Consider the following 71,406-nt stretch of genomic DNA (forward strand, 5'->3'; position numbering starts at 1 on the left):
TATTAGCCTTATTTATAGCTATATGTGAGATTTGACTTCCTAGACTCACATATGGTGTGTATCTGGTTTTGTTCTTAAAACCGGGTGCTACATCAATGGAAGCACCTACGTGTCAGCCTTTAGTAGGATGGGGGAGAACACAATAATAATCTGTTGTACAGTATACTAAGAGAACTCAAAGTTTGTCAAGAAAGTCAGGTTGAGACAAGTACATGAAAACAGGGGTACTTGGTACATTATTTTGATCGTACTGGCTGTTACCAAAGTTTTGCATGCATACTTTTTTTTTACGATTACGCAGTACAAACTCAACACTCACAGCACACACATACTCATCTCTATGAACGCAAGTATGTAAACCCTACCTCTATGAGCATCTTCCAAGACTGAGCCGATAATTCCTCGAGATTGACGATCACCACAGGTGTCTCACTATAGACGGAAACCACACCTACCACTCAAAGCATAAAGCCGTTAAATCCCACCCCAGGACTTGAGGTGCTACTACGAGTACAATGATACAACATATACTATATCACAATCACCTGCCATGCATGTAAAAACTAGCTAGCTTTGGGTAAAAGGTAGGTAAAGCCCAGAGCAATGAAGTATGCATGCAAGCAGCGCTGGGGCTGTACGTGTACATGCGTAGGCCATGTTCTGTATGAGTACATATGAATGGAGCCGGTCCTGGGCCTGGGCCTTGGCCGTGCATGCAGCATATGATTAATCACAGCCTGTTCGGTTAGGCTGGTTCGTATCGTTGCTGGTTCGTGAAGAAGTACTGCTGGCTGGTTTGTGTGAGAGAAAAATACTGTTCCGGCTAAAAATTTATGATTGTTTACGACAAGCCACAGCCAAACGAACATGCTGTAATCACTGCAGACAGCCGTACATTTTTGGGTAGCAGTTGTGCATATATGCTGCATGCATGGGATCAGACTCATCAGACTGATTCAATTATTATTCAGTCAATTTATGAGATTCAGCTATAGCATGAATGCAGTTATGCTGGGTCCTCCATCAGCTAGCTAGCTCCTTCTCATTCAGAAATCAGAATACACGCCCTATTATTTTCAAATAAACATGATTAAATGTTTTGGAATTATTTTTCGTGCGTGCGGGCGTGCATGCGCGCGTGTGTGTTGTGTGTATGTTCCATTATGGGTCTACATATACATAGCACTCCGATCCCTCGGCCTGAGCCCACCAAATTATACAGAGGCAGTGGTTTTAACTTCAAGTTAAGCAGGAGATCGAACTCTCAACTCTATTTTCAAGTCTTCATTAGTCGAACAATGAAAATCCAAAATCAAATTTATGGAGCTGCAAAATTCTTTCAACTTCGAAGTTTGTAACCGAACTTTGAGAACGGAAGTTAAAAGCCTCGCGATGTGATAGAGAATATATGGTGTATAGAGTTTGGTGTAGTGGTGCCGATCGGTTTAGCGGGGGAAAGGGGGATACAACAATACGCTCGCCTCGTGTGTTTGAGAAAAAGATATATGGATCTAGTTATATGTAGTTCTTTATATATCGATCCATTCTTTGCTTCATTTCCATCTAAATCAAATGAATTGGGTTGGGTGCCTTTACACAAGAATATTGAGCCTTGCTCAATTGGTGCACCCCACCCCACCGCAACCTCTCCTGCCATTATTTTAATTTGGTGGCTTTGCTCCATGGGTAGTTCTGAAAATGTGACACAATACCATGTGGAAACTTCATCCACAAGCCTCTTCAACAAAATCAAATACTAGATCGACTTATGGATCTTAGTAGGTGCAGAGCAGCTAGCGGCTCTTCTTGGAAGGTCTTGAGCGCCCCTTTGTTTTTTTAGTCCTTTGTTTTCGGCTCGGTTCTCCTAGCAGTTTTTTCTTTAAGAGGCCTTGTACAAATCTTTGCTTATCTGGACTCCCCTTCTTTTTAATATGACTAGCAGCTCTCCTGCCACGTTCGTTTCATTTTTGGCTGCAACAAAGAGACCATGAGCCCACCAAATTATACAGAGGCAGTGGTTGTAACTTCAACTGAAGTGGGAGAACTCCCCAACTCTATTTTTGAAGTCTTTATTAATTAGTCGAAAGAAATGAAAATCCAAATCAAACTTATCTGGGCTGCAAAATTATATCAACTTTCAAATTTGTAACCAAACTTTGAGATCCAAAGTTAAAAGCCTCGCGATGTGATAGAGAATATATGATGTATAGAGCCTTGTTAAGAGCCTTTGCTTATCTGGTGTGCTGCCAATCGGTTTAGTGGGGCAAGGGGGATAAAACGGAGGATGACTCTAGTGGGCCTTGTTAGGACTCATATGTTTCAAGTTCTTGTAAATAACATTGAATAAGAAATTAACATGAAATTATTTCTACACAATATGAATATCATTGGCCAAAGAAACATGTGTGTACAAATTTTAATTTCTATTTTAGAAAAACAATTATGTATTATGTTCCTTTATTTATTGACTATTTATATTATATAGATACGTTTCATGTGTGAAATAGGCACAAAGATTATGTAATATATATAATTAAGTTGGTCCTTGCCACGGTTATTTAATGGAAGTATGTGTCATAGAGAAGAAAATTCCTAACTGCAATCAAGTAATCACCTGATTACATGTACTAGACGCATGAAATTGTGGTACCCTCTCCTGGAGTCAAGATCACTTAATTGCATTGAGAATATACAGCACCTTATGAGTGAGCATTATTCATACAAGTTAGTTATTAGTTGTCCCATCAATGTGAAATTAACCATGATGCACTTTCATCTGTTTGTACGATGAGAGCAATCTTGCACGACTGCATTTAGAGAGACAGCTCAGAAGTAATTGAAAGTCATGAAGTTCACTTACCAACCTTTTATATCATATCTAACTAACAAAGAATACCTGCGTGTCCACATCGCTAACTATACGCACACACACACACACACACACACACACACACACACACACACACACACACACACACACACACACACGGTAAACAAAAAATGCATTTGAGAAATATGTGTTACAAAGGTTATTATTGCACGCAATTGTCGGCAGGATATATAGTTGGCTAGCTAGTTCACGGTGAATATTGATGCCGTCCGAAATGAAGTACATCAAAGTACATGATAATTCCAAACGTCGATGGAATATAAATATATAATCATACATAATTGTAGAAAAATTTCCATGAAAATAGCAGCTGTAGGATCCGGATAGGCTAGCTAGGAATCTATCTATCGATCTTAATGCTGTTTTGTCAAATCCAAGGGCTGGACTGGCCGGGACAAGAGGCCTAGGCCGTGGTCCATAGGTCTCACATAACAAGAGAGCTAGATAGGGTTGCACGACTGTCTTGTGAAGATCACTTGCCATATCTGGGGACAGGAGGCATCAAAGTCTCCCTTGGGTGTTCCTTCCGGCCAACAAACTTTCCAATTCCGGCAACGAGGACAAGAGATCAGTTATGAGTGTGTTACATTGCATCCGTGTAACTCTCAAGAGAGTCTTGATCAACATTGTCAGCCACAACATCACGATTAAACCGCAACCACACAAGTTTGATCTTGACAAAAGCAAGACATAAGCGTGACCAATCTCGTTCTTTGTCTCACGCGAAGCATTTATTATTTTCGCCTGCTCAATCTCTCCATGTAGATTCAGCAGAAAGTTACTTAATAGCTGTAGTGTGTGAACCAGGCCATTTACAAGATTTATGCAATTTCCCTATTGACAGTTATATGGAACCATACCAGTACATTTATATTATATATATACATATATATATATATGTATATATATATGGGTAGTTTTGGTGTGATGACAAAAATTTTTTTTTAGAACTTAATAAAATAATAACAAAGCTATAGCATCTATAGAATAAATCATCGGCAAATTAAAACACATAGACCATAAAAGATGCTTTGAGAGGATAGAACTGTTGCTATAGTAGTATGAAAATAGCCAGAAGGAAATATTAATAATATAATTTTTAGTAGTTATAAACGTGCTGAACTTATATAGGAGTAGTGTATTCCTGCTGTGCATATTATATTCATCAACTTGTAGTATCTTATAAAAAAAAACTTGTAGTACCAGAGTGAGGGCCCACCTGGGAGAGGTAGAAAGGGACATGAATCTACACCATGTGGTGGTGCCTGCAGTCATCGTCAACGTACCACCGGCATGGGCAGTGATCCAATAGGCAATAGCTAGCTAGGGTGGATATGGCTCATATATATAATAATATATATACATGTGCATATCTTAATCTAGCTGACTATGAGTTGGGCACAAAAAGCCATGTAGAGGACCAAGAAACGAGGAGCACAAAAAGATAACACCATGTTCGCTTATAGTATGCTTGTGCTGAAATGTTGTGAGAGAAAAGCATTATTCTATGACTGAAAAGTAGCTCAAGTGAACAGGAAATGTGCTAGTAAACATGTCATAATTAGACAAGCAATTAAATTAGATAAAAAAATGTTGATTCCTTGGGTTCCTGTAGTGCAAGCCTGATAAAACAAGAGAAATCAAAGCTGCTTTCTGTCACAATTATATTAGGACCAGCAGCAGTTTGTTGTATAGCAAACAAGCTAATGTCACATTAATTACAATACATGGGTCATACCCACTTGTCCTCCCTTTTTACCCTAACTATCTTATCTCTGTCCTTACATTTGACGTCTGTGTATCCAACCCAAAGCATCTTGTACCATAGGGTCCAGTTTGGATTTAAAGAATTTGTGGAGTTTTAGAAAAATATTATGATTTTGTGAAAACTTTGGTTTTAAAGTGGCATGAAGTGTTTGGATGTAACAAATTTTATGGTTTTGAATGTCATGGTATTGCTAAAATTATAGTCTTTGTGGAGTTTTAAAAATCCCACTCTAAATACTTCTTTTTTCTAAAGCATGGTGTTGCACATCAATAGATTCTAAAATTGTAATTTCTTGATGTTAAAGTTTCTTAATACTACAAAATCCAAACAAGCCGTAACCCATTTTCAGCTTTTTCTTTTTATTTTTTTATAAAGGACTACCTAGAAAAGCTAGCGGTGGCAACATGAGTTGGGCACAAAATGGGTGGATATGGACCATGTGCATATCTTCCTTAGCCTAGCTGACCACCATGAGTTGGGCACAAATACTAGGCACAAAAGGCCATGTAGATGACCAAGAAAAGAGGAGCACAAAAATAAAGATAATGTGCTAGCTAGCAAACATGTCATATTTAATTAGACAAGCAATTGATCGAACAGGATTATAAAAAAAATCTTTGATTCCTTGGTTCCTGTAGTCCAAGCCTAACAAAAACAAAGCTGCTTTCTGTCACAATTATTTTAAGACCAGAAGCAGTTAGTTATATAGCCAAACAAGCTAATGCCACATTACATTAGATGGGTCATCATACCCACTTGTCCTCCCTTTTTACCCTAACTGTCTTATCTCTGTCCCTACATTATTATTTGACATCTGCGTATCCAACCCTTCAGTTATCCTGCAGTACCATATATCATTAACCCCATTTTAGCTTTTATATTATTTTTTTCTAAAAGACTATCTCGAAAAGCTAGACAGCCTGTTCGGAGGCCGTATCGTATCGTGGATTATTTACTGCTGGCTGGTTTGGTGTGAGAGAAAAATACTGTTCCCGGCTGGAAATTTACGATCGTTTACGAGCAAGCGAACAGGCTGAGAGTTGGCAACATAGAGAAAGAGGTGGGCAAAAGCAATAAGCTAGTATATATATATATATACACATGATTATCATAGCCGTATATGTAAATAAATATATTAACTTATTAACGGCATATATAAATATATTAACTTTACTACATAATTAACCAAAAAGAACCAATTATGATTAAAAGAAACTGCTCCAAGAGAGTGCTGAGAATTGACTGGTGGTCATGTCCAATTGACTTGTCATGCATGCTTATTTATTGTAAACTAGGAGGACCTCTATTTCTTTTTATCATACTTTGCTGTCAATGCAGCCTGCAAGAACCAAGAAACCGGTGCTGCAGACTGTAGCAGTGGAAATTTAGTGACTGCTATACTTGAACAATTCTGTGACTGAATGCGTGCAGATTTTTTCGCAGGTGGACAATTTATGAGAGGAGGAAAGCATAGCACAGATGATTTATATTCCCTCCGTATCAAAATAAATGCATATCTTGTTCATGAGGAGTTATTTTTTAAAAAGCTTGACTAGCTACGTAGAAAATAGTACTAATATTTATATCTCTAAATGCTTAGCCATATTATTTCTTTTATAAATCTGATCAAACTAAAAAATTGAACTAAGTAAGACATGCATTTATTTTAGTAAGAAATGAGTACATGTTTGCAAGATTGATAGACATGCATGGTAGGAGGGTATCTCCCACCCACTCATATATTGTAGCAATCATGGCATTTCCCCTCTCTCCAGCATATTGCTGCTTCCACACACATGAGGCCACCACAACAAATAAAAGCACTGCTGCTGTGCTTGCCTATATTGCTTTGCTTTGCCTTGCCTTGCTTGCCCCCACACGCCCTCTCTCCTCTCCCCATCTCTCATCACTCTCTCTCTCTCTCAACGCGAAAAGAAAAGAGGAAAGTGGCCGGGATAGCTCAATCTCTCCTTCCATCCTCTCCCGGAGCCGCCCTCTCTCTCTCTCTCAAACACATATATACTCGAGATACATATATATCAGTAGGATGGATGTGCAAACCTAGCCTGCTGCCTTTCTAGCTGCAAACTGAGCTGTACCTGTTGGTCTTCCTCCTCGCTCTTCTTTTTGCTGGTTGCCGGGAGCTGAGATCGAGAGTACTGCTGTTGTTGTTCGCACGGCGAGGCGGCGGCAGTGGGCGGAGACCGATCAGAAGGAATGTCGTCGGCCCAAATCGCGCCGGCAGATCATGTGTGCTATGTGCACTGCAACTTCTGCAACACAGTTCTCGCGGTAAGCTAAGATCTATCTGTCTATGTTGCCTGCTGTGCGGATGATCTCTCTATCTGCTACTTTTTCGTTATTCTCTCTTTCCCTTTCTCTGCCTCTGTAAATCTGCTTTCATGATTTATGTGCACTTGTGAAGTGACTAGGGACCTAGAAGTGACTGCCTGGGTGAGCACCCCACCCTCATCACCACACAATTGTCCTGTTCGTTCTATCTTCATAATTTGTTTGTACTCTCTTCCAATTGCTTTTCTATTGCTAGCTGCTTTTGCTGAGAGTTGAGAGTCGTCCTTTCTCCCAATTAACCAAAAAGAGCAGTCAATTGGCTTTGTTCATGGTCTGCATCTTATGTCTGCTTCTTCAGTTTCTTCAAATTTAGTTCCTAATTTGCTCTTTTCAAGCTCCCACTTTATATGTTCTTCCATTTCTTGTTTCCTTTGAAAGAATTGTTTTTAATTGTTCGAGGCCAGGTGCGTTAATCGATCAATTCGTTGGATATATAATTCAATTTAAATATGTTCTTCTGAAAGTTCTCAAGATTTGTTATTTGGCTGCTTTGTACTGTATCCCCAAGAAATGGCCCCGTTCGGCTTACTCAGAAACCGGCTTGTTTGGCTTGTTTTTTCAGCTAGAACAGTATTTTTCTCTCACAACAATTCAGTCAGAACAGTGTTTTTCAGCCAATTTCAGCCAAGATTCAGCAAGCCAAACGGGGCCATTTCTTGGGGATACAACAAAATTCCTGCATTATCCTCGTGTTGCACCCTCTTGAATCCTTTGATTTTAATAACCTGAAACTAGTGGAGAACAGTGTCCACATACAGAAATCAAAGGCAACTGTAGCAGTGTATATACATACATGTGCATGAATATTGAATTTTACTACTTGAATATGCACTATCTTCCAGAAAGGAGTTATATACTCTGCTACTTGGGCATAATTACAGGCATACATGCATGTAGAAAGAGGTTTAAAAAACAAGTAAAATATTTAGTTTCTTTTAGGTTAAAGTTCTTAATTTGAGTTTACTCAGAGGTCTTCAAGTTTTTCATATACGATTCGTATGTTTACACATATACGATTTGAATTTCCCTTAAATTACCAACATGGAATGATAATAATCATTTTAGTGTTATGAAGCTTCTTTTGAAATTAATTAAGGGCATGTACCTGCAGCTTCTGCTGCCTTTGCTTTATTTCTTATTGCATAAAACCCTTGTCCAGCTCCAAAGAAGAACTTAACAGGGGAAAATCATTTGATTCTAATTAACCTAGCTGCCAAATCATCTTATTTCTGCTGAATCATCTAGCCAACTTTCAAAAGCTATGATTTATGTACAGAACTGCCTTCTCTCTAGTCTGCCCCCGCCCCCCCCCCCCCCCCCCCCCCCCCCCCCCCCCTCCTTTTTGCACTGAAGCTAATATCCATCTTCTATGTTTAATTAATTTTTTCTTCTCTTATTATTATCTTGACCCCCCCCCCCCCCTTCCCCAATTGATCTCTGATGTACAAAAGTTCGATCAAAGAGAGAAAAAAAGGATTGAGTTATTACTGCATATATATGCTTGAAATATTCATGATGAATTCTTGCAGGCAGTATTCCACTTATACCACATCATGACATCAAGCCTACACCCCCATGCATGCATGGTATTTGAGTAAAATAAGCAGATAACCTCAGAGTGGTTATTAAGCATACAATAAACGATTGTGCATACAGTACTTCAGTGTACAAGTACAACCGACAACGGAACCCAAATTAATAGAGTTGGGAATCTTGTTTCTGATCATACACATGCTTTTCCATGTATGTACATATATCAGCTTGATGATATGTGATTATACTCATATGTGTGGATCAATATGCATGGCCTCTTGTATTCTTGCTTGGTTGCTAATAATGCATCACCATTTGCCACGGCTTAGCTATCTTTAACTTCCACAAATGGCAAGGTTTAATTAATTTTGTCAAAGCGTCGTTTATAGCTTCTAGTAACCTTTTTTTGCTTAAGATTATTGTGCATGCATGAACTTACGTATGTAGATAACATGGCATACATGTACCATATATAGCTCAGTTTTAACTTCTTATTCATTCCATCGATTGTCATGAAGACATTAAATTGCTGGCTAAAACACTTCAGTGGTATGTGTAGTGTGATTCCTTGAACAATCAGAGCAAACTATATATATTAATCAGCTAGCTGGCTAGTACGTATATATGTCGACTGTTGGTAAGTTAAATGATCATGAGAGATGACAATTAGTTCGTACATGAGGTAATATATATAAAGCTATCAGAAGACAGAAACCATCCTTTGCATGATTCACTAGCTTCATAATGATGTGCATGTGAAGTACTCCAGGGGCCGAAGACCAGTTTCGGCAATCTTTGGAGCATTTGTGAAATGGGCAGGTGATCTTCATTTTAATCTCTTGAGGACGATGCTAATGTGTCTAACTAATTGGGTTTAAACTACAAATTGTTAAACTTGACTTGAATTCAACCAAACCTAATGGTTATATTAGCTTATAAATTCAACTCAACTAAGTCTAAGTGTGCTAGCTAGGGCTTGCTGAAATAAAGCCTCAACAGAAAATTCTGCAAAGATTGCCGTACCAAATTATCCAATAATAAGCAAGCTAAGTATTCCTCAGAAAATAAAGTATTGGTTAGCTTACTGAAGTTATAGGCTTACTGGACTTCCTGTTAACAAGAAAAGGTGAAAAACTTAGCCCTTGTTTAGTTCGCGAAAAGTTGGAAATTTGGCTACTGTAGCACTTTCGTTTTTATTTGGCAATTAGTGTTCAATCATGGACTAATTAGACTCAAAACGTTCGTCTCGCAATTTCCAATCAAAATGTGCAATTAGTTTTTTTTTCGTCTACATTTAATGCTCCATACACGTATCGCAAGATTCGATGTGATAGGTACTGTAGCACTTTTCGCGAAAACTTTTCGCGAACTAAACAAGGGCTTATAAATCAGATCAAGTAGTAGCACCTTGCACTGTACCTGACATACCAACTAGCAGCATACATCTCTCTGCATGTGAGTTTGTGTGTGAAGTGGGTTTGCATGAAGTGTCACTATCTTTGCTTCTTTTCCTCTACTGCCTTCACTATTTTATCATTTCTGTGGCCAATGAGCACGCTTGATCTACGAATTATTCAGTTCTACCACTATCTAGGACATCATATCACACACCCTCTCCCTCTTCGATCTCTCTCTTGTTAGCATGTGTCTGATCAGGCACATGCACACACACACAGCATGGCAGCTAGCAATCCATCCACCTTGGCCTTTTGTGTGTGTACATCTGCATGGGCTAAACACACCTACATACACAATCATTGTTGCTAGGGGTCATCCATGGACTTTGTTTATTCATTGTTTTGGGAGTGAGATACTCCCAAGAGAGAGAAAGCATGGGAAACAAGAGAACAAAAGTGATCGTCATGCAGGTGTTAGGAAAGTGAGAACCATCAGCAGGCAGCAATAGTAACAAGCGTCTGATAAAAGTCATGTATTGGACCAGCAGCAGCTGCTGCTTGTTGATGTAGCTGCTTAAAGTGACAAACTGACAACAACAAAAGTAGGGCTAGAAAAGCTACCTGGTGTAAAATCTCACTCGAGTCTTTTTCGATCTACCTTGATCTTTGATTTCATTTATTTCTCATTTTTTGTTAATGTGTTCATCACAACTCTCTCTCTCTCTCTCTCTCTCTCTCTCTCTCTCTCTATATATATATATATATATATATATATATATATATATATATATAGATCTCGATCTGTCATATGTTGGTATTCGATCTATGGCTAATCGTACCGTGATTGCAGGTGAGTGTCCCGGGGAATAGCATGCTCAACATCGTGACAGTTCGGTGTGGACACTGCACAAATCTACTGTCAGTGAACCTGAGAGCACTGATGCACTCACTCCCAGAACAAGATCAGCTCCAGGTAACAATTGGATACCCACACAAAAAAACATACATATACTGAAAACATCACTGCTTCACTGGGCGTGGTTTTTGTTGTTTTGTTTTTGTTGCTTCCGCGCTGTTGTTGTTTTTCTGTTGTTTCCCTTGTGTCGTTGTACTGGGTGGGCGGACGAGTCCCCACGTGATATATTAACCACAGAACCGGCCAGAAAGCTGGAGAGGTGGAGGGCAGTAGTCCTGGCAGCTCTCCTACTTCGTTCGATTAAAAAAACTACTTCTTTTATTTTTCTGTGTTTTCACTAATAAGTAGCATATGTAGAATTACAGATATCTACTGAAACTGAAAACAATTCATGGTTGAGTTCATATATAATTAGAACTCATGTTAGGTGAAGTACAGAAACAGTTGCAATGTCTCTGTACAATACAGTGTCTGAAAAGGATCAGTCTGTAAAAGTGGGATCCTATGCATGCGTTGAACGGCTTTCCTGACTATTGATACATAAACAGTGATTAGCCCTGCATTGATCCATGTCGTCTGCGCTAGCTAGTGACGTATCTACAGCATGCCAATACTGCAATCAAACTCTCTAGTAGCTAATTAGCCTGCAATAGCTGCTAGCAGAAGCGACGCTACGCAGGCACAAGTCACTTCGATGTCTTTTTCCACAGTGCTACAACGTACAAATCAGGCCGTACGAGCACTGCTACGTTTGGTACATTCTGTCTGGAGAAGAGAAGTTTACAGCATCATATTGGTCTTGGAGTTTTACTGTTTTAGCTAACTGTAAGTTAGTCCCATTATTGCCACATGCATGACAGGAATTTCGTTAGATTTAGTAATTTGCACCAATGCAAGTACTACTGATAATCTTTTGTGATTAATTAACATGCGTTATACACTTAATTATACTCAGTTAATTTTTTGATTGTTAACAGGAGAACATCAAGGTCCATGGCATCAGTGGCACCTTGCATGATCAGTGCGGCCATTTGGAGCTCGGTTCTTCGTCCTCAAAGTTCCGACTTCCAGTGATGTACTCGCCGCAAAACGAGCACCTGCTGCAGGAACAAACACTGAATAATGCTCGTCGTAAGTTGCATATCTTTGTTATTATTTGCACTGACCATGCTTTGGAATCTATATATGGGCATACTTTTTAGCTTAGCATCTACATGCAATCATAAGTCAATACATTTTTACTTAATTAACTTTTTTTTTCTAATTCTTGCTTGAAATAATAGCTCCAGAGAAGAGGCAACGGGTTCCATCGGCGTATAACAGATTCATCAAGTGAGTTAAGCCTTTAATTTCCTTATTATGTCCATGGATCTTTTGCATGTTATATATAAAGAAATTGCAAGTTATATATTTTTCTATGGAGACCTCAACAGCTTATGTTTGATTCAACCAAATAAACATTGTGCGCATACATGTATATTCACGTGCAGGGAAGAGATACGCAGGATCAAGGCGAACAACCCCGACATTAGCCACAGGGAAGCCTTCAGCACAGCAGCCAAGAATGTAAGCATTGTGTGTGTAATCTTCCATCGTTCTCTATAATAACTACGTGTGTCATTCTAGCTTAATATAAATTCTAGCCAAGAATTCTATGGTTTTCACTTTTGAGTCAATGTCTTACTCTCTGACCTTCACACTGGTCCCCACTACACCTTTTAGTCGCACCCTAATCTCATCTTCTTTAACTAGAAAACATGGGTGACTATCCTGTCACTTGTTAGAAATTTCGAAGAGACACTACCGGATCCGTCAGCTTTGCTGAGTGCCGGGGGCACTCGGCGAAGACACAGAAACACTTGGCCTAGGGTTTGCCGAGTGTTACACTCGGCAAACCCTTTAACGGCAAACTCATGTTTGCCGAGTGTTTTTTGTCGGACACTCGGCAAAGACTTTGCCGAGTGCAAAAAAACACTCGGCAAACTTTTTTTCAAAAATAAAAAAAATAAAAAAGGCAGGCCACCATCCACGCCCACACCACCAGCTCCGCCGCCGCCATCCACGCGTAGGGTGCGCCGGCCACCACCACCACCACCGCGCCTGAGCCGGATCCGCCGCTCCACCACCAGATCCACGAGCGTCTCCACCGGATCCGTCGCCAGAGGAAGGAGAGAGGGCGCCCGAGCCAGAACCGCCGCTGCACCACTAGATCCGCGAATGGCTCCATCGGATCCGCCGCCAGAGGAAGGAGAGAGGGCGCCACGCCGTGCCCAAGCCGGATCCGCCGCTCCACCACCAGATCCGCGCGGTCTTCCATGGGATCTGGCCAGATGTGCGACGAGGGAGAGAGGGAGGGCCGGATCCGCCTCCGGCGAAGCCGCCACCGCAGCTGGGGGCAGGAGCCACCACTGGGACCGCTGCTCGGGCTCGGGAGGCGCCGCCGTTGTAGGGCCGTCGCAGTGGCGCGCGCGGCCCCCCGCCGCTGGGCGCACGACGCATCGCCGGGAGGGGCCGAGCCTCCCTGCGCCATCGCCGTGAAGAAGAAGGGGAGGGAGGGGAGGGGCCGGATCCGACGACCGCCGGTGGGGAAGAAGAAGGGGAGGGGAGGGGTGGGGTCGGATCCAGCGGCCACCGGCGGGGAAGAAGAAGGGGAGGGAGGGGAGGGGCCAGATCCGGCAGCCACCGGCGGGGAAGAAGAAGGGGAGGGAGGGGAGGGGCCGGATCCGGCGTGGCGGGAGGAGGGGAGGGAGGGAGGGGCCGGATCCGGCGGTCGCCGACGGGGAAGAAGAGGGGAGGGAGGGGAGGGGCCGGATCCCAGCGCGGCGAGAGGAGGGGAGGGAGGGATGGGCCGGCCGCCGGCGGGGAAGAAGAAGGGGAGTGAGGGAGGGAGGGGCTGGCCACCGCGCGGCGGGAGGAGGGGAGGGAGGGAGGGCGGCGGAGGAGGCGGGGAGGGAGGGAGGGGCTAGCAGCCGGCGGGGAAGAAGAAGAGGGAAGGAGGGAGGGGCCGGCCGCCGGCGCGGCGGGAGGAGGGGAGGGACGGAGGGGCGGCGGAGGAGGAGGGAGGGGAGCGAGGTGAGGGGGCGGAGGAGGAGGGCGCGGGCGAGTGCGGGAGGAGTGGGGCGGGTGCGGGATGGGAGGGGCGGGCGGGACGAGAAGGACTGGGAGGGGAGGGGACGGTTTTTATTGCGGGCGGTTTTTTTTTATAACTTTGCCGAGTGTTGATTTTAAGACACACGGCGAACCTTCCTTTGCCGAGTGTTTTTTCGTAACACTCAGCAAATCCTCTATTTGCCGAATGTTTTTTGTTTGACACTCGGCAAACTCTCATTTTTGCCGAGTGTTTTTAGGATAGCACTCGGCAAAGAATTTATTCGCCGAGTGCCCGAGGGAATACACTCGGCAAACAAATAAACACTCGGCAAATTGACTGTTTCCGGTAGTGAGAGAGGACGCCTGAACTAATTAGCATTAATTATTTTGCATACTGTTGCAGTGGGCACATTATCCAAATATCCATTTTGGTTTAAACTCCGGACGAGAGGGTGGCAAGAAGCTAGTGGATGAGGCTGTCGCAGCAGCACCGGCTCCGAAGAAGATCCAAGGTTTCTACTGATAGATGTCCGCGCTCATCAATCATCAACTGGCCGGGTGGAAGAATTAATACCACAAATTATAATGTACTGTGAGTAAAGAATTAAGGGGAAAAGGGAAAATTAAGTTATATATTATACCTTATACCTTTTTAATGGGTGAAAAACATGTGAAGAGATGTACTGTACATAGTAATAGTGGTGAGTGATAAGTGGGAAAGTGAAGCATACAATCACATGAATTGCTATTAGGCGCCATGCGCTTGCATTGGTTGAACTGAGAAGACTTAATAAATCATTTGACCTACCATACTATTACTGTGTGAATTTTTGTTTGGAATTATCAAACTATATATCTATCAATCTCATCACCAAATTAAAGAGAGGAACCGATTGTTTGAATGCAGCGCACATATGTGTTAATTAGTTTGGTTTGCAGCTCATGTATACATAACTGTGTACTGGAATGCAATCTCTTTTAATTTGTGCATCGATTGATGACAGAACAATTTCCTTTAGAACTTCACTATTTTTTTTCACATTTAGTGCTGTTTGTCTTTTTCTTTTTTCGAACACACAAGCGGCAATGTGTTGGATTTTACAGAGAAACAAAACTAGGCACGGTAGCAAAGTATTACTATATATAATCAATGAATGTGTTCGATGTACGTACACTGTCGCATTCCTGACGACAGTGATAATTGCATTAGCAGTAATCATCTTGGCCCTCTTTTCATCTGTTACAGTTTTAGTGGGATGACTGGACCACAGATAGATAGATACTTTATCCATTCCAAATTATAAGTCGCTTTGATTTTTTTTTATTCATCCATTTTGCTATGTATCTAGACATATTATTATATATAGATACAAAGTAAAATAGATGTACTAAAAAAAGTCAAAGTGAGTTATAATTTGGAACGGAGGGAGTATATGGTAGCGCTTGCTTCTGAAGTCTGAATGAGCAGTGCAGGGGCAGCAGCATCATGTTTTCCATGCCATTTCATCACTTCATTAAGTAGCTAGTGTGGCAGCAGACCTACACATAGTGCAGTAAACATATGTACATATCCCCGTTCGGCTTACCCTATATTCGACTTGTTCGGCTTCTTTTTTCAGCCAGAACAGTATTTTTCTCTCACAACAATTCAGCCAGAACAGTGTTTTTCAGCCAGTTTCAGCCAAAATTCTGCCAGCCGAACGGAGCCTAAGGCATGCATGGATGGATGGATCATGTATACATATATGCATGCATGTATCATAAAGCACATTGTATACTCCCTCGGTCCCAAATTAACTGTCATTTTGGATTTTCGTGCCATAAGTTTGACTAGATTTATAGAAAATACGTGCAACATTTATATCTCCAAATAAATTTATTATGAAATTAAATTCAACGATCTATCTAATGATATTAATTGTGTACCATAAATATGAATATATTTTTATATAAAATTAGTCAAAGTTATTTCTCGGAAAACTAGAACAGCGGTTATTTTGGGATGGAGGGAGTAGCTCATAGTACAAAGAGGAGGAGGTACCAGCAGTAGTTGGTGTGCAAATGGCATTCTAGCAACCAAGAAATTCTTGAGTCGCTGACGGTCTGACACGCGCCATTGCCATATATATATGGAGTAGTAGCTAGCACTGGTATAGAACAAAGCTTTACTCCCGGTGGGGAACCCCTTCTAGTCCCGGTTCCCCACCCGGGAGCAAGCATCCGGGACTAAAGGTAGTCCCGGGTCAGGGTAACACCAACCGGGACTAAAGGTCCTCCCAGCTTTAAAAAAAATAATGCCTCCCACCGCTGCGTCCCGTGAGATTCGAATCCAAGACCTCATGTATTGCCTCGCGCGTAGCTTACCACCCCACCTACACAGCACATCTGATAAAGGATGGGATGCTTCCCTTTTGAACTAACCCATCAGGGGACCTTTAGTCTCGGTTGGTATTACCAACCGGGACTAAAGGGTCCTTTAGTCCGGGTTGGTGTTACCAACCGGGACTAAAGGGTCTACCTTTAGTCCCAGTTGGTGTTACCAACCGGGACTAAAGGTTGGGGACTTTTAGTCCCGGTTGGTGGCTCCAACCGGGAGTAAAGGTCCACCTTTAGTCCCGGTTGGTGTCTCCAACCGGGACTAAAGGTCCCCTGCCACTGTGCCGAGCGCAGTAGCCGTTGGGCAGGGACCTTTAGTCCCGGTTGGAGACACCAACCGGGACTAAAGGTCTCTCTAGTCCCAGGCGCAAAAAAATGCCGGGACTAGAGCCCATTTTAACCTCGGATGAAAGGTCTGTTCTCTACTAGTGTAGTATATGCTTCTCTCGGTTGTCCATGCAGAAACCAAAGCGTCAGAAAAGTGTAGGTACAATAGTAGTAATAATTTAGGGGAAGGCTGCTGCCAGGCTCATGCTCAGGGCTGAGGTTAATTCCGGCCGGCCGGCGAGCTGAGCACCGGCCAGGCACAAGGCGACATGGCATTAACGCCGGGCGTCTCCGGTCAGCCGGACGACCGGTCCCCTACAAGAATGAAAACGGCCGCTTCCGCGGCCGCGCTGTCCTCGGGCGACACATGCTGCATTCTGGTCTGAAGAATTCTGAAGAAGATGCCATATCCGACGTCGTTGCAGGCGTGGAATTAAAACCCCGGCCGGCCCGCTTGCATATATGGCAGCAGCAAAGCGCTTGCAGTGAATTGGCATTGCATTTGTTGAATTATATGGAGTGAGTGGATCGGTAAGAACTTAACGTTCCATGCATGCATTAGGTATATATAGTAAGAGTTACTGTAGTTATATTAGTGGCAGAACTAGTTGAACAATATCCTAGGGGGGGCCACTAATGATTTGGATCTCTTCATCAGTATACTAATTAAGTGGATGAGTAATGGTGCATGTCCACGTACTGGTCCGTTGTCACGTATGCAGATGACGCTACAATTTTCATGAAATCTACCCAAAAGAAGTCCAAGTTTTGCAGCATTTTAGGGATTAGGTTAAGCACAAACTTCCCAAAGACCCTTGTCGCACCAGTCCGTGTTGTGAGAAAAAATCGTTGACTAAGTACTTTTTTGAATCCCAATTGTGCACATGGGCTTCCTGTCAAGTACTTGGGTATGCCGCTTAGCACAATATGGATCTGTTGATGAGTGGGTTTTCAACCTCTATTAGTGGACAAAGAGGTTGGTCACCTCACGCACAGAAGAAATACAAGCCAAGCAGGACACATGGCCCTTGTCAAATCAATCCTCTCTTTTCAACTTAACCCGTCTACTTCCTCTTGCGCGCTTAAAAATCTAGACGTTGACAGGGAATAATGAGCATATTGGAGGCAAGTGCAAAGTAAATTAGGAATGTATCATTCCTTCTATTGAGTTGGTTAGGCTATGAGAGTACATCCTCAACCTTGAGAAATAATTTGCTTGAGCCCTTAGGCAACACCGGGTGGCATTTTGTTGGCGTGAGTTAGCGTAACACCTTTCATATTACATTTAAGCATTCTATGCTTTTATCTCATTTATATGCCACTTGGAGCTAACACTACCATCATAATACAACTTGTGTTTTTCTGAGCATGGTGCAAAATCAAGTAAAAACACAGGAAGGCTAGACATATTTGGCGCAAGTAGTAGGAAAAGATCCTGAAGTCACCACATATTAAGAAATTTTACTGGAAGCAATTGGGCAAACACCGCTTGTTGTCGCCGTCGCTTTCTACTTCGGATCATCCACATCCACATCCGCTTGTTGCTGGCGTCGCTTTGTACTCCTGATCGATCGGTTGAGACATTTCTATTTCTCACACCTTCTTGGCGTCTCGGTCACTCGCCTGGCATGGCAATTCCACACGCCTGCACCGATCGTGCAAAGCCTGACCAAAGTTTTTTTTATGTCAAATCGCCCAAGGGAGACATGCAACGCAATGATGGGGGATATGACGCTTCATGCGACGCGAACGTACTACGGAGGTGAGGGGAACGTACTACGGAGTATAGTGCTGCGGCAGCCTGCAGAAGCCATGCATCATCTGTCGGTGAAATTTTTGCAGTTTAGTCCTTTTTAAAAACTATTTCTATAAGTAGACCCCTCTAGAAACTATTTTTAAAAATAGGCCTAACCCTCAGCGTTAAGTAATAAAACGCTGATATCTTCGTGTTGGCGTTATGTCAAAATACGCCAAAGTCTGCCACATCAGCACCAGCGTGGCGTGTCACTGCCAGACCTCGGCGTGAGATCATTCGACGCCGACCCGTTAAATATCGGCGTTTAGTAGTCTCACGCCTAGGACCTGGACGCTTTAAAACGCCGGTTTGCTTCCTGGCGATTTGCTACTTGCTACTTGCGGGGCATTTACTTTTGCGATCGGCGCTGTTTAGGGAGCAGGCAGCAAGCCGGGTGTTTGCCCCTTGATCAAGCAAAACAGGTCATGTATTAAAAAAAACATCTCTAATCGGCCAGGCGATACGTACTCGACTTAGCTTCTTCTCTCCGTCCGCATCCTTCCTGTAACACCTCGGTGTTAAGTATGCACAAACATTCCATCCCATGAGCATAATCATCATCACCTCATGCATAAGCATCATTCACGCATTTCATTTCGAAAGAAATGAAGTATCATTTCATGTGATGCTTAAGTTGATTGAAATTTATTCATGTTTCAAACAATGTGAAATGCCATGCTCATGTTTGGATGCCATGATTACTTATTTTTATCATTAAATTAACTTGGAAATAATTAGGATGCAATTTGGAGCAAAGTTCATATTCAAAGTTTTACCAAATTATGCTTTTAAAATAATTCTCCAAAATTAGGGTTTTGAATTAATATCAATTTTATTTTGTAATTCAAAATCTATTTGGAATTTGACTTTGGTCATAAAAGCAAAATTGTAGATCTTGAAAAATGGAACAACTTTCATTTTTACACCAACTTTTGAAACTGCTTTGAAATAGTTCAAAATTTCATTTGAATGAAAAAGGATTTGGAAAGAATTTGAAAAAGAACATTTTTCATTAAATGGGCCGCAGCCTCGCCTTCGACCCAGCTCGCAAAGCGCCGCGCCTGGCCGACGCAGAGCGCGCACGCCGCGTGGCCGCCATGCGCCGGCGACGCACGCCGCGCGGCAGCCCTGGCCTGCCCCGCGCCCTCCTGTCGCGCCTTCACCTGCCCGACCGCGCTGCGCTCCTCCTCACTCCTCCACTTCGCTCTCTCGCTCGCTCAGCAGCAGCGACAGCAGCAGCGCACGCCCGTCTCCGCCACCGCGCGCCGCGCCTCGCCGGAAGTAGCTCGCCCGGCCATCCCAGCTCGCCGTCAACCTCTCCATCTCGCCAGCAGCATCACCTCCACTTTTCGCAACCGGTGCTCACGCCAATTCGCTGGGGTAAGTCCTCTCCGGCCGGTAATTCCTCGCCGGAGTAAGCTCTTCCTCGCTGGAGCTTGGCTCCGCGCGGACAGCTTGCCTCCGCTCCACCTCTCTCCTTCTTTTCGCACGCATGAGCACCGCCTTGCCATCGCGAAGCTCGTGCGCGTCTCCCCGCGCTCTGCCATGGCCGGAGTCGGCGTACCACCGACGAGACACGCCTCCGATCCGCCATGCGCGCCGCCGAGCTTCCTTCCGAGCTTCTCCCGTGCTCGTTCTTGGCGCATCGGGTCCGCCTCGTCGCGGAGTGCCCCTGGTGGTGACCTCACCGCCAGCAAGCTCACCGGTGGCGAGCGTCGGCCGGTCAGCGACGGCCCTGCTCGGCTCCGGCTGACGCGTGGGCCCAGTTTGACCAAGGGTCTCGCCTGGCAGCCCCTCTGGGTGCACTGCACCGGGTGCACCTAGCAGTGTTGGGTCGGTGGAATTTCAGTGTTAAAGAAAATGATTTTAGAAATTGATTTACAAAGCTTGTAAAATGTATATCTCTAGTTATATTGCTCCAAAAATGGTGCAACAAATTTTGTTGTGCTTCTTGTCACCAGATCTACATGATAAAAATATTGCATGTCATTCTTGAGATACTTTTCTGTGGAGTTTTATTTAATCATTGAAATTGCTGTTTTCTTGAGAAAGTCATAATAAATCATAGAAAGATCAGAAAAATATGATTCCAAGTTTGTTACTCTTCTTGTGTAATGTACTTCCTGTGAAAAATATATTCCATGCATGTCCTGTAGAAAAATTGTGAGGTGTAGTTCAAGTGCCTTTAATGGCTGATTTTTGTTATTTTTGCTAGAGAGCAAAATTTGTATAAAACATGCATGTGATAATTTTTGTGCAATGATTATTTACTGTATAGAACATAGGAAAAATATTACATCTTTTGTTTGACACTTTTCATAATACAAAGTATTTTCATGTTCATAATTATGCCATAGCTTGTCATTTTTGTGTAGGCTACTCCACTTATTCAAATGTCATAAAAATTTAATGGTAGACTACTTAGGGTAGTACCGTGCTATGGTAATTTTCTAAGATTTTTCTAAGCTATAAAAATAGATGTTGCTATTCAAACCTATTATTAATTAGGGTTTAATCAAATGTTGCTTGGTGCATGATTAAGAAATTAGTGAAGCTTTGGTGTATCTTTGAAGCATTTAATGAGATGTGTTGACTTAGCATATTAGTAGTAGAAGAGAATGCAGTAGATGACATGTGCTTGTAGTACATGTTCTTGGATGATGTTGACTACCTTGCATTCAAGCATATCCATTGTGTTCATTTCATCCGATGCACCTTTTGCATAAGCACTTACGCACCTGCATCATACAGGATCGCAAACCGAGAGCCCAGTCGTCATACCTGAGGAGCAGCTCGAGGTGCAGCTGCAGGAAGTGACCGAAGCAGACGAGGAGGACGTTGAAGAACTTCCGGAGTGCCCCGATCACCGTTCGAGCTCCTTCGAGAGAGGCAAGCCCGGAGCATTTTTCTCCCCGGTTTGCAATTATTAATTAAATGCTTTACTTTAATTGATGCATTACGTTCAGGAGTTGTTTGCAACCGTTGCTGCATTATACCTTGTCTACCTTTGTTATACTATATCCTTGTTACCCTGATATCCGCAGTCGAGTCAATGCTTAGCTGGCTTAGACCGATAGAAGTCAGGTGATTTCCTATCACCTGCGAGCTATAGGTGGTTACCTGGATCTGTTTGGATAACTATGTAGTCATGGTATAACTAAGTGTTAATTTGAAGTTGAGACCGGACGAAGACTTACAGAGTTTTGGACTGTAGTGCCTTCCGTCTGTGTCGATTAAGGACCGACCGTTGTTGGGCCTCTGGTCATGTTGAACGCATGCCTTACATTTAGCTGGCCGAATAAAGTACCTTTCGACCGCGAAGCTGGGAGATTATTCGGACCGAGTAGATTGCCTGCAGCGCACTGTACCGGAGCAGGTGTGGTAGGACACGGGGGCGCGATGATAAGACCAAAGGGCAGTCGGTCGGCCCCCGGGTACATGTGGTTCCTAGCAAACTCGAGATTTTTCCTGGATAGTTGACTCGGTGACCGATACCTCACTTTAGCGGGTGAGTGAGGTTTGTGTAAGGAATAAATCACCAGCTGGTTAGGAATCGATTCGAATCGCCATCGCTCCTGGATAGTGAGCACTTGACTTGAGTGACTTCATCGTAGTAATGTTAATGGAGCACTTGGACATTTATAACGAATATGACATTATGGAAGTTGTTAATGATCGTTGGTTATCATTATTTGCTTAATCACATGCTTGCTCTAGTATAGGTGCAAATGTAGTCGACAGGTTAATAATAATTAACTTGACAATAATGTTTCTGGAAAGGTTCTTGAAATACTAAAAATGCCTCTTTTTGCAAATGAGTCAGCTACCCTACTATAAAGCCCTTCATATCCTTGGTGTCATTTTATTTTCGGTTATGTCGAGTAAGTCTAGCTGAGTACCTTCTCGTACTCAGGTTTTATTCCCACTTGTTGCAGATGGGCAGATGTATTACGGCTACTGTATCAACTGCCTTTATCCTACGATGGGTGATGCTTAGGACCATGGGCATGGTCATTCCTTAAGTCTCGTCTGATGCTTTTGTTGGAGATGATCATTAGCTGGCACTGTATTTGAACTCCGTGTGAGTGTGTGTGGTTTTGAACAAATGGCTTCCGCTACTTCTATTTGAACTCGTTTTGTAATAACTATGTTTAAACTCTGATGTATCTGAGATGCGAACTTTTATGTAATATGTGATGGTGACTACTAAACTTATTACGATCTTGGCTGGTACGTGAGTTGGTTTGAAATCCTTCGTGATTTCACGGACTACCGGGTTATACGGGCTTAAGTTTGCTAAATCGTCTGCTCTGGTGGATGATTTTCTTACTTAATTTCGTATAATTGGTCGGTTCTGTTACACTTCCGGGTACGTACCCAAAGCTTGATTCTACTCGTTCCATTCTAAATTATAAGTTGTTCTATTTTTTAAAAAAAATTATTATGCACGTAGATAGATATAGACTATGTCTACATACGTAATAAAAGATTTGTACGTAGAAAAGTCAAAAGGACTTTCGTCCAAAGGAAAGGATTGATTTTCTTTTTTAATCAATCCTTTCCTTTGGACGAAAGTTCTTTTGACTTTTCTACGTACAAATCTTTTATTACATATGTAGACATAGTCTATATCTATCTATGTGCATAAAAAAATATTTTTTAAAAAATAGAACAACTTATAATTTAGAATGGAACGAGTAGAATGAAGCTTTGGGTACGTACCCGGAAGGATGCGGACGGAGAGAAGAAGCTAAGTCGAGTACGTATCGCCTGGCCGATTTAGTGACGGACCTAGGTTTTTACCTCTGGGTATGTGTAGCAAAAAAAAATTCTTATGCAATTCGGTAAACCAAAAAAATTTCTTATGCAATTTTTTTTTAACATTGAAAATTTCTACCTATCTCTATGACTGGCGGACTCCAGGGTATGCGGTGGCCCATCCTGCATACCCTGTAGGTCCGTCCCTGGACCGATTAGAGATGTTTTTTTTTAATACATGACTTGTTTTGCTTGATCAAGGGGCAAACACCCGGCTTGCTGCCTGCTGCCTAAACAGCGCCGATCGCAAAAGTAAATGCCCCGCAAGTAGCAAGTAGCAAATCGCCAGGAAGCAAACCGGCGTTTTAAAGCGTCCAGGTCCTAGGCGTGAGACTACTAAACGCCGATATTTAACGGGTCGGCGTGGAATGATCTCACGCCGAGGTCTGGCAGTGACACGCCACGCTGGTGCTGATGTGGCAGACTTTGGCGTATTTTGACATAACGTCAACAGGAAGATATCAGCGTTTTATTATTTAACGCCGAGGGTTAGGTCTATTTTTAAAAATAGTTTCTAGAGGGGTCTACTTATAGAAATAGTTTTTAAAAAGGACTAAACTGCAAAAATTTCACTCATCTGTCGCGCGTGCGTGCGTGCGTGCCTGATCAGTGATGAGTGGTGACTGATGAGGCTGGCCGCGGTCGGCCTGCAGGTGGCCATGCATTTGCAAGGCAGCACGCATGATGATTCGGCGATCAGATGGCATGCATGCAGATGGGAACAGACGTGACAGACCACCATGCCCTCATCGCGTCTGTGGTGTGTACAGTGGCCCTGTTTGATACTCTAGCACAGCTAGAGGTTAGAGTTAGTTTCTAGCTCAGGACTAGCCCTGAACTAACTCTAGCCTAAGAGATGTTTGGATACAAGAGTTAAAATGATAATAAATGTGCTTTCCAAATCATTGGTGCGGGTGAAAGTAGAGAGAAAACAGTGGACCCCACCTCAAATAGCCCCAACTAGCCCAAATAATCACCTCTTTGGGGGGATAGTTTTTTAGGGTGGGCTAGTTGCAAATAACCCACTCTAGCCCTCCTGTTTGGCTATTTTAGGGCTAGTTGAGCTCCAACTAGTCCAAACTAGCTCTAACCCATGGATCCAAACAGGGCCAGTGCTGTGGCACCGGTTACTGATCCATGCTTCGCGGTATCACTCGACTCATTAAGCCACAGTGACAGCACCTCTCCATGTCCTTGCAAGCAATATTTTATATTATACAATATGCTCGTGGATTGCAACGGAACCTATAACCTGTTAAGTAGTTACACAGAGCTAACTATTTTGTTACGTTTAATTAGCTTTAGCCTAACTTTATTTCAATATTAAAATCTAAGCCAATCTAGCTACAACAATGGATTAATCTCATAAGGGAAATTCATCATTGAAGACCAGCTCAGTATAAATAGGTGGCTCCATGCATCGTGAATTAAAAAAAAGGTAGGAGGTTAGTCACACATGCGTGCACCAAGTCATGATGCGCACACGGGCTCGGGTTCGGCCAGCCAAGCCACAACATAAGCGCGGTGCAATGCCAGTGGAAGTTTAGCTAGCGGCTCCAAACTGAGTTAGAGACAATGAACCAAGGATGAAAAAGAGAGGTAAGAGTAAGAGATGACTGTGAAAGCCAGTGGCTGAAGAAGAGAGGTGGGAGTGGGAGGTGATAGACTGAGGAACGGAGGAAGAATTTTTTCATAGAGCTAATTATTTTTGTTTGATTTAATTAGGTTCAGCCCAACCTTATTTTAAATAAAATTCTAAGGCCCATAAATCTGCAAAGGATCTCTTACTAAGAAGTTGACTCGAGATGAGTGGTGCAGTGCTACTGAAGGTCGTGCACTAAGTCACGACGGACATGGGCATAGATACAGTTTGGCCAGCCAGGGCACAATATAAGTGGTGCAATGCCGATATAGATTTTGCAACACCAAACAAGCTAAGCGAGAGACGAGAGAAGTGAGAAACGACGAACCAATGGATAGAAAAAGAGGTGTGAAAGTAAGGGATGACTCTGAAAACGAGAGACGGAAGAAGAGAGGTCGGAGTGAGAGGTGATGGACCGACGGAGGAAGGGACCTGTGTACTTTAATATTATTATTGTTGTACTTTAATATTATTATTGTTGTTGTTGTTGTTATTATGTATCGTATAATTTAAAAACAATTAAATATATTTATTTTGAATTTTCTAGATATATTGATTTCACTATGTATTAAGATACAATGTACATCTAAGTGTATAGCAACATAATATATTTAGAAAAGCCGAAATATTTTATAGTTTAAAATGAAAGGAGTATATTGTAATTATCTGACTGTAATATGGGCTATAACTTTAGTCTAGCCTTCATCTCCAGCAGGCCTCGTGAACCCAATGACAACTTGACAAGGCACCTGTGGTGGCAACAACGGCCCATTGTCAGTTTCAGCCCACTACGACCCAAAATCAACTCGGCCGCTTGGTTTCCTTTCCAGTTCCCTCAGATTGCCAACCCCGTGGGCCGCCTTGCGGGGCCACAGAAGCTTTACAAAACAAGGTGCCATGTTACAACTTACTGTACAAAAGCCAATACATACCTTTTTAATTTCTCCGTGTTTTAGTTTTGAAAATGAGTCTAATCTATATATATACCTAATAATAACAATAATAATAATAATAATAATAATAAAGAGACAAAATTTTTGGCCATTTTTTTCCATCACGCCTAACAAACTTAGAATGTGGAAATAGTCTATTCTTTTTTCTTTGGTCCATCATGCCTAACAAACTCGGAATGTGGAAATCATCTATTCTTCTGTCCACAACCATTATGTTTTATGTGAACATTGGACATAGGCTCTTAGATAACTAGATAGTTATGAATCCTAATCCAACTATATCTCTCTCATCCTGAGTAAGTTGAATAGGAATCCTAACTCAAATAAAAAAGATACGACTAGAAATTAGTTTTTTAAAATTTTGGTCTTTTTATTTAAACATTGATTTTGTTTATTTTATTTTTTGCCGTGAGGCCCTTACGTAACGAACTAGAGGACTTCAGGAATGGAGAAAGTCGAGTCCTCTCGTCGTCCAGAAAATTTTTCGATTTCTTTTCGTGTTTGGATGTCTTTTTCCGATTTCTTTTTTTCGAGTTCCAGTTTTATTCAGTTACGTCTGATTTCTTTCTTTTTTTCTCCGGTCCCACTTAGGTTCACTTATGTTTTCTTTATTTTTTTCACGTTCAACTAAATGTGTTTCCATTCCGTTATTTTCACGTTCAATGAATGTGAAATGGGCGATTTGCAAAAATGGGACTTTCGAAAAGAGAAATAGGTAGATGAATAATGTAACACCCCTGGTGTTAGTCTTGCCTGATTGCACTTGCATTTCATGATCATGAGCATCATTCATCCATTCCTGAGCATATATCACTTGAAACATGTGAAACATGATTATGAAACAAGAGTATCATTTTAAGTGTTTTTCATCATTTCAGTACCTTTAGTGCTTGATTATTGTATGACCAATGTGTGGTATAGCTAAATATATTGTTAAAAATCTTAGCTATGCTTAGAAAGTCATTAGGAACAATGTTCATGTTGATCATTTTGCCCAATTAAGATTTCAAATCATGGTTTGACTTGTTTTGACCCTAGGACTTTTTGGTTTGACTGTTCAAAAAGTACCACTTAGAATGTTTGCATGTCTGAGCAACCTAAAACAAAGTTGTAGCAAATTATATGAGGAACAAAAAGTATTTTGTGACCAAGTCATGAAAATGTGCACAACATGCCCAAAATGGTCCCACAAGTCAGAATTTGGGTTGGTTTCAATACTTAGAAATTTTCTAAGTACAAAACTCCATTTTTCAGTTTTATGAACACGACTTTGGCATGAATTTACTCTCTGTCCTTTGCGAATTAGCTTAGGATTTCTATAGGACAATTGTAGCCCTATTGTAGATCTACAACTTTGCTTCAAGGAGAAATTGCTAACTCGCCACCGTTTTGGAGTTTGGAAGCAACGAAAACGCGCTGTCAGTCGGTCTCGGCGGTCTCTGATGGACGGTTCAGGCCGGCCGGCTGGCCGACATTGTCAGGCCGCGGCGGCCAAGTGGTGGCCGTACGCCGTCGCTGCCCCCACCGGTCAGGCCATCGCCGCCACAAAGACACCACGCGCCCCGCAGCTGGCTTATTTGTTTCGCCCGCGTCCCTTCGCCTCGTCAGTCCACTCCGAGCCGAGCGCGCGCCTCCGCCATTACCGCCGTGAGCTCCGACGAGCTCCCGCGTAAGCACCACCATACCTCGCCTCGCTCCGTCACTTACGCAGCTCCGCTGAGACCTCCACTAGCTCCTCGCCACCTCTGCGCAGTCCACCGACCTCAGGTGAGGCCGTTTTTGGTGTTTCCGCGCCGTCGCAACCTCGCCGGAGTTGGGGTGCTCCGTGGCCCGCCCCACCTGGAGTACCTCATCCCCTCCGCTCTCTTCCTTCTCATTCCCCAGTGTGCCCTAGTGCTTGATTCAAGCCAAGCCTGGCCTCTGCATGCCGGAGATGGCCGGCGCACCGCCGGGCTCCTCCACCGTGCCGCCATGTGCGTCGGTGGGCTACCTTCGATGGCTCCACTCTCCCATCACCTACCCCAATCATTGTGCATTGTTGAGTAGGGCACGCCGGTGACCTCGGCCTCGCCGGAATGCTCGTCGCCGGCGAGATAGCGCCGAGCCGCGTAGCGTAGAGCCGCCTCCCTTGTTCTGTGTCGCTGTCACGCGGGCCCGTCTGGCATGCGGGGCCCAGCTGCAGTGACCGAGGGAAACCCCGGGTGCACAGCACCGGGTGCACCCAACGTTTGCATTCGCTGGTTTTTCGTTTTAAGGAAAAGGGGTTTTAGAAATGGTTTCAAAAATTGATTCAAATGCTTAGTAAATGTATATCTCAATTTGTGTTGCTCCAAAATGTATGAAACAAATTTTGTTATGCTTCTTGTGACTAGATCTATCTGTTAAAAATACTGCATGTCAAGTTTGTGATACTTTTATGTGTAGCTTTATTTAAAGTAAATAAATGCTGATTTCTGAGAAAATGTCTAGTAAATAGAATATACCTCAGAAAAATATGGTTCTAGTTTTGTTAGTTTCCTTGAGTGATTTACTTTCTGTGAAAAATATATTCCATGCATGTCTTGTAGAAAAATTAGGAAGTGTAGTTCAAGTGCCTTTAATGGCTGACTTTTGTTATTTTTGCTAAAAAGCCAAAGTTGCATAAAACATGCATATGATAATTTTTGTACAGTGATTATATGCTATAAAGAACATAGGAAAAATACTCAATCTGTTGTTTGACACTTTTCATAGTACAAAGTAATTTCATGCTCATTTTTATGCTATAGCTTGTCATTTTTGTGTAGGATAGTTTACTTATCCAAATGCCATGAAATTTTTATGGTAGTTTGTTTAGGATAGTATTATGCTACTGTAATTTTCTCAGATTTTTAGGAGCATCAGAAATATATGTTGCTATTCAAACCTATTATTAATTAGGGTTTAAGCAAGTGTTGCTTTAAGTATAATTAAGAATTTAGTAAAGCTTTGGTGTATCTTTGAAGCATTTCATAAGATATGTTGACTTAACATATTAGAAGTAGAAGAGAATGCAGTAGATGACATGTGCTTGTAGTATAGTTTCTTGGATGATGTTGACTACCTTGCATTTCGACATATCCATTGCATTCATCTTCTTCGATGCACCGTGTGCATAATCACTTACGCGCATTGCATCATACAGGATCGCAAACCGAGAATCCAGTCGTCATACCCGAGGAGCCCAAGGAGCAGCTCGAGGTGCAGCAGCAGGAAGTGCTAGAAATCGACGAGGAGGATGTTGAGGAACTTCCGGAGTGCCCCGATCACCGTCCGAGCTCTTTCGAGAGAGGCAAGCCCCGGAGCATTTCTCTCCCGGTTTGCGATTATTTAATTAAATGCTTTACTTTAATTGATGCATTACGTTTAGGAGTTGTTTGCAACCGTTGCTGCATTATACCTTGTCTACCTTTGTTATACTATATCCTTGTTACCCTGGTATCCGCAGTCAAGTCAATGCTTAGCTGGCTTAGACCGGTAGAAGTCAGGTGATTTCCTGTCACCTGCGAGCTATAGGTGGTTACCTGGATCTGCTTGGATGACTATGAAGTCATGGTATAACTAAGTGTTAAATGAAGTTGAGACCGGATGGAGACTTGCAGAGTTTTGGACTGTAGTGTTTCCGTCTGTGTCGATTAAGGACCGACCGTTGTTGGGCCTCGAGTCATGTTGAACGTATGCCTTACATTTAGCTGGCCGGATAAAGTACCTTCCGACCACGAAGCTGGGAGATTTTTCGGGCTGAGTAGATTGCCCGCAACGCACTGTGCCGGAGCAGGTGTGGTAGGACATGGGGGCGGGATGATAAGACCAAAGTGCAGTCGGTCGGCCCCCGGGTACATGTGGTTCCTGGCAAACTCGAGATTCCTAGAAAGTTGACTCGGTGATCAATATCTCACTTTAGCGGGTGAGTGAGGTTTGTGTAAGGAATAAATCACCAGCTGGTTAGGAATCGATTCGAATCGCCATCGCTCCTGGATAGTGAGCACTTGACTTGAGTTACTTCATCGTAGTAAATGTTTATGGAACACTTGGACAGTTATAATGAATATGACAGTATGGAAGTTATTTAATGATCGTTGGTTATCATTATCTGCTTAATCACATGTTTACTCCAGTATAGGTGCTAATTTAGTCGACAGGTTAATAATAATTAACTTGGCAAAAATGCTTTTCTAAAGGTTCTCGAAATGCTAAAAATGCTTCTTTTTGCAAATGAGTCAGCTACCCTACTATAAAGCCCTTCATAATCCTTGGTGTCATTTATTTTTGGTTATGTCGGGTAAGTCTAGCTGAGTACCTTCTCGTACTCAGGGTTTTATTCCCACTTGTTGCAGATGGGCAGATGTATTACGGCTACTGTATCAACTGCCTTTATCCTACGATGGGTGATGCTTAGGACCATGGGCATGGTCATTCCTTACGTCTCGTCTGATGCTTTTGTTGGAGATGATCATTTGCTAGCACTATATTTAAACTCCGCGTGAGTGTGTGTGGTTTGAACAAATGACTTCCGCTACTTTTATTCGAACTGGTTTTGTAATAACTATGTTGAAACTCTGATGTATCTGAGATCGCGAACTTTTATGTAATTTGTGATGGTGACCGCTAAACTTATTACGATCTTGGCTGGAATGGAAGTTGGTTTGAAATCCTTCGTGATTTCACGGACTACCAGGTTATACGGGCTTAAGTTTGCTAAATCGTCTGCTCTGTCGGATGATTTTCTTACTTAATTTCGTATAATTGGTCGGTTCTGTTACAGCTGGTATCAGAGCATGGTTTAGCGTGTTACTGTTCACAAGTGTATTTAAAACAAAAAGGCATTTGGAAAACGTGATTTTAAAACTATAAAGTGTGCCAGTGATCATATTCTTTATGCCCAGTTAAGGACTTTAGGTGGCTTAATTAAGTACTGACTGGGGTTCTTGCATCATATTTCTCTTTCGTCGCTCATACGGCGTGCTATTGTATGAGTGCCACTTGTTTGAGTGGTAATGTATGGATCATTTGCCTCTACGCCTCGGTAAGTGTGAGTTGTGAGAGCATGATCGGATACACCGCCGATCTAGGGTGAATGCTTATATGATGCTGGAGTAAGTACATGTTCTACGCATGTTTTACAAAGGTATCTCATGAATGGGTCTTCCATCTATTGAGGCGATGCCGTCAGTAGGACGATGGTTTGGGTAGTTACTACCGTTGTACACGTATCTGGAGATTCGTGTAGAGCGTGTAGATAAAACGTTACTGCTTTTATGCATTCATTGGAAATTTGGGCTAAAATGATTCTTCTGCAGGTACATAACAACGCTATCGTGTAGAACGTATTAGCTACGTATTGAGAGATCGTTGTATGCCACCGAATTCATCGTTAGAAATTATTTATTTCCTAAGTTTGTGAGAACGTACGACACGTATATACATCATGTTACTTGTGCATCTCATTCATCTCATGCATTCCTCCCCTTATAAATTGATTATCTCATTTTGATAAAAGTTGTATCACCAAAAATATGTTTCCCCGAGGTAATAAAAGAACTTTTGCTACAGATGGCCCGCACGAAGCAGACCGCCCGTAAGTCCACCAGAGGAAGAGCACCTCGACGTCCGTTGGCCCTGAGGGAGCACCGCACCATGGACACCTTCTTGAGCGAGTTTGGCATGCCGACCTTGCTTTGGAGAGTGCTCCATGATGTGGGGTACCCAGAGGGTCAAGAGCCGGTGTACTCATGGAATGAGAGCCAGTTAGCAGAGGATGGACTTGCAGTGGTGGAGATCACGGTTCCTGCTCTCGGTGATGCTCTAGATTGGGATGGTTGGCATTTGGAGTTTGAGGGTCGCACTCCAGCTGAGGGTGCAGAGGGAGCAGCCTTCCGTGTCATCAGGGACATTATGAGCAGATTTCCCAGTGAGCTTGCAGCAGCTCTAGCTAGTACTTTTCCTAGGGATGATCCTCGTGATGCCATTTGGGTTCAGCCTCAGGGAAGTGCATTGGTCAGAGGTCTAGCTGAAGGACAGGCTAGCGACAACCAGGCAATGAGTGCTATGTTCGCCGCCATCAGAGCATATGAAGGTCTTGAGAGTACCTACTGGACTTTGACTGGCTTGCGTAGTGAGGATAAGCTAAAAGGGAAGAAGCAGAAGAAGAGACAGACACGTGCTATAGCTAGCTTGCAGGAGCAGTTGGCTGATATGAACTTACAGAGAGATTAGGCGGTTGAGAGAGGTGATAGAGCTATGCAGCGAGTGCATACGTTGACTCAAGCCAACAACAATGCAGACCGCATGATTGGACAGCTGGTTCAGGAAAGGAATGAAGCCTGGAACGCAAGAAACCTTCTGCTGTAGAGGGTCGATGAGCTAGAGGAATACAATGGCTACTTGCACGAGGAGTTTCACGCGCTCTACAATGGGGTTGGCCCATATGCTCCACCAGTCACCGCTGGCATGGACGTTGATAATGACAACGAGGATGAGCCTGCAGTTTCACCTAGGGGCGATGGTGACGTCTCCGATCCTGATGATGGCCCCAAGGAGTAGGCTAGTTGCCTTGCGCTAGTATCTAGGTCTCGTCGCGATGGCATTTCTTTTGTTGGCATGTAATCTATCGTATGTTGCTTCGAACGTATGAGACTTGGCATGTGGTTGGAACTTGATTTTCGAATGTGATATCTGAACGCATAAAAAGTCCAGTGTATGTATGCTGGCAATGTGATTGTATGGACGCGATGTTTGCCGTTGAAGTAATTTGATTAAGTGCTGTTGTTTTAATTGGGATGCGATTGTTGTGCCTCTGTTTTATTGTATGAGTTTATTCTCTCTAGTAAATTCAGTACGGCATAAATTTTTCCTTCACTCGCAATTATTACAGCTTCACTCAATCGTTACTTGTTGCTGAAATATGCAGATGACAAACACTCACCGAACCACGTATGAGGCCGCTGAGCCCGGTGCCAACGGTGTGGGGACCGGTGGTGGTGGTGGTGGTGGAAACCACGGCAACAACAATGAACCTCCCCATGAACCGCATTTGCCACCTCCTCCCCCGTTTACCCCTGAGATGTTCCTCGCACAGCTGCTCGGGAGTCAGCGCAACGCGGAATAATCCTAGAAGAACATGGAGGATCTTCTTCGAGCCATCGCCAACAACGTTCAACGTGGTAACAATCAAGGTGGTGGCATGGGAGTGAACCAATATAGCAGCTTCAAAGATTTCATGGACACCAGGCCACCAGTATTCAAGGAAGCAACAGAGCCACTCGATGCTGAGGAATGGATCAACACGATGGAAGATAAATTCCGTGTGTTGAGGATGACGGAGGTTCTAAAAACGGAGTATGCTGCACTTCAATTGCAAGGATCGGCGGGAATGTGGTGGAAGCACCATCGCACTACCTTCCCTCCAAATGCTCAGATTTCTTGGAGAGAGTTTGCTGAGGCCTTCCGTGGAGCCTATATTCCACCAGGGCTGACCGAGATGAAGTTGGGAGAGTTTCTAGCGTTGAACCAGGGCACCAAAACCGTGACGCAATACCTGCATGCCTTCAACAACTTGTGTCGCTATGCTCCCAACATGGTTGACACAGATGCTAAAAGGATAGCCAGTTTTAAGAGGGGTCTCAATCCAAAAATGATGAAGCATGTTGGTACCAACAACCGCGTCAGATTCAATGACTTCATCAGCGACTGTCTGAAGCAGGAGAAGAATAACAATGCCAGCACCGCAGCCAAGACACGCAAGAGAGCCTTTGAAGGTGGGCCATCTCAAGCTAGAGCCCCTATGGGAGGTCGTCCCCCATATCGCCCATCGGCACCTGGCACTAGGTTTCGGCCACCTCAGCCAAGAAGTCAGAATTTCCGTGGACCTCAAAAGCCATACAAGATGGCAGTATAGCCCAATAAAGCAGCCGCAACTACGGTACAAGGTAGTTCCAAGGGAGCTGTGGGGTCTGCCGGGACAGTGAGAGGACCCTGTTATAACTGTGATCAGCCCGGTCATTTCTTGAGGTTTGGTCCATACCCGCCCAAGAAGAAGCAGCAGACTTATAATGCTAGAGTGCATAGTACGATAGTGGATGAAATTCCAGAGGGAGAGCCCGTCACTGCTAGTAAGTTTCCTGTCAACAAAAACCCTGCAGTTGTTCTATTTGATTCTGGATCATCGCATTCTTTTATGAGTCAAGCATTTGCACAGAAACATGGACAACGATGCACAGAATTGGGTTATGGGTACCGTATAAGCTCAGTAGGGGCTGATGTTTTGACCAACCAGATGGTTCGAGGGGCAACCCTTGAATTAGGTAGCAGGAAGTTCCGAGTGAACTTGATAGTTATGCCTGGGTTAGTCTTGGATGTCATTATAGGGATGAATTGGATGAAGGATTAGGGAGCAGTCATAGATACTGGAAGTCGAGTACTTACCCTTAAGGATCCCCTGCGTGAGGGTACTTTCCAAGTACCATTGCCTCGGAGAATAGACCTGATAAGTGTTACCTGTGCTATGGCAGTCATTCCTATTCATCAGATTCCGGTAGTGTGTGAATTCCCGGATGTATTCCCGGATGAGCTACCTGGTCTTCCGCCAGATAGGGAGATTGAGTTTGGAATTGAGCTAGTCCCCAGAATAGCTCCGATTTCAAGGAGGCCCTATCGGATGCCTCCAGATGAGTTAGCTGAGTTGAAGAAGCAATTAGAAGATTTATCAAAAAAGAGGTTTATTCGGCCAAGCAAGTCTGAATGGGGATGTCCCGCTTTGTTTGTGAAAAAGAAGAAAGAGGGCACATTGAGAATGTGCGTAGATTATAGGCCACTCAATGCTGTGACCGTCAAGAATAAATATCCCTTGCCACATATTGATGTTCTGTTTGACCAATTATCCAAGGCCAAGGTGTTCTCAAAAATAGATTTGAGATCCGATTATCATCAGATCAAGATTAGGCCACAGGATATACCGAAAACTGCATTTTCCACTAGATACGGGTTGTATGAGTATCTTGTCATGTCTTTTGGCTTGACAAATGCTCCTGCATACTTTATGTTTTTGATGAATACAGTTTTCATGCCAGAATTGGATAAGTTTGTGGTGGTGTTCATCGATGACATTCTGGTGTACTCCGAGAACGAGAAAGATCATGAAGAGCATCTGAGAACTGTCTTGACTAGACTTAGAGATCATCAATTATATGCTAAGTTTAGCAAATGCGAATTCTGGTTGAAGGAAGTTCCTTTCCTTGGTCACATTCTGTCAGAGAATGGAGTTTTAGTCGATCCAAGTAAGGTGCAAGAAGTTATGAATTGGAAAGCACCGACCACAGTTCCTGAGATTAGAAGTTTCTTAGGACTAGCCGGTTATTACCGTCGCTTTATACCAGATTTCTCGAAGATCGCCAAACCGATGACAAGCCTCCTACAGAAGGATCACAAGTTTGTGTGGACAGAGGAGTGTGAAGCAGCTTTGCACACTTTGCAGAAACTGTTGACCACTGCTCCTGTTCTAGCACAACCAGATATCGAGAAACCATTTGATGTGTTTTGCGACGCATCGAAGACTGGATTGGGTTGTGTTCTTATGCAAGAAAGGAGACTCATAGCTTATGCATCACGTCAATTGAGAAAGCACGAGGTCAACTGTCCAACACATGATCTTGAACTTGCTGCAGTTGTGCACGCCCTAAAAATTTGGAGACATTATCTACTTAGTAATGTGTGCAATATTTTCACGGATCACAAGAGTCTTAAGTATATCTTTACCCAACCAGAGCTAAACATGAGACAACGCAGACGGTTGGAATTGATAAAGGATTACAACTTGAATGTGCAATATCATCCTAGTAAAGCCAATGTAGTGGCAGATGCTTTACGCAGAAAGTCACATTATTTAAATGTGCAGCCATTACTTGAAGATGGGTTCAATCTAATGCATCCTGCTGTGTTACATAATATTCAGATTAGTTGCTCTTTGGAGAGTAAGATAATAGAAGGCCAGAAAACCGACAAGGGAATATTCCATATCAAAGAGAAAATAAAAGAAAAGCCGTCTCAACACTTTAAAGTGGATGAACAGGGCGTGTTGTGGTTTGACAACCGTCTTGTGGTTCCCAAGGATCGAGAGCTTAGGAATAAACTCATGGATGAAGCTCACCTTTCTAAGCTATCTATCCATCCCGGAAGTAGTAAGATGTATCGAGAACTAAGATCTCGCTATTGGTGGACCAAAATGAAGAAAGAAATTACAGCATATGTTGTCAGATGTGACACATGTTGTCGGGTGAAAGCAATTCACATGAAACCTGCCGGTATGTTGCAACCCTTATCAGTCCCTAGTTGGAAGTGGGACGATATAAGTATGGATTTTATCACGGGTTTGCCCACTACTCAAAAAGGACATGATTCGATTTGGGTAATTGTGGACCGTCTTACCAAGACCGCTCATTTCTTGCCTGTCAAAACAGATTATCGACCACCTCAATATGCCAAGAAGTATATCGCAGAAATTGTGAGGTTGCATGGTATACCAAAGACCATAGTATCTGATAGAGGCTCACAGTTCACGGCCCACTTTTGGGAACATTTACACAAAGGCTTGGGAACTAGTTTGATTCGCAGTACCGCTTATCATCCTCAGACAGATGGTCAGACTGAACGAGTAAATGCTGTTTTGGAGGATATGTTAAGAGCCTATGTATTGTCTTCTAAGGGATCATGGGAGTCATGGTTACCATTAGCTGAGTTCTCTTATAATAATAGTTATCAAGAAAGCATCAAGATGGCCCCATTCGAAGCTTTATATGGCAAAAAATGTAGAACACCATTGAATTGGATCGAGCCTGGTGATAGAAGGTATTATGGCATTGACTTTGTAGAAGAAGCCGAGAAGAAAGTTCATATTATTCAGCAGAATATGAAAGCGGCCCAATCACGTCAGAAAAGCTATGCAGACAGAAGGAGACCCCTTATGTTTGAAGTTGGTGACTATGTTTATCTGAAAGTCACGCTAATGAAGAAGAAAAGGTTTAGAATCCGAAGAAAGCTTGCCGCGAGATTCGTAGGACCATACAAGATCTTGGAACGAAGAGGTCCGGTAGCCTACAAGTTAGAGTTACCTGAAATAATGAGTACTGTTTTCCTAGTTTTCCATGTATCACATCTCAAGAAATGTTTGCGTGTTCCGGAGGAAAGAATAGAACCTTGAGGTATTCAACTCAAATCAGATTTGGTGTATCGTGAACAGCTAGTCCGGGTGTTAGACACTAAGGAACATGCTACTCGGAATAGTGTGGTGAAAACATACAAGATACAGTGGGATCATCATGATGAGGGAGATGCAACTTAGGAAACAGGAGAGTACCTACAAAAAGCTTATGAAGATTTTTATAACAAATGGTTCGTAACCCAAATCTCGGGACAAGATTTTTATAAGGGGGAGGGCTGTAACACCCCTGGTGTTAGTCTTGCCTGATTGCACTTGCATTTCATGATCATGAGCATCATTCATCCATTCCTGAGCATATATCACTTGAAACATGTGAAACATGATTATGAAACAAGAGTATCATTTCAAGTGTTTTTCATCATTTCAGTACCTTTAGTGCTTGATTATTGTATGACCAATGTGTGGTATAGCTAAATATATTGTTAAAAATCTTAGCTATGCTTAGAAAGTCATTAGGAACAATGTTCATGTTGATCATTTTGCCCAATTAAGATTTCAAATCATGGTTTGACTTGTTTTGACCCTAGGACTTTTTGGTTTGACTGTTCAAAAAGTACCACTTAGAATGTTTGCATGTCTGAGCAACCTAAAACAAAGTTGTAGCAAATTATATGAGGAACAAAAAGTATTTTGTGACCAAGTCATGAAAATGTGCACAACATGCCCAAAATGGCCCCACAAGTCAGAATTTGGGTTGGTTTCAATACTTAGAAATTTTCTAAGTACAAAACTCCATTTTTCAGTTTTATGAACATGACTTTGGCATGAATTTACTCTCTGTCCTTTGCAAATTAGCTTAGGATTTCTATAGGACAATTGTAGCCCTATTGTAGATCTACAACTTTGCTTCAAGGAGAAATTGCTAACTCGCCACCGTTTTGGAGTTTGGAAGCAACGAAAACGCGTTGTCAGTCGGTCTCGGCGGTCTCTGATGGACGGTTCAGGCCGGCCGGCTGGCCGACATCGTCAGGCCGCGGCGGCCAAGTGGTGGCCGTACGCCATCGCTGCCCCCACCGGTCAGGCCATCGCCACCACGAAGACACCACGCGCCCCGCAGCTAGCTTATTTGTTTCGCCCGCGTCCCTTCGCCTCGTCAGTCCACTCTGAGCCGAGCGCGCGCCTCCGCCATTACCGCCGTGAGCTCCGATGAGCTCCCGCGTAAGCACCACCATACCTCGCCTCGCTCCATCACTTACACAGCTCCGCTGAGACCTCCACTAGCTCCTCGCCACCTCTGCGCAGTCCACCGACCTCAGGTGAGGCCGTTTTCGGTGTTTCCGCGCCGTCACAACCTCGCCGGAGTTGGGGTGCTCCGTGGCCCGCCCCACCTGGAGTACCTCATCCCCTCCGCTCTCTTCCTTCTCGTTCCCCAGTGTGCCCTAGTGCTTGATTCAAGCCAAGCCTGGCCTCTGCATGCCGGAGATGGCCGGCGCACCGCCGGGCTCCTCCACCGTGCCGCCATGTGCGTCGGTGGGCTACCTCTGATGGCTCCACTCTCCCATCACCTACCCCAATCGTTGTGCATTGTTGAGTAGGGCACGCCGGTGACCTCGGCCTCGCCGGAATGCTCGTCGCCGGCGAGATAGCGCCGAGCCGCGTAGCGTAGAGCCGCCTCCCTTGTTCTGTGTCGCTGTCACGCGGGCCCGTCTGGCATGCGGGGCCCAGCTGCAGCGACCGAGGGAAACCCCGGGTGCACAGCACCGGGTGCACCCAACGTTTGCATTCGCTGGTTTTTCGTTTTAAGGAAAAGGGGTTTTAGAAATGGTTTCAAAAATTGATTCAAATGCTTAGTAAATGTATATCTCAATTTGTGTTGCTCCAAAATGTATGAAACAAATTTTGTTATGCTTCTTGTGACTAGATCTATCTATTAAAAATACTACATGTCAAGTTTGTGATACTTTTATGTGTAGCTTTATTTAAAGTAAATAAATGCTGATTTCTGAGAAAATGTCTAGTAAATAGAATATACCTCAGAAAAATATGGTTCTAGTTTTGTTAGTTTCCTTGAGTGATTTACTTTCTGTGAAAAATATATTCCATGCATGTCTTGTAGAAAAATTAGGAAGTGTAGTTCAAGTGCCTTTAATGGCTGACTTTTGTTATTTTTGCTAAAAAGCCAAAGTTGCATAAAACATGCATATGATAATTTTTGTACAGTGATTATATGCTATAAAGAACATAGGAAAAATACTCAATCTGTTGTTTGACACTTTTCATAGTACAAAGTAATTTCATGCTCATTTTTATGCTATAGCTTGTCATTTTTGTGTAGGATAGTTTACTTATCCAAATGCCATGAAATTTTTATGGTAGTTTGTTTAGGATAGTATTATGCTACTGTAATTTTCTCAGATTTTTAGGAGCATCAGAAATATATGTTGCTATTCAAACCTATTATTAATTAGGGTTTAAGCAAGTGTTGCTTTAAGTATAATTAAGAATTTAGTAAAGCTTTGGTGTATCTTTGAAGCATTTCATAAGATATGTTGACTTAACATATTAGAAGTAGAAGAGAATGCAGTAGATGACATGTGCTTGTAGTATAGTTTCTTGGATGATGTTGACTACCTTGCATTTCGACATATCCATTGCATTCATCTTCTTCGATGCACCGTGTGCATAATCACTTACGCGCATTGCATCATATAGGATCGCAAACCGAGAATCCAGTCGTCATACCCGAGGAGCCCAAGGAGCAGCTCGAGGTGCAGCAGCAGGAAGTGCCAGAAGCCGACGAGGAGGACGTTGAGGAACTTCCGGAGTGCCCCGATCACCGTCCGAGCTCTTTCGAGAGAGGCAAGCCCCGGAGCATTTCTCTCCCGGTTTGCGATTATTTAATTAAATGCTTTACTTTAATTGATGCATTATGTTCAGGAGTTGTTTGCAACCGTTGCTGCATTATACCTTGTCTACCTTTGTTATACTATATCCTTGTTACCCTGGTATCCGCAGTCAAGTCAATGCTTAGCTGGCTTAGACCGGTAGAAGTCAGGTGATTTCCTGTCACCTGCGAGCTATAGGTGGTTACCTGGATCTGCTTGGATGACTATGAAGTCATGGTATAACTAAGTGTTAAATGAAGTTGAGACCGGACGGAGACTTGCAGAGTTTTGGACTGTAGTGTTTCCGTCTGTGTCGATTAAGGACCGACCGTTGTTAGGCCTCGAGTCATGTTGAACGTATGCCTTACATTTAGCTGGCCGGATAAAGTACCTTCCGACCGCGAAGCTGGGAGATTTTTCGGGCTGAGTAGATTGCCCGCAACGCACTGTGCCGGAGCAGGTGTGGTAGGACACGGGGGCGGGATGATAAGACCAAAGTGCAGTCGGTCGGCCCCCGGGTACATGTGGTTCCTAGCAAACTCGAGATTCCTGGAAAGTTGACTCGGTGATCAATATCTCACTTTAGCGGGTGAGTGAGGTTTGTGTAAGGAATAAATCACCAGCTGGTTAGGAATCGATTCGAATCGCCATCGCTCCTGGATAGTGAGCACTTGCCTTGAGTTACTTCATCGTAGTAAATGTTTATGGAACACTTGGACAGTTATAATGAATATGACAGTATGGAAGTTATTTAATGATCGTTGGTTATCATTATCTGCTTAATCACATGTTTACTCCAGTATAGGTGCTAATTTAGTCGACAGGTTAATAATAATTAACTTGGCAAAAATGCTTTTCTAAAGGTTCTTGAAATGCTAAAAATGCTTCTTTTTGCAAATGAGTCAGCTACCCTACTATAAAGCCCTTCATAATCCTTGGTGTCATTTATTTTTGGTTATGTCGGGTAAGTCTAGCTGAGTACCTTCTCGTACTCAGGGTTTTATTCCCACTTGTTGCAGATGGGCAGATGTATTACGGCTACTGTGTATCAACTGCCTTTATCCTGCGATGGGTGATGCTTAGGATCATGGGCATGGTCATTCCTTACGTCTCGTCTGATGCTTTTGTTGGAGATGATCATTCGCTGGCACTATATTTAAACTCCGCGTGAGTGTGTGTGGTTTGAACAAATGACTTCCGCTACTTTTATTCGAACTGGTTTTGTAATAACTATGTTGAAACTCTGATGTATCTGAGATCGCGAACTTTTATGTAATTTGTGATGGTGACCGCTAAACTTATTACGATCTTGGCTGGAATGGAAGTTGGTTTGAAATCCTTCGTGATTTCACGGACTACCGGGTTATACGGGCTTAAGTTTGCTAAATCGTCTGCTCTGTCGGATGATTTTCTTACTTAATTTCGTATAATTAGTCGGTTCTGTTACAAATAATAACAATAAAAATAAAAGAATAAAAACAACACAATATATATAACGGCTTCCCTGTGGCCAACGCGCTCGCCCCCGAGGCCGACGTCCCCGACTCCCTATAGCTGACGACGCCCCAACGCTGGCACGCTCACGGCTCGCCAGCTGCGGGGCGCGAGCTGCCGGCGGGGCTAGCGGGCTAGCACAGCTGGGGAGGAGGGTGGAGCCAGCGGAGCTTAGCCAGCCATCGGTGGAGGAAGTCGTGCGGGCTGCAGAAAGGAGACGAAAACTATTGTGCTCGTGCGGTGAAGGGGATAAGAAGGAGATGCGTACGGAGATAAGGAAGAGAGAGAAAAGGGAAACCATAAAATAATTAAGGAAAAAATACAAGAAAAAGGCAAATAAAAAAATAAGGATATTATAGTTATTTTATTGTGCCCGTCCATTGCAACGGAAAGAAAGAAAGAAATAAATCCTTGTACATCGGATTGTATTAACAATAAGAAAAAATCACTTATTTGTGTAAATATTATTGTGTGTTCTATTTACTGAATTTATGACTTCCATCTCACTCCAATTATTTCGCAATCAATTCATTTATCAACATCATGTACTCTGGTGTTTGCCCATGGGATTTTTCGGATAGCGTTGCGACACAATCTGCCTTGCCACGTGTTTAATCAACTAAATTTAATCTATTATATTTCTAATTTGGAAAATATCATGTATGCTAAATCATCCTTTTGCTCGAGAAGAGCCTTCATTAGGAGCTTAGGCTCTGCTATCTGTTATTCCTAAACTAATCAAATCTACTTTAGATATACATATCATTCTTTTAATCTTGAGCATGTTAGAACATCTAAGTTTTTATAAAATTTACTCTCTAAATTATCATTTGGAGGGTCATTTGAGTCAAAAATGTTTTTTCTATATATTTATTCTCTCCAACAATTATTTTATATCTTATTCGCATTATAGAGAGCCATCATCGCTCTCCATCTTTGGCCGCTAGCGAAAAAACTGATATACTAGATGATGTCTATATTTTAGGAAGTATATAAAGAGTCTCTTGGAGTTTCTATTTAGAAGATCAAACCGAGGTTGAGAACCCGAGCTTTGCAATAATGGCCGTAAAAATACAATGACACGTCAACATATATAACATCCACAGTAAATCAAACCGTAACAGCAACCGCATGATGAATTCGATTAATGGATCCTAAAATAGATTCATGTTTACTTTCTCATACTCTTTTATCTTCTTCGTTCCTACACACTTTTGTTTTGGTTATTAATTTTTATATGTGGCTTTATAATGTTGACCGACCGTGTCCACGTCAGAAAAGTATCAATCCAATAGTTCAACCCCGGAATCAGAAAAACGAACAAGTAGGAGCACAGCAATCACGATCAAGAACAAGGAACGAACAAGTCGGAGCACAGCAATCACGATCAAGAACAAGGAAGCATAGTTTGGCCGTGTGCTCTTCCCTTCCCTAGGTCAATCATTTTTCTTGAATACGCAAAAAAAATTGCGTATTATTGTATTAAGTAGAAGAGCTTGAACACATACAACGCGTTTCTATCGAGCGTCGAAGGAGGTCGACCTAATACAGCCATAGCTGAACTATCATAGCAAAATACCTTTTGTTTCGATATTACATAAAAGAAAACAATCAAAACCGACACAGCGGTGCGACCTAGGAGGTCACCTTACGTCTTCGCAGCTGCCTGGACTGGCCCTTTCCAACGACCGGGAAGAGCGCGTCCATCGCCTTAGCCTCCGACGCGGTCAGGTTGCCGTCAAAGAGCTTGTCAAAGGCCTCAACCTCCGACGCTGATGGCGCTGATGGACCCTTGATGTAGCTCATACGCTGCATGATCAATATCTCACCTCGCTTGGAAACAGGTACTCGGGACAGGCTCTGAGCTGCCAACCGCCTGCTCCGCCACGGCAGCACCGCCTTAGCAGGTGGCTGCTTGGGAGGCTCACGAATCAGCGGAGAGCCTCTCTTACACACCACTACCTTGGTGAAGTTGTCAAAGCAGCGCTTGAAGGAGGTGTCATCGTCAACTGTCTGGTGGGTGTCCCCCGGCGGCGTACTTGGGTCCGTCTGCACCGGACCGAAGCCTGGTGGGTAGCCCACTTCGCCCACTGTGGGCGCATCAACACCCCAGGGGTCGTCGAACACCAACCGCTTTGGCGTGACCTGTGATACAACGCGCTTCTATCGAGCGTCGAAGGAGGTCAACCTAATACAACCGTAGCTAGACTATCATAGCAAAATACCTTTTGTTTCGATATTACATAAAAGAAAACAATCAAAACCGACACAGCAGTGCGACCTAGGAGGTCACCTTACGTCTTCGCAGCTGCCTGGACTGGCCCTTTCCAACGACCGGGAAGAGCGCGTCCATTGCCTTGGCCTCCGACGCGGTCAGGTTGCCGTCAAAGAGCTTGTCAAAGGCCTCTACCTCCGACGCTAATGGCGCTGATGGACCCTTGATGTAGCTCATACGCTGCATGATTAGTATCTCACCTCGCTTGGAAACAGGTACTCGGGACAGGCTCTGAGCTGCCAACCGCCTGCTCCGCCACGGCAGCACCGCCTTAGCAGGTGGCTGCTTGGGAGGCTCACGAATCAGCGGAGAGCCTCTCTTACACACCACTGCCTTGGTGAAGTTGTCAAAGCAGCGCTTGAAGGAGGTGTCATCGTCAACTGTCTGGTGGGTGTCCCCCGGCAGCGTACTTGGGTCCGTCTGCACCGGACCGAAGCCTGGTGGGTAGCCCACTTCGCCCACTGTGGGCGCATCAACGCCCCAGGGGTCGTCGAACACCAACCGCTTTGGCATGACCTGTGACTACCACTGCTGAGGCGACACCGGGGGCGAGGTGGGGCGCGAGGGTGGTATCCGCCGCGTCGAGTTGAGATGCTGGGATGGCGTCAGCGCGCAAACATAGGTGACCACTGCTGAGGCCTCGTCCTCCGGCTGGGTGACCGGTGGAGGCCACGTGATGACCCGACTGCTAGCGAGCGAAGCCACGAGCTCCACTAGCATCGGGTCCTCCGTGACATCATGATCAACTGTGGCGTCCGTGCACGGCGTTAGCGTCAGCGGGTCAAGCTCGACGAGGCCCGTCGCGCCGGTCAGCTCACCATGTCCGGCCAGGGCATCAGCAGGGACAAATGTACATCATCCGGCGCTACTGGAGCGGCCCTGGCCGAACGACCGTGGCTCCTCCGTCGCCGTCGTCAGCGACAACGTTGGTGTCGCCGTCCTTTGCCGCAACGCCCATCCGTGCCCAGCACGTCTTCGCCCGGGCCCGGCGTATGTGGCTGGTCATGGCAACACTAGGAAGGACGTCGACGGTGTGCGCCTAAGTCGCCAAGTATGTCGTTCCTTGCCAAACTTGGCCTCTGCGATCGCTTGCAATCACGCGCGTGGTGGCGGAAGCCCCTGCAACGCAGGCAGCGCTGAGGCAGCTTGCAGGTCGCCACCCTGTGCGAGGTGGAGAGGCAATTGAGGCATTTCCCTTGCAGCTCTGCTGGAAAACAGAGCACTAGACATGTCGATCGTGGTGGTGGAGCCTCATCACGACCTCTAGACATCCCTCGTGAAAGGACCTCGTGCCAACCATCGGCGTCAGGAGCGGAGAAGCATTGCTGTCTGTCGGAAGCAGGCTGAGGTCCTAGCCTCTGATGAACCGGCCGACACTGCGCATGACCAGTCCCGCTGTCGTTGTCCCGGCCTTGGACAGGAAGCCCAGGGACGAGTTGTGGGCATGGTTGCCGATGGTTGGGGTGATTTCCCTGTCTCCCGGCATGTGATCTGACGGCGGCCCAACGCGCGTGCCCCTGGCAACGGCAAGCGTGTCGGGGCACGCAATGACAATGGCAACGATCGTAGCTATGGCTCCCGTCGAACGGCATTGATGTCCGGCAGCCCCTCGACGATACAAGTGTGCGGCTGGGAACTGGACCCTGCCTCTAGGCCTGCCTGTACCGGAGAGCCCCAGCATACGGCGTCGAGGTAGGACCCCTGAGATGGCGGCGTGGACTTGGCGTCGGCCTCGGCATCGGTGTCATAGTCGTAGTCGGAGAGGTCGGACTCCTCGGACCATCTCATGGCCTTGGAGCTCCCTGGGGTCCCGGTTGGGAAGAAAGGGGTGGCATTGGGGGAGAGGGTGGCTGGCCTCATACCTGTGGAGGAGGTCGAGGGCGTCTGGGTGGCTACCAGTGCCGGGGCAGCGGCCGGCGGGCTGGGGGAGGTGTGTGGTGGGGAGGGCTGGGGTAGCGGAGCGCCTCCACCCCTAGGAAAGGTGCCAGATCCCACAAGGTTTGCGTCAGCAGGGAGGGGAGGGGAAGGGGAGGGGGAGGGAGAGGTAGGGGCAGAGGAGGGGTGGGGGCAGGTGGCGCCTGGGTGACGGTCGGCGGCGACGGTGGGATACCCGCCTGGGAACCGGCGCCAGATCTGGATCTGGAACCGGAACCCGCGGTGCCTTCGTCGGTTGGCAGGGTAGGGGAAGGAGAGGTGTAGGTGGGGGCGGAGGAGGAGGTGGGTGCTGGTGGCGGCTGTAGCGGGGAGGCCGTCAGGGCGCTACCCTAGCCCGCGACACGATAGGAGTTCAACAAGCCTCTGATTGTGATCAGAGGGGGAGGTGGAGGTGTGGGCGGAGGAGGAGGTGGGTGCCGCCGGCGCCTGGGTGGTGGCCGACGGCGGCGACGGCGGGGAGGCCGTCAGGGCGCTACCCTAGCCCATGGCACGATAGGAGTTCGACAAGCCTCTGATTGTGATCATAAAGCCCAAGATCCCCTAGGTTAATCATGCATGGTTTCTTTCTCCGAACAATAAAAAAAATCGGAAAAAGAAAACGCGAGAAATCTCATCTGATAATAAAACTGGTCGTCGCTGTTGTAACAATCTGCAGTCGATCGATTAATCAATCGCTTTTTCCTATGAGGATTATATTGGTTGGTTGGGCTGGTGATGCCATTGCCATGCGACGACGGATCGGGATCGCGCGAGTCCAAGAAACCGGCCGGGAGAGAGATGGCGGTGGCAGTCACGGCGGTCACGAGCACCGCCTCTCCTCACGCTGCGACGAGCACCTCCTCTCCTCGCGCTACGACGGGCTCCGCTAGAAGCCGACGCCCTGGAAGCTGGCCTAGACCGCCGCCTCCGCCTTGGCGAGCTCGTCGCGCCTGGCCGCCGCCGTGCCCGCGGGCCAGTAGCAGAAGTCGAGCGCGTCCCCATTCCTGTCCATGGCCGCCGCCGCAGTCGGGGAGGACGACGCGGCGGCGTCCGACGCGAGGAGCCCCGCCATCTCCTTCTTCTTGGCGGCGGCGCGGGAGGCGCGCCTGCGCCTCGCCCGAGCGCGGAGCGCGCGGCGGCACAGCGCGGCGGGCACGCGCACGGCCACGAGCACGACGAGCTCCACCACCGCGCAGGGGAAGCAGCAGCACACCGCGGCGCACTCCGCAGCTGTCCCGCCCGCCACCTCCCCGCACCGCGGCTGCTACCGCGCCCGCCGCCGCTCCCGCTCCCGCCGCGCCTCCACAGGCGGGGACCGACGCAGCCGCCGCTTCTCCTCCATCGCCGCAGCCGCCGCCGCCCCGTGGACGTGGACGTGGACGCGGACGCGGACGCCGACCGCCGGTGGCCGCGCCGCTGCTTCTGCTGGTGGTGCTCTTGGTGCTGGCCGTCGCGCGCGTGCTCCCCGCAGGCCTCGGCCATCGTCGTCCCCGATCGCGCGCTGCTCGTCGTCGCCGCCGCCGCAGTCAGAGACCGCGGCGCGCCGCCATCACCTGGAGATTCGTGCGGGGGAGAGCGAACGGGCTGCCGGCCGGGGCAGGAGACGCATTCGCACGGGGGAGGGAGATGAGAGGCGAGGCGGTTGCGGCATGCGCAGGGCGCCGCCGTATATATTAGCGGGCTCTTGTCCGGCTGACGAGTGGGACCCTCTCACATCATATAACACGAGGGCAGGGCAGGGCGTGCGCGTCCGGGGAACCCGTTTCTGGTGGTGGCGAGGCTGACACGTGGGTCCACCTATATCTATTCTTCTATCCCACCCTGCCCTCTTTTTAGTTCCTCCTTGGCACCTGATGTTAAAAATAGCACCTGATGATGAAATTACATGGAAAAAGCTTTTGCATGAGTTCGACGATCCCCATTAGTTTTGAAGCTACATAGGTCAGTTTCGATCGATCGGCGTCATCTTCTCCTTCATCGGGTAGGTATGTTTGTAGTGTTCTTGTAGTGCCTTTGGTTTTCTTGTTTAGTTTATATGAATATGAATATGGTTATTATCTCCTTCCATGAAATCGTCACTATCACGTTCAAATGATTACCTGGTCTTGTTTTTTTTTAATAAAATTGATCATATTTTATCAAATTGTTTGAAGCATGTAAGTAAGATGCTGGCATGCCAGGAATTTGTTGACCTGCGCGCACATTGCGATTGCGATCATGGAGGTAAATAATTGAGGGATGCGGCGGCCACGTACGTGCTTTAATATGATGCTATAAGATGTCTGATCCGATCCGCAGAAGGACGGCGGTGGCGGCGGAGCGCGCGGGCGGCCGGCAGCGATGGTGGACGGCGGCGGGAGGGAGATGGACTCGCCGCGGTTCCGCGCGATCCTGCGTGCCACAAGCGGGCGCCGGAAGCGGGCGCCCGAGGTGAAGAGCTTCTCGCACGAGCTGAGCTCGCGGGGCGGCGGCTGCGGCGGAGGCGGCTGCGGCGTGCCGGCGATGCGCAAGATGGTGCGCGGCGGCGGGCTCGGCAGCACCACCCCGGAGGAGTTCATCGGCGCTATCCGGACCAAGTTCATCCGCCTCAAGGAGGAGGTGGACAGCGAGCTGGGCGTCTTCGCTGGGGACCTCGTCGACGTGCTGGCGCGGGCGGGCGACGGCGACGGCGAGAACCACCACCCGGACGACTGGCGCGTCGCGCTGGAGGACCTGCTGGTGGTGGCGCAGCGGTGTGCGGAGATGAGCCCCGAGGAGCTGTGGACCCGCTGCGAGGGCGTCGTGCAGGGCCTGGACGACCGCCGGCAGGAGCTCCCCGCGGGGCTCCCCAAGCAGGCTCACACGCGGATCCTCTTCATCCTCACGCGCTGCACCCGCCTGCTGCAGTTCCGCAAGGGCGCCGCCGTGGGCGGGTGCCTCTACGCTGACGTCGACGACGACGACGTCAGGCGGAACGTGCTCGGCCTGCACCGGCTCAGCGACCTCGGGCTCTACCCGATCCACGTCGACGGCGGGGACCTCGGCCGCAAGAGCACCTCCAGCCTCACCGAGCTCAAGGAGCGGCTCATCAGGCGCCGGATGCTGGAGCACAAGCAGCTCACCGTCGACTTCTCCCCGGCGAGGATCTTCTCGCCGTCCTCCGGGGAAGGATCGGCCGCGGCTGACGGTCACTCCCCCAGCGGCAAGATGGCGTCGTGGAAGAAGCTCCCTTCCCCCGCCGAGAAGAGCAAGATCAGCAGCAAGACCGCCTCCGGGGATGCTGCCACAGCCACCAATATTGCCGCCGCCGGCGCGGGCGACGACAGCCCCGCGAAGAAGAAGCCCATCACCCGGCACGGCAAGACGACGGTGGACGATATCGTGGAGCGCGTGGACGCGGCCAGCATCCACATTCACCCGGACGGCCTGGCGTGCCTGGGCGGCGACGCGGCCGTGAACCTGGCAGAGATCCCGTCCCGGTACCCGGAGGCGCAGCAGATCATCGTGGACGGGAAGCCCCGGATGATCTGCCGCATCTGCGACTTCGAGATCCCCATGGCGTGCGCCGAGGGCCACTTCGTGGTGTGCACGCTCGCCGACCGCTGCGACGCCAAGGGCCACAGCGCGGACCAGCGCCTGATGCGCGTCGCCGAGGTGCTCGACAGCGTGCTCGCATGCTTCAACACCCGCAGGACCCTCGGCAGCAGCGGCGGTGGCAGGGCGAGCACGTCGTCCGAGTCGGACTCCAACAACGCCGCCGACCACGACCCTCTGTCCCAGCTGCTGACCGTGCCGTCCACGGAGCTCTTCTCGGAGGGCGCGCTGACGTCGGGGAGCCTGCCGCAGTCACCGCTGCTGACGCCGCGGACGAGCCACGCCGAGTCGCAGCTGACCAAGCACAAGGCGTTCGCGGAGCTGGAGAACTTGCAGCAGATCGAGAGCCTGCTCGCCATCGCGCGCGGCGTCGAGGGCATCAAGAGCTCCGAGTACAACTCGCTGGAGGACCTCAGCTCGTATCTGGAGGACCTCAACGCCGTGATCGACACGCGCAAGGTGGACGCCCTCGTCGTCGAGACGTTCGGGCGCAGGATCGCCAAGCTCCTGCAGGAGAAGTTCATGCAGCTGTGCGGGCAGATCGACGACATGGGCGGCGCGGCGGCGGACCAGCAGCAGCTGCACCTGCACCCGATCGACGAGGAGGGCCCGATGATGGAGAGCGGCGGCGTGACGACGACGACGAGCTCGCGGGCGACGACGCTGAACGGCGGGAACAACGCCAACCGGTTCAAGGACCGGACCTCCATCGAGGACTTCGAGATCATCAAGCCCATCAGCCGTGGCGCCTTCGGCCGCGTGTTCCTGGCCAAGAAGAGGGTCACCGGGGACCTCTTCGCCATCAAGGTGCTCCGGAAAGCGGACATGATCCGGAAGAACGCCGTGGAGAGCATCCTGGCGGAGCGCGACATCCTCATCTCCGCGCGCAACCCCTTCGTGGTCCGGTTCTTCTACTCCTTCACGTGCAGGGAGAACCTGTACCTGGTCATGGAGTACCTCAATGGCGGAGACCTCTACTCCCTGCTCAGGAACCTCGGCTGCCTCGACGAGGACCTGGCCAGGACATACATCGCTGAGCTCGTGAGTTGCCGCCATTGCCAATGCCATCTGTTTTGTCGTCCTGTACATCCTCTCATTTTGCTGCAACAACTGCAAGCAGGTTCTTGCGTTGGAGTACCTGCACTCCATGAGCGTGATCCACCGTGACCTGAAGCCTGACAACCTGTTGATCTCTCGCGACGGCCACATCAAGGTAATGGTGGTAGGCGTTGCCTTAAGAGAGTCTCCTTTGCTCGCGTTGTCAGTCCAGTCGGTGAATGTGTTGTCAGGTGATCGTTGACCTGAATGAATGAATGAGCTGCATGCAATGCAGCTGACCGATTTCGGGCTGTCCAGAGTGGGCCTCATCAACAGCACGGACGACTTGTCGGGCCCGGACGTGAGCAGCGTCCTCGTCGGCGACCACCAGCCGACGGACGCGGAGCAGCGGGAGCAGAAGCGGCAGCAGCGGCAGAAGCAGACGGCGGTGGGCACGCCGGACTACCTGGCGCCAGAGATACTGCTCGGCATGACCCACGGTTCGTCTTGGATCGTCATTGCCTGCTGCATCTTCTGTTCTGCTTGTCCGTCAGCTTCAGTGGTGGCTCTTCAGAGATGTGAGACTTGTGATTCAGTGACATGGCCTGTTTGATTTCCGACAATGCGTGCATTGGCAGGCCCGACTGCCGATTGGTGGTCGGTTGGCGTCATCCTGTTCGAGCTGCTTGTGGGGATTCCTCCCTTCAATGCTGAGCACCCGCAGGTACTTAGTATGCACATCGCCTGTCGGAAATTCCCTGTTTGTTAATTGTTATTATGCGCAATGTGGAATGAATTTGATTTTTGAAGTCTGTAACTCTGTATGCAATGCAAGTGGACTAATTTTCAGAAGTGAATGGACAAATCCTTTTCAGTTTCTTAATCCTAATTTGATTTGATGGTCAAACTTATTTGTAATACTATGGGTCTATTGCAGATAATATTCGACAACATAATGAACCGAGAAATACCTTGGCCACAAGTACCAGAGGAGCTGAGTTTTGAAGCGTATGATTTGATTGACAAGTAAGTCAGAAAACATATGAGGTTCTGAAAACTTCTACAAACATCACATGCGCCCACAAGGTCTTCATATGTGCTACCAACAAATTACCATTTTGACTCATTTTCGAATCGTATTAGGTTGCTGATGGAAAACCCAGTGCAAAGATTAGGCGTGACCAGTGCTGGAGAGGTACTCCTTTTTCTTGGACTTTTCATTTCTCATTTTCATAAGAAATCCCTACTCTTGTGCACGCGACACTAACTGAAATGTGTTATTAGAGCAGGTAAAGGCTCATCCGTTCTTCAAAGACATCAACTGGGACATGCTTGCCAGACAAAAGGTTACTGCTAAACCATTTGACAGTTTTCAATTTTTCTATAGCTAAACAATGACAAAATTGAGAACAACAAAAAATCAGGCACCTGATATATATTCTTCAGAGACATCAACTGGGATATGTTCTTGTCTTGTAGGTTGCATTCATCCCTTCCACAGATGACGAGTACGACACGAGCTACTTCGCCTGCCGCCACGCCTGGGGCAGCGCTGATGAGCAAGTCAATGCGGCCGGCAACGATTATGACGACCGGACTGAGACCAGCAGCATGAGCTGCGGCAGCAGTCCACATAGCGATTATGAGGAAGATGTGAGTGTCCTGACCTGTATCATATATAAACTGATCCCTCCATGTAATTGTGAGAGTTCAGACGTCCAAGCCATTTTTGCAGGGCCTGATTCTCATCTTATCTCAAGAGTTTGAATTTAATTGGTAGCAGGGTGATGAGTGTGGCAGCATGGAAGAATTTGGCGCGCCTTTGTCGGTGAAATATTCTTTCAGCAACTTCTCATTCAAGGTAACTATTATCTGAAAAATTCCTGTTCCATTGCATACGAGTTTTCTTTTCTGAATCTTGTCTTTGATGGTGAATTTTCTTTTCCTTCTTTTTGTGTGATGTGCAGAACATCTCTCAGCTAGCATCCATGAACTACGACCTGATGACGAAGCTTAACTTGGATCCTTTGCAGTCCTCGAAATCTTGAAAGCAGAGCAGCAAAGGTAGGCAATGTTCCAATTCTGAATGTCGTCAGCTATTGTACTGGACATTACTAGAACCTACCTACACAGTCCTTCAGTTTTTGTTAGTCAGGAACCGAACCTCACCAGTCACCACACCAGCAGGCTTTTGACCGAAGATGATTGTGTGTGGCAATGAACCTGCAGTTTCGTCTGGAACAAACATGTTGCCCAGTCAGTTTTTCTTTGTGCAATCAAAGTCAAACGCACGCCGAATCCGAATCGCAGGTAGTGGTGAGATGAAGAGTTTATACTTTGTAGGGAAGCTTCTGCACATGAAGGATAGGCAAAGCAAATTTGCTTGTAATATGCAATTCATAGCTTGCACTGAGACCATGCGTTATCAGAAGATATAGGTATCCACCGTTGTAATCTCTGACAACTGAGACCATACATAGTGAATATAAACCTTGTAGTAAGATGGCGCAATATATAGCACTGTAAATCTCTCTTTCTTTCTTTTTTGTAAAAGAATATTTCTGAAACCTTTAAGTGTGCTGAATTCGTTCGGTGCCTTTTACGGTGTTTGCATCAACAGAAACAACAGCAGTGCTCCTACCATGCAATGCAAAGCCCTGTCATAAATTGTTCACGGCTAATGAAAAACTGTTCACAAATTATTCCTCTAATAATTTACATAAGCAAAAAAATACAGAAAAAGTTTATCCCAGGAAGATTATCTTTATGGCCCTGTTCGCGTGCCCTTAAACCCGGCTTGATTCGCTTCTTTTTCTATCCGGAACAGTGTTTTCCTCTCACAGATTCCTCCAAGCGAACAGGGCCTATGAATGATGGATGGGTGACGGTTCATTCACCACGAGAAAACGAGGGGTTGTAGGAGGTTGCAGCACTAGGCGTGGTGTTGCATAAGCCTGCACAGCTCTTATGGCAGGAATTCTTCTATCACCCTGTTCGTTTGGGCTTGTTTGGCTTGTAAGCCGTACTTTTTCAGTCAACGAATATTATTTTTCTCTCACACCAAATCAACCAACAGTACTTTCAGCCATGGCTTATCAGGCAAACAAGCCCAAGCACAAGAGGAGAGTCCCCAAGAATCCAGTCTCCCCTGCTTTTAGAACTTGTGCTCTATCATAATCTATCGTCCTCTGGGCTCTTGCAGCTCCCACACATACGCGCCAAAAACGAAAATTGCGTATCAACTCTGAGCACCAGAGACACCGCAAATATTTGAGTATTTCACTACTCAAACCCTACTTTGAGCTGGTTAAACTATTTACAGTTTTTTGTTATTGTCATCGGGGAGGGGGGAGAATCCCCACCTGGTAAACCAGTACAGTAGCCCCAGTATAAGGGTTAGATTGTGGCATATCCATTAGTAAGCAAGAATAAACATGCATCGGCACAAGGTTGAAAGGTGGCAGAACCACAAATACACCAAAGAGAGAAAGAGCTAAAACACCAAGACATAGGAACTCTTCGATGATGCCTCCAGGGAGGTGAATGATGCTGCAACATAATCATCGTCAGCTAAGTAGGAGCTTAGCAAGGCTTTCGCCCAAGCCTTTGCCGAGGATCAGGCCGATCCAGGAGAAACCACAAGAAGAGATTCTCAACTATCAAAATCATCATATTCGCCTCCAAAAGTTTCTTCGAAGAAAAGTTCAAACCCTACGTTGAGTTGTTTTTTAAGAGAAGTTGTTTTGGTTAAACTATGTATAGTGTTTCAATCACCGATTAGCGGAATCGGCATATTCGCCTTCAAATTATGAGTTGTTTGGGTTTATCTTTCTCGAAGAATGTGAGGGTTGCTATACTTTAGGTGCTTGAATTTTAAGAAATTTTTAGGTAACAATCCTACGTAATCAACTAATACAATTAAACGGACAACTTACAAGTAACAATTCACAATTTTTTTCTAATAAAAAATAACAAAATTGTACGTTTGCACGAACAACAACAAAAAATCAGTTACATGCGGGTCCGTTCGATGGAGCTCCTTGAAACAGGAAGAATCACTCCTTAGCGAAACAAAATGCACATCGATTTTCATGGGGAGCAGACAAGAAACAATTATTCATTCACACTTGAGCTAAAATCCATGCTCCTCGCTACTCCCTATTTAATCCACACACTAAAATCACTCTAAATCAATTCTTACCTGCCTCTATAGATGGCAACGAGTATATACCCATTAGATAGTGCGATCCGCATACTCGGAGCCGCTAGACAAAATTTTACCCGCTAAGATGGGTACAGAAGACAAAATTTTACCCGCTAAGACGGGTATAGAATACAGCAGGTACTCGGATGGGTAGTATGTTCCCGTACGGCCATACCCGTATCCATATACCCGATGGATAGCATATCCATGGGTGAAAAAAATCTTCTCATACCGTCTCTTTATCGCATAAAATCCGTCGGATAGTCAGGTTTCACGTACCCATTGCCATCCACTCTTCACCCTATTTCTTTATCAAAAATAGAATCTAGAAGTTGAGCTTAGCCAATCAAGCTCGCATCCAGTATAAACCACCAATCGCAAATCAACATGATCCCCACAAAGCCGCCATTTCGTCCTTGTAAAAGACGACAGCTCGGTGATGAGTTTGTTACAGCCCACAGCAACAGCAACCGCAAGGCTCACGTACGGCAGCTCAAAACCCGAGCGTGCATGCCACGACGCCACGTCACGTGCCGCGACACGCAAGCTACAGCTACCACAAGCCTGGCGGCGCGACGGGCGACGGCTCACGCGCGCTGGCCGCTGGAGATGCCGCGCGCTCTGCGTGATCGGCAGGCGCCGGCGGACTGACGAGGCCCCTATGCTAATCTTGCGCTGGTGGCCGTCGACGACGACCGCGCCCGCCGCCGGTACTCCTCGCTGTTGGACGACGGCTCCGCCACGTCGTCCGCGAAGCGCACCTTCTTCTTCTTCTTCGTGCCCCACGGGCGGCGCCGGCGCCGGTCCTGGTCCGCCGCTCCGTCGTCACAGCCGAGGGCGATCCTCACCCTGAGGTCGGCCTCCAGCCGGCGGTGGAGGTGGTAGGAGATGAGGATGACGCTCGTCGACACCACGGCGACCGCGACCATCCCCATGCAGCTCCCGGCGCCGCCGCTGCTCCGCCGCTCCATCGCGGGCGATCGATCAGCAAGCCGCTGCCCTTCGACGACGATGTGGTGGTCTGCCGCCGGTGAAGGTAGGCTCGAGGACTAGCTAGATTGTCGATGAGTCGATCCTGTGCGTTGTTGGATTTATATATAGAGAGAAAGCAAAGCCAAGGGAGATGGGTGAGACAAAACGAGCGAAAAGGCGTGGTGACTCCGAGTCGTGATGAGGGAGGGAACTAATAAAACCGTTTTTGGAAGGAAAGAAAATAAAACACGCTTGAATTCTACGCGCGCGCACCTGGTTTATATTAGGAGCCAGAGTAGAAAGATACATGTGGAGCATGTGTGTCTTCAACAGTGAGGCACCTAGGCCATGTAGATTACACGCATACCCATCTGTTTTGACACTTGTTGACGCAAAAATGTGGCGATGCGATTAACACATAGTAAACCGGACGATCTGAACGGAATGAGATTGGAGATCGCATCAACATAGGACCAGTCGATTATGAAAACCCAATGGCATGCCAGTTAATTTGACCTGCAATTGACAATGAGAGAAAGTCTTATCAGTAGTTTAAGGCGGAACATGTCGGTGTTGCTCCAGACAGTTCCAAATATGTGGCTAAACAGCCGATTCGATAGGGCTATCGACTAAATAGTCGATATCCAACATATCAGTAAAGCAAGGATCGCTGAATTGAAGACTAATATCAAAGATGATGGTACGAATTCAAAATAACCGATACTCATGGATCATAGCAATTTTATTATGATTGATTAATCCAGACAGAACAAGTACAATACGTCCAAATATAAGTAATATTAAGAAACATCATCAGCTAGATGGATATAACCAATGTAAAGCGTTGAGCCAACAAGCTTAACAAGAAAGGATATAACATGCCAACAAATCGACTGTCTAGTACAAATAAATTTACAAACGCTCTGAATCTAATATGTTACCATCAACAGTGAGGTTCGATCGGATCGATACAGCTATGATAATAATAACAAACTAAAGCCAAAGAATTTATAAAACCATCTATATATTGACATATTCATGAAAACATGCTATATGCGTGAGAGTATAGGCAAATTGGCTAAAATAGCCGATGCAGTCATAGCAAACAAACAAAGTATATATCTTGATCATGAATAAAGCCACTAATCGATGATCTCTAATCTAAAGTCTTACAAGTGAGGTTCAACCGGATCGATGCAGCTATAGTTATGTCATTAGATTAGATCTTATTATTAACTAGTGAACTTACTCAAGATTGGAACATGTCTTTAAATGCATACTATGCTTGATTGGAATAAAGATAAAACATCCGATCTAGCATAATTAATCCATCAATTATAAAATTCAAAGTGTGACTAGACTAGAAGACGACCAATTAAGATGATGTGATGCCGATCTCAATCAGGTGATTTGTTATAATTAATAAAACATTAATTATAACAAGATCGATAACCGGTGAATCAACCAAAAGCAGTAAGGAAAATCTTACTAATCTCAGCAGATTCGATAACTGGTGATATTGTGTTAAACAGTAAATTATCCAACACAAAATCGATAACTTTGATCTATATTATGATTCGTAAGAGTTCAATCAGTTGATGCAGCCTTACAAACTATGATACAGATCGATAACTAACTTATATTATGACTTATAAAAGATCAATCAGCTGATGCAGCTTTACAAGCACAATACAAGTCGTGACGGTACTCACAAGTAAGTCGGAGGTCGATCGGTCGATGCAGCCCTGTTTGCTGAAGAACTCGTCGAGATCTATAGTACTCCTACCCCTAATGTGATAGTGAAAGCCGGAAAGATTGTGTTGATTGATTGTTCGTCTTCTTTGTATAATAACCGGGGTCCAATATTTATACCCGGAACCTAAATATGAATCCTACTCAAATACGACTCATTACACTTCTTGAAATAAAAGAAAACATTTCTAACTAAAAAATAACTTGGACCCTAATTTTTTTCTTTTTGTAGAGTCCGACATATTTTTCCCCGACGCCATCTGTACGTAGTCCATTGACTTGTCTGCTGGCGTCATCTATAAAATAGCTGATTCCGACACTGCATCAAAACCAGCCGATATCGATTCACATCTGATCGATTTCTTGATGATACAATCTTAGAAGCTTCGAGTTCTCGCGTTCTTCTTTTTAAATTTTGGTGTAAACAGCACTACTACACAGGACAAATGGAAAGTTAGGTCATGTTTGATACAGACGAATCAATTTTGCTAGAACAACTCTACTTGCTGAATCTATTTTGCTAGAACAACTCATCGTTTTTTTTCTCGTCTCCTATTTCTCTCACTTCCTTCTCATGCCAGGCTCCCCACGCATGACCTGGCAGCCCTCCCATGCCTTCTGGGCAAAACTAACCTCCACGCATGGTGGGGCCCACTATTGTGGTGAGAGCCAATAAGAGCTAATTTGTCATTTGGCCGTTATTCAGATTAAGGGGGTGTTTGGTTTCTACAGGGACGTCTAAAATTCCTGTCATATCAAATGTTTGGACACATGCATGGAGTATTAAATATAGACTAATTACGAAACTAATTACATAACTTGCGACTAATTTGCGAGACGAATCTTTTAAGCCTAATTAGTCCATGATTTGACAACGTCGTGCTACAATAAGCATGTGCTAATGACAGATTAATTAGGCTTAAAAAATTCGTCTCAAAATTAGCCTCCATTTATGTAATTGGTTTTATAATTAATCTATATTTAATGCTCATTATTAGTATCTAAACATTTGATGTGATATGAATTTTAGAAGCGACTAAAGAACCAAACACCCCCTAAATGGCCACTTAAACATTTATTTAAATTGGATAAATGGAATAATATGTAGTGCTTAACATTGTGTGTACGGGCTAAACAACCGTTTAAACGAATAGTGGCTAAAAGAAGCTACTATTTGCATCTCCATTCAACACCCACCTCACGTGGGAGTATATTTTGTGGGACTGCACTTGCGGAGGTGTTTAAAAACACCTGTTTGGCACTAATTAAACAACTCCTGAAGCAGCTGCAGGAGAAGTTGTGCAAACGGAACCTTAATTGAGTCTGAAAAGAGGGATGATGTGTTGATGAATATTACTCGCTTCTTTTGTTAGGCATGTGGTGGTTTAACCCACGTACCATGCGCTTGCGAGATAGATTAGTTGTCCACCGGATATCATACCCAGTTGGCCATTGCATGCACATGATGGGCGGTGGTGACCTAGGCTCACCACCCAAAGAGCCATGCATGCACATGCTTGATTTGCCGAGGCCTAAACTCTATACGTACTATAAATTTTTGGAGGCATATAAAGCTCTATGTACCACGGTTAGAGCATCTCCAGTAGCAGGAGAAAACTCCAACCCAAAAACTAGTTATTGGAGGAGATACAAAATGTGTTTTGGGGTTTGGAAGGTCTTTTCTCTAGCAGAACGAGAAAATCCAATCCCTAATGAGAAAATTAGCGGATTTTGGGAGGAGAGGTCTCTCCTTTATTTGAGAGGTGGGAGTCTATGATTTGAGGGACTCACAAAAAAAAATTCTCATTGGGTTTGGGTTTGGGGAACTGCTGGAGCTACAAGATCTCCAAAATAACAGTTTTTTCTCATTGGCGATTAGAAAAGGAGGACTACTGGAGATGCTCTTGTATAATTTTCTAAACACATATGCATGTTCTCTAAATGTTTTAAATTATAAATTGTTTTAAGCCCTGTTCGAATCTGAGGGGCTAAAGATTAGCCCTCCCCTTTTAGCCACTTTTTAGCCCTTGAGGATCCAAATAGGAGGGCTAAAACGAGGGGCTAATTTTTAACGCTCCATTAGCCCATTAGCCCTTACAAGGTAGGCTAAAGGGGGCTAAAAGTACTAACAGGTCATTTTACTCTCTTTCTCTCTCCTCTCTTTTTTACCTTTTAGTCATGTATCCAAACAGCCCAAGGGGTTAAACTTTAGCCCCTTTCATTTCGAGGGTTAATTTTTAGCCCTAGGCTAAACTTTAGCTAAGGGGATCCAAACATGGCCTTAGGTTTACTAGAAAAATATTAGTTGGTACATGAGTAAAATGGTGGGGCACAGAAGATTCTGTGAGTTATATCAATTTACAAACTATTACTTACTACAAGAGAGATTTAAGGTTGTGACGGTGATTGCCTACTCTATGGCTGGGCTAAACTAGTTTCGAATTTAGCGGCTTTGCCTTAGGCTAATTCTATGCGAGATGTGACTTTGTCTCTGGATGCTTCGATGCCAATGGGCCTTCTTTGACCTACCAGCTTTAGGAGATATTGCACAATGCTCCTAGTTGAAATTTATTGTGGGAACATATGATATCTTGATGATTCAATAGGAAGCTTAGAAAGTTATTCTCATTTTCTTAGACGTGCTTGATTAATGTCATTATCCAATTTTAAGAGCATGTTGAAGAACCACACCCAATGTGTGTTACACATATATCCCACCCCCTAACACACACATGTACATTTGTGTATTCTACACAAAAGTTATTGGATCCACATAGAGACCTATATACCAACACTCCAATACTAAACATACATGATGTATGTTCTTTCAAGAGCCTCTTATTATTCCTAGATCATTTGGACTATGGGTTTGTGCCCAAGGCAACGTTCTTAATCAAGCCACCTCTGCAATGTAGTTGCAAAATGGAAAGTTCTAAAATCAATAATTCTGAAACACACAATGTAGACGGAGAACATGTTCTAAATTAGATATAAGGATGAAGGCAAAAATTTGCTAAAACAGAAAAAATATTGTTCCACAATCTCCCATGTTCATGGAACTTCACCATCAACAACATTGAATACATCCAAGTAACACAAGCATCAGCAGTCAATGAAAGCAATTCCATTTAAATTAACCACATCATAGGTGTCAAGTTCACAAACTATATCTTGGCAATGCAAACACTTATATTGCTATGCTATGGGAGAAGGCCTACATTGTACCAAGTACATTTTGTTGTATTTTGATTCTCTTGTTATATTCAAGGCTTTTACTTTCTATTTCTTTGTTATTGATCTCCCTTATTTTTGCATGAACAACCCTCTTGCTGACAAATTTTACTAGGATTATGTTCAGAAAGGCAATTCCATGTTCCATTTATATATACACATTTGGTTGTTAAAGTATTTTTAGTTGTGCATCACACTAATATCGTCCCACACCCACAAAAATGTGCATGTGTATTCTATACATACTCGATTTAGAGGCACATAAAGCCCTGTGTACCACAACTACACACTTTTGCAAACACGTATGCATGCATGTTCTCTACCTGTTTCAAATTGTAAATTGTTTTGGTTCTACTATAAAATTATTGGCTAACGTACAAGTAAAATGGTGCCACACAATGACAAGAAATGGCAACATATCCAATTAAGTTTTAAAGACCACTGATTACCGCAAAGGAGAGTTAAGGTTGTGATGGCGTCCTCTTCCTCTACGGTCGAGGTGCTCTGCTTTTGGAGTTAGAGGCTTTCCCTTGGGCTGTTTTGGTGTCGGTTGTGGCTTTGTCTCTTGCTGCTGCTTCTGTGCCGACGGGGCTCCTTTGATCAAGAAACACTAGTAGGTATTGCACAATGCTCCTAGATGAGTTTTAGTGTGAGAAAATATGATATCTTAATGATACCGTTATCCATACTCAACGTGTATTAGATAGATACTCCCCAAGCACACCACACACACGTACATGTGTATTCTACATAAAAATTATAGGAGACACAAAAAGCCCTATGTACCAGAGCTACAATTTGTTTTCCTACTAAACACTACATGCATTTATGTTGTTTCAAAAGCCTCTCGTCATTCCTAGATCATCTAGATTGCAGGGTTGTTCCTTGGTCAACCTTTCTAATCCAAGCCACCTTTGTAATGGAGTTGCAAATGGCTAGGTCAAAAACACACGTTGGAGCTACAATAGAAAAATAATCATTCGGCAATATCCGATGTCTAAGGAACTTCTCCATCAGTAGCAAGATGGTATATGTGTAATTTTATCCTTGTGAAACAAGTACAGACGGTCAATGTAAGCAAATTCATTTGAGTTAACCACGTTACCAGTATCAATTGCACAAACTATACCTCGGAAAGTACTTTCGGTGGTATGCTATATTGCTATGGGACAATGCCTGCATTATGCCAAGTACATTTTCTCTTCCTTTTTTTATTCTCTTTTTATGTTCCTAACATTATTTGTTCCATTCCTTGTTACTTTTCCTTCCTTAATTCTTGCATGACCAATATTCATACAATGGCATTCGAAGTCCTGAAGATTTTTGTGATCATTGTCATAAAGGCAATTTGAAGTCCCATTTATGCGCATATTTTGTTGAAGTTTGTTTGGGTGAACGTATCACTTCTATTGTATCACACCCACAAAAATTACATGTGTAATTCTGCACATACTTAAAATATATTGTAGGCACATAAAACCCTATGTACCACAAGTAGACACCTTTATAAACACATATGCATGTTCTCCATCCATTTGAAATTGTAAATTGTTTGTTTTAATAGAAAGGTATTGGCTGGCAGAAGTGTGAAAGATGGGGCCCAAGAAGAAGAAGTAGCAATGGATCTGTCAAAAGTTATATTAATTTACAGACCACCGATTACTACAATAGAGTGTTATTGTTGTGATGGTGGCATTGTCCTTTGCGATCGTGGTGCTATGGTTTTTGAGTTAGCGACTTTGCCTAAGGCCGGTTCGGTGGCTGTTGTGGTTTTGTCTTTGGCTGCTTCAGTGTAGACGAGCAGCCTCCTTTGATCAAGCAACTTCAGGAGGTATTGCACACAATGCTCCTAGTTGAAACTTTGTGCGAGAACATATGATATCTTGATGATTCAATTGGTAGCTTTGCAGGTTTTTCTCATATGCTTAGAGGTACTATGTTAAAGCCATTATTTAATTTCAAGAGCATGTTGAAGACCACACTCAATGTGTATTACACATATACCATCCCACACACACACACTCTTGTACATGTGTATTGCACATACTTGTTTGGACTATGGGGTTGCAAGCCACCTTTCTAATCCAGGCCACCTCTACAATGCAATGACAAACGACGGGGGTCTAAATCACTAATTCTAAGACATGCGTTCGAGATTGGCAACACATAATAAATTATATATAAGGGTAGAGGGCCAAAACTTATTACTTGCAAAAGAAAAATAATTGTTCGACATTCTCCCATGTCCATGGAACTTCACCGTCAGCAACATTGGATATGTCAATGTGAAACAAGTATCAACAGTCAACGATACCAAATCCATTTAAGTTAACCAAATCACCATTACCAAATGCACAAACTATACCTTGGCAAGCACTTCTAGTGTTATTCCATATGATAATGCCTGCATTGTACCAAGTACAATTTCTCTTTTTTTGTTTTTTTGTTATATAATCCTAGCATTTACAATTTGTTTCTTTGTTATTTTTTGCTCTTAATCTTGCATGAACAACATTCATGCAAAGGATATTCAAAGTCCGAACATATGTTTTACTAGGATCATAGTGAGAAAGGCAAATCTAAGTTCCATTTATACATATATTTGATTAAAGTTTTTTATGTGTGCATCACACTTATACTGTCTAATCCCACACCCACAAAAAATGTATATGTGTGTGTTGTACACAAACTATAAAATTATTGAAGGCACATAAATCCCTTGTACCATAGATACACACTTTTCTAAACACATATGCTTGTTCTGCATCCGTTCAAACTATAATTGTTTTAGTTTTACTAGAAAATTATTGCCAGGTAGAGGAGCGAAATGGTTGGGCACAACAAGAAGTAGCAATGGATTCTACGAAGTCATGTCAAATTACAGACCACTAATTACTACAAGAGAGTTAAGCTTTGTGATGGTGGTGGCCTCCTCTGTGGTTTGGTTGCTCCGGTTTCGGAGTTAACCTCTTTGCCTCAGGATGATTCGATGTCGATGATGATGGGCCTCCTTTGCTCTACCAACTTCAGGAAATATTGCACAATTCTCCTATTTGAGATTTAGTGTGGGGACATATGATGTCTTAATGATTCAATAGGGTTTTTGAAAGTTATTCTCATTTTCTTAGAGGTAATTAGTTAATTAATGTTGTTATTTAATTTTAAGAGCATGTTGAAGACCCACACTCAATGTGTATCATACATACACAATCCCCCCCCCCCACACACACACATGTACATGTGTATTCTACACACAAAAAAATCGGAGCCACATAGCCCTATATACCAACAATACAAATTTGTTTACTAAACATACATGATGTATGTTCTTTCAAAAAGCCTCGTCATTCCTAGATCATCTTGTGCCCAAGATAACCTTCCTAATCCATGCCACCTATGCAATGTCATTGCAAATGGCAAGGTCCAAAATCACTAGTTTTAAAACACACATTGGAGATGGGGAACATATATATCCAAAATTTTCATTTAAGGATAGAGGGGCAAAACTTCGCTGCAATAGAAAAATAATTGTGCTGCAATCTCCCATGTATGTTACTGCCGTGTGGTATGCTATGGGAAAACACCTGCATTGTACCAAGTACATGTTTTCTTCTCCATTGCTTCTCTTGTTATATTCCATGCCTCCACTATCCATTTCCTTGTTATTTTTCCATGAACAACCCTCATGTAAAGGGCATTTGAAGTGTCGACGAGTTTTACTAGGATCATATTTAGAAAGGCAATTCAAAGTTCCAGTTATACACGTGTTTGGTTAAAGTTTTTGTAGGTGTGCATCACACTAATAACATCCCACACCCACAAAAATGTAAATATGTATTCTACACATACTAGAAAATTATTGGAGGCATGAAATGCCCGATTTTCCACATCTACACAATAATAAAATGTAAAATATTAGTGATATCGAATGCAAAATATTAGACAACAACCTCTATTTAAATATAATAATAAAGTGTATAAAAATGAGAAAATGAAGGTCAGTGCTGGTTGAAGCCGTGTTATCCTAAACGCTAAACGGTAAACAGTCGGTCGCCTACCGTTTAGCCCATTATTCGGGCAAAACGGGTGTTTAAACGGTCAAAACAACCGATTAAACGGAAACGGTGTACCACTGTGTAGCGTTTAAACGGTGTGTAAATGGACTAAACGGCCATTTAGACGAACAGTGGGTTGAAAACATTGAACCGGCAGTGACCACCACAATATATCATTGTTAGGTACAAGGTAGACCCAGCAGTGATCCTTATGTTGTTACTACCGAGTCTAGCATTGATCCGGTAGTGATATATTAATATTATACTATCACTATCAGGTTTTGAACCTCCAGCCTACCAGACCCAATTTCGACAGTAATGCCAGGTTTTGAACCAGCAATGATTGTTGGATTTGGAGTAGTGGTTGACTGATTTTCATGTTTGAATGGCCTGGTTGAAATAGTTCTGAGGGTGGCTTTTCATTTTTCTTACTTAAAAAATCTGATAATAAATAGTTGATAAGTTTTTAAACCATAAAATATCCTGGTTATAATAACTTCTAAAAATTCCGAGAATAATTTTTAGATTGGGATATGACAGATCTAAATAAAATATTAAGATCTCATAAAAATATCTCTACTAGAAGCTTCCAAAAACTGTGAGACGCAACTATCATGGATGCAACATACACCAGCCGTGATATCTCTAGAAACCTCATGAAATTATTAGACTATATCATGACGGTTCAGGAAATATAAAATAAACTTTTTTCCCCTGGGCAATAGGCCAGTATAGGCCTAAGCGAACCGTTATTTTGATTGGGCTTGAACTTGGGCTGACCAGTGTGCCGAGTTCCGCAGGCCCAGCAAGGATATGTGCGTACAATTATATCATAGGCCCGGGTAACCATAACCATTGCAAGAGGTAGATTACGGGCCCTACGGACGCATCACCAGAAGTGCCATTGGGCCTCCGCTCTTCTTGGATCCTGGGCTCCTGGCACACGGTGTTAGATAATCTACTGCTACCTTGTGTGAATACAGCAAGAGGAAGACGGCGTCGAAAAAGCCCCCCGCTGTGATACTGTAGCCGTTGCAGGTGCAGGTGCCGAACTGCTCATCTACAGCACTGCAGGCACATACAGTGACCAGCATAGAGTCAGCCCTGTATGTTATCTAGTCACTGTTGTAGTAGGGCAGCTGTACTGGGACTGAATAGATAGAGTTGTATAAATAGACTACCACGGCAACTCAATAAAGAGAGTTCAGATTTATCATCTCACAGATAGGGCTTCCACCAACGCTGGTGTCTTGTATTGTGTGTGCTTGCTCTGTTCTCCCTTCTTCTTCTAGCTCCAGCCATAGTGTGTGGGAACGGACAACGCCTATTCGTGGTCGGCACGGCTAGTGAGTGCTCGGCAACACTAGCGGGTGCTCGGCAGACCGGTGAGTAGTTCACTCACCTGAGCCGGTGATCCTGTGGGCCAACATGTAGTTCGTCGAAGTCGATGTGGAGACCGAGGTCGAGTCGGGTCGTCACTCGTGGGACCGTGCTGCCAGTGCACAGGCCGCCAACAGACGAGAACCATGGCGATGACCATCGTGGCAAGGAAGAACACTCGGATTTGGAGGCCATTCTTGTTGGATGCACTGACGATGATCTGATGCTGCTAGCTGTTTCAAGTGGATTCAAGTGGAGGTTTCTTCTTCCACTTGAAAAGCAACATCTCCATCTCCATCTCCATACAAACTTCTTGTGGCAAGCCCAAGCCCGCTCCAAGCAGCCAAGGGTGGCACTGTGTCACCCTCTTTGAGCCTGACACCCAAAGCAGTTACAAACCCGGTAGGCGAGGGGCCGGAGCAGGAAACGAAGTACTTGTCGGGGAAGGAGGCAATCAAAGGGCTGATAGTGTGACTTTCAACTTGTGGGGAGAGAGGTGGAGGGCCTAGATACAGTTGGGGGAAAGAGGAGACAGGACACCCCAAGGTTGCAGCCATAGCAGCGGTCGCGCCACCTCCGCATCTCGATATGGATGGGAATGAAGGTCGACTTTGTGGAAGTTGATGGTGAGGCCCCTAGCACGGGGTGAGTGAAGAGTGTCATGCAAGCAAGGATCGGATGGCACGCAAATCTCACCTGACAAGGATGAGAGTGTCATTCATCATACTGAAAATGGGCAAGCGAGTAAAGAATCGATCAATTCGGTGGCATAGATTTCCAGCTGCCGGCGACCGAAGGATTATAAGCGATACAGAACATCGTCCGTGACCATAATGAACAAGCAGGGAGAGATTGGGTTCCGGCCCCTTGATGAAGGCCTTGACAGCAATGAAGCCAATGCTCGGGGACGCTGTTAAGAAGGATGGATGTCCTCGCAGTGGCTAGAACCATCGAAATCCGGCAGCACCTCTAGCGGCTGACAAAACTACGTGCATGCAAAAAATGGCGTCAATGCTGTCCCACTCAACAAAGTCGATGGTTTTTCGGAAGTTGAGTTTGAGAACAGCCGCGTTGGAGCATGACGCTTATGGCAGTAGCTCGGTCTGCCGCATACAGGATAGGGGTAGCGGAATAGAGACGATTCGCGAGAACCTTGGTTCATGCTACTTATTGTTTCAAATATAACACCTCCGATCCGAGATAATCTTTTTGTACGAGAATCGAGAATGACAAAAATATAATGCTTCGTTTGGATCCTTGAACTGATTTTATTTTAATAATTATAAATTGGGCACATATTAACTAAGCTAATACGGTTGTATATGGAATATATATTTGTATATTATTGGTAGCCATGTAAGGGAGATATTTATATTACATTTCTACTGTAGAGAAGTGAGTTGAAGAGCATGCTATAAGTTGCAGAGTAGAAATATAGCATAGTGTTCTATACAATCAATTTCCTTTCCACCCTATTAATTTGAGATAGGCTTACTTATGAGCTTAGAAAAGTTATGCAATGTTAAATTCCAAGCTAAATAACCTAATTCATTAAGTAGATTTTAATTCCTCCAAAATGAAACGGCCCCTTAGTTTTTGAGATAGTAATAATGTTATTTGTCTATGGTAATTAGTTTTCTAGGGTTGAACCCCTTGTTCTTTTGTGTGGCTAGTTTTTGCATGTTATAGATGGAGACTGAACCACGTAAACTCATATGGTAGTGCTAGCGCTAGGACGGACGTCCGCGTCCGGACGCATGCACCTGCACCCCGTTCCATACCGTGACGCACGCAACTCCCTCCGCCCCTCGCCCATCCCACTCTGGGGGCAGTGTCCGTCCAGATGGAGCTCCCGCACTTGCGCCCGACGCATGCAGCTCCCTTGCCCGCGCTCATCCCGCTCAGGTCGATCTCGAATTGCATGGCAAGATGGAGGGAAGGGAAGATAGGGGAGCGAGAGGAGATGAGAGGGTGAGGTGCGCTGCACAAGGAAGGTGCGAGGTACGAGCCAAAGCCATGTGGCAGGCCGCTCTTCGCCGGCCACCGGCGTCGTGTAACTCCCGATCTACTTTTGAAATATCCAGATAAAACATATGCAACATACATCTGAAGACCGATGAAACGCTTGAAACATGCGTATATAGTCGTTGCAACATGTGCAAACACCAGATCAACTTTTGAAACATCCAGATGAAACATATGAAACAGACATTTGAAACACATTAAACAATTGAAACATAAGGCTTGCAACATGCATATGTTGCCATTGCAACTTATGCAACATCAAAGAGACCCTGATCAACATTTGCAACATTCAGATGAAACACTTAAAATATAAGTCTGAAACGCATGAAACACTTGAAACACGGCGTCGTCGGCGGCCATGGCCTACGTAGTGGGGGACTGCGGTAGTCGGCAAGCTCGGGTCCAGGGGGAACGTCGAGAGCAAATGGCCCAGCATGCACAGGCCTCCCCTTCCGACTGCGGTGTCTTCGGCCGGCCATGAGAGATGAAGTTTGGACCAGCGGCGACCTCCTAGTGGCGCCGCGGTGATGGTGGCACGGCACGGTCGATGATGGGGTGCGGCGCGGCAGGGGGAAAGGCATGGCGTGCATGGCACTACGTGAAAAATGATTTGTAGCAACGGCACAAATTTTTTTAGGGGCGGCTAGTGATGGAGCCGCCCCTACAGTGGCGTGCTCGGGATCCACTCACCAGCTGCGTCTCAGCTCGGTCGGGCTGTGGCAGGATCAACTGCTGGACGTGGTGCACTGGATCCACCAGGCGGTGGGGCTCATCTACGGCCTGCTCTGGGGAGCTGTCCCCCTCGTCGGCGCCATCTGGATCGCACTATCAGCCCCCCTCCTAACACCTCTCTCTCTCTCTCCCATCTTGTCAAGCTCAAGCCTTGTCGTGTGTAGATCTGTAGCTTCACTTACGCGCACATAAGCGAAACTAAGCCATTTTGTATATACATACACTTTGTAATTTGTTATAATTAGATTAGATAGATACCAGATCGATTTTATAGCCTCGCCGTGTGTAGATCTGTAGCATCACTTACGTGCACATAAGCGAAACTAAGCCCTTCTTTATTTCAATTTGCTTGTCCTCATTGTATTTTAAGCTTATCTATTGATCAAATTTAGGATCTCTGTTATCTAGTATTTTTTGGACACTACAACTATTCCTATTTAAGTCTGTGCCTGATTACTTAATTAGCAAAGTAATGGTGAATGACTCAAAAGCAACTATTCCTGTTTTCACGTCTCATCTCTTCAATGTTGATGAAGCTGATCATCGGTAGCTTTTCTGTTTGAGGGAAGGGAGTAGTATAGGGCATCACTTTTCCTCCATATAGGAAATTAAAAGATCTGATTGTTGTAGGAATCCTTGAACTTCACCTTTTCCAGGCCCTAAAAGAATTCAACCCTGTTTATCAACAATGTGTAACACAAAATATTATTGTATTTCTTTTATAGTGTGAAATACAATGTATGATTTTTCCTTGTTGAATGATGTTATTATACCTCATTTTTTCCAAGTAATTTTATTATGGATTTTGGTCTTGAAGTAGATATTTGTAATTTAAATGTTCAATTTAAGCAACATAAAAACATTAATAACCAACCATTTGGATGTTATATTTAACTTGGGATCCTATCACCATCCGAGTTTTGTTTGTTCTGTCTATCTAATGCCTTCTGTCACTGTGCAGGTTTATGGCTTCTCATGGATTGTACTCGTTGTTATGGTTCTTCTTTTCAAGGTTTATCATGTTAATTCTTTGAACATTCAAATGCTGCATGTTTTAAAATTATATATGGATGAACTCTAAGCTAAGCTTTGTCCTATTGTCTTTTAGCTGTTTACTGCAACTCCGAAGAGGTCGATAGCCTTGCCGACTTTTGTTCGGTTTCTGCAGGGCGTCCTTGCTATTGGGATAATTGCAGGAATTGCCCTTCTTATCGTGCTCACATCGTTCACTGTTGCTGATTTATTTGCAAGTGCACTTGCTTTTATAGCAACTGGCTGGTGTGTCTTATGTGTAAGTATAACATCCTTATTTTGTTTGAGAAATACTTGCATTATATCAATCTGCTACTTAATTGAAGCAGATTTGGAATATTACAAGTGCAAGTTAATGGCTGGTAACTTGCCTGCAGGTGCCACATGCCTCACCAAAATTTTCCTTGTCATGACAGCTGGCCGTCGCATGGAAGAGGGTAGTGAAAGCCCTTAGGCTATGGGATTCAGTCCGTGAGATTGCAAGGATGTACGATGCAGGAATGGGCGCCATCATCTTTGTGCACATCGTCTTCTTCTCGTGGTTCCCCTTTGTGTCAACATTCCAGTCACGTTTCTTTTTCAATCAAGCGTTTAGTCGTGGCCTGGAGATCTCCCTCATCCTGGCAGCTGCCAATTCTATGATTTCCTGTAGTTGTTCTGATATATCAGCATGTCTATTGGAGATTTGAGATAGATTGTATATATTCTTGTGAATTAGACTTGTAATGGTAGTTTATATAATGCTCTTGTGCTTGTGGTCGGATTTGAACTATATAGTTCTGGTCAGATTTGAATTATATATATATTCTGGTCGAATTTGAATTGTAAATTTAAATTTTTTTAGCGGAAAAATGTACTGGTTGGTACTGTAGCCGCCCCTACAAATCGATTTGCAAAGGCGGCTGATGTTATCAGACGCACCTACAAATCTATTTGTAGTGACGGCTACAATACCAACCGTCCATACAAATCGATTTGTAGGGGCGACTGCCTAGAAATCGATTTGTAAGGACGGTCTGGGAACCGCCCCTATAAATCAGCGATTTGTAGCCACCCTTTCATAGGGGCGGCTGACAAAACCGCCCCTACAGATGGTTACGAGCCGTTCCTAAAAAATGTTTCCTACGTAGTGTGGGGGATAGGCACACGGTGGGGGGAAGGGGCGCGATTGAGCGGAGTGCGGCAGGTGGATGAGCGGCCACGTGCCCACATCGAGACGAGCGGATAAGCGACTGGAGTTTTTTTTTCTTTAAGAGAGAGCAGATGAGTGAGGAGCCGCATCCGGACGGGATGGGTGCCCGCGGCCAAACATTATCGAAACTTATACACACTCGGTATTTATTTAATCCAGCGACTAGCCTTTATTGTAGTTATTTAATTGTTTTGTCACAGCAAAACAGCAACATTTCACACAATACACAATACATATAAGCTGATCAATCACGTGCGTATATGTAGACCTTGCGAGACACCTTCCAACACTATATCAGGAGGCCTTTCGGTTTTTTATATTTAATTGCCCCAATCAAGAGATTAAAAGATTGCTTTAAAACCTCTATTGGCGTCGATTGTTAAATCTGGTCTTTCACCATCCAGGGCAAACCCGGTGACTTCTTGTGGGACAGGTAATGTGGTGCCGGCTTGGTTGAGGTCAAATGCGCCATGGTGGAATTGGTTGGTGTGGACATCATCTTCATGGGCGAGGTCACCAGGCAATGCACCGTAGGGTCGTGCTTGTGCTGAAACTGCAAACAGGAGAACCATGGCGATGACGGCCATGGCAGGTGACACTACAGATTTGGAGCCCATTGCAT

General features: G+C 44.9%; 4 protein-coding genes and 1 pseudogene across 14 annotated transcripts; 3 read left to right on the forward strand and 2 right to left on the reverse strand.

Moving 5' to 3' along the window:
- Window positions 1-6,509: 6,509 nt before the first annotated feature.
- Window positions 6,510-14,764, forward strand: LOC136505910 (protein YABBY 6-like). Its single transcript, XM_066501037.1, has 6 exons — window positions 6,510-6,950; window positions 10,791-10,913; window positions 11,834-11,987; window positions 12,140-12,188; window positions 12,347-12,422; window positions 14,350-14,764. The coding sequence occupies exons 1-6, from the start codon at window positions 6,876-6,878 to the stop codon at window positions 14,467-14,469; spliced, it is 597 nt and encodes a 198-aa protein (XP_066357134.1). The 5' UTR covers window positions 6,510-6,875; the 3' UTR covers window positions 14,470-14,764.
- A 31,495-nt stretch (window positions 14,765-46,259) lies between these two features.
- On the reverse strand, window positions 46,260-47,221 carry LOC136502626 (uncharacterized; annotated as a pseudogene).
- A 228-nt stretch (window positions 47,222-47,449) lies between these two features.
- On the forward strand, window positions 47,450-52,732 carry LOC136505042 (probable serine/threonine protein kinase IRE). Of its 11 annotated transcripts, none has more exons than XM_066500115.1 (13): window positions 47,450-47,583; window positions 47,752-47,821; window positions 47,897-50,212; window positions 50,292-50,384; window positions 50,505-50,709; window positions 50,848-50,933; window positions 51,147-51,235; window positions 51,353-51,404; window positions 51,499-51,555; window positions 51,689-51,862; window positions 51,990-52,070; window positions 52,177-52,273; window positions 52,351-52,732. In XM_066500115.1, the coding sequence occupies exons 2-12, from the start codon at window positions 47,816-47,818 to the stop codon at window positions 52,255-52,257; spliced, it is 3,240 nt and encodes a 1,079-aa protein (XP_066356212.1). In that variant the 5' UTR covers window positions 47,450-47,583; window positions 47,752-47,815; the 3' UTR covers window positions 52,258-52,273; window positions 52,351-52,732. The 11 variants fall into 11 exon arrangements, 10 of the variants coding, with proteins under 10 accessions (XP_066356212.1, XP_066356218.1, XP_066356217.1 ...); XM_066500121.1 differs by having other exon boundaries at window positions 52,361-52,732; XM_066500120.1 differs by having other exon boundaries at window positions 52,365-52,732.
- A 2,148-nt stretch (window positions 52,733-54,880) lies between these two features.
- On the reverse strand, window positions 54,881-55,384 carry LOC136502732 (uncharacterized). The gene has a single exon (XM_066497984.1). It carries the CDS (start codon window positions 55,382-55,384, stop codon window positions 55,073-55,075), a length of 312 nt encoding a protein of 103 aa, XP_066354081.1. The 3' UTR covers window positions 54,881-55,072.
- A 12,348-nt stretch (window positions 55,385-67,732) lies between these two features.
- On the forward strand, window positions 67,733-70,281 carry LOC136504061 (callose synthase 10-like). Its single transcript, XM_066498940.1, has 4 exons — window positions 67,733-67,804; window positions 69,522-69,572; window positions 69,669-69,851; window positions 70,009-70,281. Exons 1-4 carry the CDS (start codon window positions 67,733-67,735, stop codon window positions 70,279-70,281), a joined length of 579 nt encoding a protein of 192 aa, XP_066355037.1.
- Window positions 70,282-71,406: the final 1,125 nt, after the last annotated feature.

This window comes from Miscanthus floridulus, chromosome 14 (assembly GCF_019320115.1).
Source record: "Miscanthus floridulus cultivar M001 chromosome 14, ASM1932011v1, whole genome shotgun sequence".
NCBI lineage: Eukaryota > Viridiplantae > Streptophyta > Magnoliopsida > Poales > Poaceae > Miscanthus > Miscanthus floridulus.

Bases quoted from the DNA above. Each gene is read 5' to 3' on its own strand.
- LOC136505910 (XM_066501037.1), top strand. From the start codon at position 6,876: ATGTCGTCGGCCCAAATCGCGCCGGCAGATCATGTGTGCTATGTGCAC. The intron at 6,951-10,790 runs GTAAGCTAAGAT...CCGTGATTGCAG, and splicing joins TCTGCAACACAGTTCTCGCG to GTGAGTGTCCCGGGGAATAG. The intron at 12,423-14,349 runs GTAAGCATTGTG...ATACTGTTGCAG, and splicing joins TCAGCACAGCAGCCAAGAAT to TGGGCACATTATCCAAATAT.
- LOC136502732 (XM_066497984.1), bottom strand. From the start codon at position 55,384: ATGGAGCGGCGGAGCAGCGGCGGCGCCGGGAGCTGCATGGGGATGGTC.
- LOC136504061 (XM_066498940.1), top strand. From the start codon at position 67,733: ATGGAGGGAAGGGAAGATAGGGGAGCGAGAGGAGATGAGAGGGTGAGG. The intron at 67,805-69,521 runs GTACGAGCCAAA...GTCACTGTGCAG, and splicing joins CTGCACAAGGAAGGTGCGAG to GTTTATGGCTTCTCATGGAT. The intron at 69,852-70,008 runs GTAAGTATAACA...TTGTCATGACAG, and splicing joins CTGGCTGGTGTGTCTTATGT to CTGGCCGTCGCATGGAAGAG.
- LOC136505042 (XM_066500115.1), top strand. The intron at 50,213-50,291 runs GTGAGTTGCCGC...AACTGCAAGCAG, and splicing joins GGACATACATCGCTGAGCTC to GTTCTTGCGTTGGAGTACCT. The intron at 51,556-51,688 runs GTTACTGCTAAA...CTTGTCTTGTAG, and splicing joins ACATGCTTGCCAGACAAAAG to GTTGCATTCATCCCTTCCAC.